Consider the following 60,948-nt stretch of genomic DNA (forward strand, 5'->3'; position numbering starts at 1 on the left):
ATATATATATATATATATATATATTTTTTTTTTTTTCTTAAATTGACAAATAACTATTATGAGTTCATTCCAAGTGTATTTCTAGCTAAAATCCTTCATCAAAACCCAATTTAGATACTTATTGTGTATTTTTCTTAATCAATTAAAAACAATGACCTTATCCACTTCAATCTAGTTATAACATTTCATGGAATAAGTCAATGCATTATTCATTTCGTATCAAATATACTTTAGAAAAAAATATATATATACCTAATTAAATTCTCTTCTATTTTTAAAATTTCCCACCTGGAAAAGAATGATGCATGCGCATTTTATAGATGCACATAATTATCAAAATATTGAGAATTTTATGGATAAGTGTTTTATTCTATATTCCTTCCCTACCTTTATGGAAAAAATAAAAATAAAAATAAAAAGGAAAGAACAAAGATACCCCACATCCTTTAAAATGATAGTACACCCGGTAGCTTCATTTTCATTTTGCATTTCTTAAAAAAAAAAATAATAATAATAATAAAAGAATCATTATTTTCATATTAAATTGTTTTATTAAAAAATATAAAATGGTTGTTAACTTTATTGACAGCTTGCTTAACGGCCAAAACTACCACAGTGAGTAGTGGGGGGAGAGAGAAAGAGAGAGAGAGAGAGAGAGAGGAATCCCGTAAATCCAGAAATCACGAAGAGCTAATTGGGCCCCACTCCACTAGTTTTAATTAGTTTAATCACGCCAATTAACCCGGCCTTAAATCCCTTTATATACACCCACTCTTCTTTTCCTTCGCTTCTCACCCTCTTCATTCTCTTCTCAGAGAACACCAACAAACACCTTCTCTGCATCAATGGCTTTTCCTTCTTCACTTTCTCTCTTCCTCTTCTTCCTCTCCTCTCTCCTCAGCCCATCAACCCTCATTTCCTCTTCACCAGTTCCAGACCCTGAACGTGTCGTTGAAGAAGTTCACAGGTAAGAAACACACATATCAGAACGGCCTCATTGTACTACTTACTCTGTTTTTGTTCTGCGCTTAAAATGTGTTTGTCTTTTTTGCTTTGCAGGAGCATCAATGCCTCCATTGCTAGGAGGGAATTGGGTTATCTTTCTTGTGGGTCAGGGAACCCCATTGATGATTGCTGGAGGTGTGATCCGAATTGGGATAAGAATCGTCAGCGTTTGGCTGATTGTGCAATTGGATTTGGTAAAAATGCAATTGGAGGCAGAGATGGGAAGATTTATGTGGTCACTGATTCTGGCGACTATGATGTTGTAAACCCAAAGCCTGGTACTTTACGACACGCGGTTATCCAAGATGAGCCATTGTGGATTATCTTTGCTAGAGATATGGTGATCAAGTTGAAAGAGGAGCTGATCATGAACTCTTTCAAAACCATTGATGGAAGAGGAGCTAGTGTGCACATTGCTGGTGGGCCATGTATCACTGTACAGTTTGTGACTAACATTATCATACATGGGATTAATATTCATGACTGTAAACAAGGAGGTAATACTTATGTCAGGGACTCCCCAGGGCACTATGGGTGGAGGACCATATCAGACGGTGATGGGGTATCCATCTTTGGTGGAAGTCATGTTTGGGTGGACCATTGTTCTCTATCAAATTGTCATGACGGTTTGGTTGATGCAATTCATGGATCCACAGCTATTACCATCTCTAACAATTACATGACACATCATGATAAGGTCATGTTGTTGGGTCACAGTGATACTTACACACAAGATAAAAACATGCAGGTCACTATTGCTTTCAACCATTTTGGAGAAGGCTTAGTTCAAAGAATGCCAAGGTATAGAATTAAAAAAGAAAGAAATTTTGTTGTATTTCCCCAAGAAAGTTACATTTAAATATATAGATTTTCTGTTTTTTTTTCTTTTTTATTATGTTTGAATTTTTAATTGATGTGTTTTTTTATGTATGTTTTGCAGGTGTAGGCATGGGTATTTCCATGTGGTGAACAACGACTACACTCATTGGGAGATGTATGCCATTGGAGGAAGTGCAGACCCAACCATCAATAGCCAAGGAAATAGATTTGCTGCCCCTAATGACAGATTCAGCAAAGAGGTGAGAAACCCTTTTCGAAAAAGTTAAAAAACTTTTTCTTTTTTGCTTTTTGAATGCTATAATAATACTATATTTTCAAAATCTTAAATTTTGGAAAATGATTTTTGATGTGAACCAATGCAGGTGACCAAGCATGAAGATGCACCAGAAAGTGAATGGAAGAATTGGAATTGGAGGTCAGAAGGAGACTTGATGGTAAATGGTGCATTTTTCACAGCCTCTGGTGCTGGAGCTTCCTCAAGCTATGCCAAAGCTTCAAGCTTGGGAGCAAGACCATCTTCACTTGTCGGTACGATAACGATGGGAGCAGGTTCACTTAGTTGCAGAAAAGGATCTCGTTGCTGATTGTGACAGATTGAAAAAAAAAATAGAAAAAAAAAAAAAGCATTTCTCGCAAGTCATTTTTAGTAAAAATATATATATTTATTATAGTTGAAGGTGAAAAAAAAAAAAAAAAAAAAGAGTTAAATGAGGAAAGATAGAAAAAAGCATAAAAGAAAAGGTCATCTCAAGTGAGAATTTACCTTTTCTTGGCTTTTTCTTTCCCTCCCTTTTTTTTTCCCCTTCCACCCAATTTTAATATTTTCTACTTTTTTTTTGTTTTTTTTTGGTTTTTACTCAATGTCATGATTACGACCTCTGCCTGTTAAGTCTCTGTTAAAAACCCATTTAAGGGATTCTTTTGTAGAATCATGAAGGGTTAAGAGAAAGCAAATGCAGAAGTGTTGATTACACTAAATTATCTGTTTAAATTTGTAATGCTCTTTTTTTTTAATGATCTATCATTTCTCTCTCAATCTCAATCTCTCTGTCTCTCTTCCAAGAGCAATTTTGTACTGTATTTACAAGAAACTACACATTGTGGCTAAAGGACAAAAGGAAAGTTAAAATTCAAATGAAAACAGAAAAAGTAAAAGCTAGTTTTGATCAACTCCCACCGCTAGAATTTAATTTAAGGTATTAAAGATAGGTAAAATCCAACTACCACCGTAACTGTTAGTGTGATTGTCCAATGGACTACAAAAAGAAACAATCTGGGGTATAGAACATGCATCATCTCCAATATAAAATATTGTCATTAAAAAGTGGGTAAAGGGGAATCAAATAGCAATATTTTGCAACAGACAAGAAGTATATGGCAATCTTCCATTTTTGACTATGTAGTATTTTTTGCGCTCCTTCCAAGGTTATAGAAGGATTACACAAAAAAAAATTAAAACAAAACTACCAATGGAACTAGTAAAAGCCCTAGCAAAAGTCATGGCTAAAGCCAAGAAACCCTCTCCTTCTCAAAGTAACAAAAATAATATTAAAATACAATGTAGGACCCAAAAGTTTGAATTTTAATATGAATGAGAGGAATTGATTAGGTGTGATAACTAAAGGAGAAAGCACATGCGTGCTGTAAATGGATCTCCTTTTGATGGATGCATTTGCAGTAGTGGATTGATGGTATTGATTACAACCACAAATTTTGACAAAGTTTCATATCATCCTTCAAACATTCATATGTATAAATATATACATATATAACCGTCTTATCAAAAACTATCTACTGATTTTATAATGGATCATAACATGATATAGTGAAAAATTATTTGAATCACTATACAATCTAAATTAACGATCTAAAATTAAAAATTCAACCGAAAATATGACAATTTTACTTATTATATTATTAAATCTCTTCTATTATAAGGTGGAAGACTGTTCTATGGTATTAAATTTGTATATATATATATATATATATATATATGTATACATATTTTCCTGATTTATGTGGATATGAAAGGCAAATTCATGTTCAAAGTTTGAAAGCAAAGCACATGCACGTTGAAGTAGGGTACAATAATAAAGGAGCCCTTGAAATAGGTAAGGTTGATACTCGACAGATTTGGGTTTTTGAGTTCCCACTTTATGGTGTTGGTTACCTAGCTTTAGATTTGGGTTTTTGAGTTCCCACCTTATGGTGTTGGTTACCTAGCCTTATACTTCTTCTTCTTGGCTGTACTTATTGCTCAAGTTTTAGTGGACAATGGCTTCAATGCCATTCCTCTCGTTCCCCCGTATATATCAGATGTTACATTCTGAATCTCAAGGACTTATTGATGAACTTGGGCCCCACTTATGAAACTGGGTAAGATTTTCATTTAAAAGAACAGTATTCATACTGATTCTATAATTCACAAATTCACCTCATGATTATATGGATAATATATGAAAAACAATTATATATATAATATTAAATCAAAATGGTAAATGACACAAAATGTAAGAGTGATTCTGTTTCTTTCTTCTTCTTTTTTTGTGTTTTTTTTAAAAAAAAAAAAAAAATCATATGCCTGCCTAATCAGAGGGAATTAAATTAATTCACAGGCCGGGGCTTAAATGGTACCAAATTACAAACAAAAGGACAAAACGATTTGAATGGTTCTGGTTGTTTTATGCCCCCCTCATCTAAATTGTAAATCAAAAATGAATATTCACTTCGCAGCCTAATCCTTGTCTATATGTGCAAATCAAAGGTGCTTATGTTAGAACTTAACCTTCCCCTAAAAATGATAGGGTAACTTTTAGCTTTCGGGTCAACAAAAATCTTTATATTGATTATGGTATTGAAACTTTTTTCATCTCCTTCGAAGAGTCATATATTTGGTATAAGAGGCATAGTCCACACGCAATTGCAGAGTCTTTATGGGTAAAAACATAAAATAAAATAGAAAATAAAAGCGCACACACATAGATTATTAATTCTCTATCCAAGTACATATACAAATGGCAAAGCTATTAGTATCTACTAATTAATCATGTTGTTTAAAGAGATTAAAAGAGGGGCTTTGAGTAACACATATAGACACATTTCCTATTCTGATCAATGTCTCTTTTGCATTTGAATTAGGCCACTAAAACTAGTGGGTTTCAATTTCATCAAACATAGTATGTGACGACTAATTCCCTATAATTGAGACAAGAGGGTTTATGTAAAATGTTGACGACTAAAAATTTCAAAATTTTATATATACTTTTCGTTTTCCAAACTTTGTCTTATTTTCAATTAAAAAAAAAAAAAAAAAAGAAGAAGAAGAAAAAGTTATATCTCATTCTATCGTTTTTTTTTTAAAAAAAAAAATCATATTATGCTTGACTACAAATCTAATAGGCTTATAGAATTAATAATGATTAATGAGATAGAGAACGAGACAGAAAAATCTAAATTCTTAAAATTATTATTATAATGTGGGGTCCTCCTTAATACAGATGGACTGTCCAACTCAGAAAAATAAATTCTCGCCGCTCAAAGTTGAACAGGTATTTTCACAACTTTTTATAATCTAAGATACTAATGTTGTATCAGAGACCCAAAAAAACAAAAAAATAAAAGAGACAATTTTGTTTTCATTAACAAATGGGGGACTATTAATTTGGTGGATAATACCCACTATTTTAGGGAAGGTTGTTATGCTAAGTATTGGTTAAGAGTGATTCACCAAAAACAAAAAGTATTGGTTAAGAGTGACACCTTATATATATATATATATATGGACCCCAAAGCATGTGGCAGACAAATTGTACAAAAGTGGAAATAGACCTGATTGGATTACGACTAAACCAATTAATAAGACTATACATCAGAAAAAAGAAAAGCTTTGCTCATGTGATTCGAAACCCACTCTCCCAAATGGGAGGCTAAGTTCATTTAAACCAGAGCAGACCAAAACCAGACCACATGGTTGCAAAGGGCCGGCTCTGATATTTTGATTGGGGACTTGTCACCTTTCACGAACTCAATGAGTAATAGGTTTGAAAATTACATATATTTTTGAAAGAGGATTAGTGGACCAGCCTTCTTTTTCTTTCTTTCCTGAATCCTGACCAGTACTAGTGCATTTGCCTTAGCTTCATGGATTGGAGCCGCAGGTCCAGGCGCGATTGCTGTGGGGTCTAGACCCTTTCGTGAATCGTGGTCTTGGTCATGATCCAGTCTGAGTTTTTTGACATTCGAAATTAAGCTTTTTGGGAGGTCAATCTGATCCTTTAGATGCGGGGAAAAAAAACCTCATCTTAATTTCCACATTATTGGGGGAAAAAAATGAGAAGTTATACTCCATAAGCAGTCTTTTTGGAATTCTTATACATTATTCCATAAGAAATTAAATCCAGAATTTCATAACAATAAGGCTATTACTACCAAGATGGTTACCAATTGATCTGATATTATTTTATTAATATGTGACTTTTGGTTAAAACAAACAAAAAAAAAAAAAAAAAAAAAAAAAAAACTCAATGTCTATAGCATTACTCGTTTGCCGACACTACTGTTGGTTTTTGGATTTTTTAATACTTGAAGTAATGCTTTAATTAAGTAAAATTTAATGGTTAAATAGAACCCATGGTTTGTTGTCTTAAAACGAATAAACTGTAAGATTATTTTGGTCTTCCAACTTCATTCAAGAATCACATTTTTCATATTTATATATGTAATATTTATGACCTTTGAATGTAATATATGTTAGTAGTGTAGTGCTAATACAGTTATTAATTAAATGGAGAAAGCAATATAATTAGCATATGTAAAAGGCTACTAATATAAAAATGATGCTTACAAGTCAGACAAGCTAAAGAGGTAGAGATATATTTAGCAGCCCTACCTTAGATTTCCAACTTTATTGAAATTATAACAGAAAGAAAAGTAGTCGTTTTTTTGTTTTATTTTTATGTTTGGTCCTGATAAGAAGCGTAGTCTTTTGTCATACCTATTATAATCATAATTAGGCGAAAGACTAATTTTGTTTGCCTGAATTTCATGGATGTTATATAAATTGTCCAATCTTTCATCATTATCAACCTTAAAACCAAAACTAATCTGGAAAATTATGAAAAGACTTTGACGATGATGAACTAAGTTCGAAAACGTGCAAGTATTCCAATGTTTTTATTTTCAAATTTTTCTGTAAGTTTATTGTGTTGTTTGAGTAACTCAATTGGCAATCTTAGTAATAAAAAAGCAAAGAGAAGATGAAGCTCAGCCTGGTTTAAAGTTTGATGGTTTATGATGCTCTATCGCGAAGCATAATATTGGGCTTTAACTGTTCTGTGCCTTCTATAGAGTCCATAATTGAAGTACCATTTCTGTTAGATTTTGGGTTTTTAGTTCAAACTTCTAGTCCAGGATTGCTGTATGGTATTTAGATCTGGAATATGTTGATTGCTCATCTTTATGGTCTTTGGCCCATCATAAAAATATTTGGATTGCATTTTTGGGGACTTCTCGACTAGCCCAGCATACTTGAATTCAGTTTTTTCTCTTTTTCTTTTTTATGGTTAATATTTTATATTTTGTTAATTAAGAGAATTAGACACTAATGGTAAATGTCATTTTGACATTAATATAAGCTCTCCAAGTGCATTTGCCTTAGCTTCATGAATTGGCGCCGCAGGTGCAGGCGAGATTGCTGAGGGGTCTAAACACTTTCTTGGTGTTGGTCATGACCCAATTTGAATTTTTTGACATTCAAGATTAAGCTTTTTGGGTGGTCAATCTGACCCTTTAGAATTAGATGCAAGATTGGGATAAAGTTCTACTCTATAGCAGTCTTTATGGAATTCTTATACATATTATTTCATAATGTAGAAGTATTTGAAACTAAGTCAAGAATTTCATTAACCGCTACCAAAGTGCTTATTGATGTTATTTTATTGAAGATGAATTGATTAAAATACTAGATGTCTATAGCATTACTCATTTGCCGAAACTATTGTTGGTTTCTTTACTTTTAATGTTTGAAATAATGCTTTAAGTAAAACTTAAAAGAGTTAAATGGTAAGTAATAGTTTTCAGTTATCTTAAAACCATATAAACTATAAGATTGTTTTGGTCTTCCAACTAAATTTAAGAATGACATTTTTCGGATTATTTATTTTGATAATATTTATGACCTTCATTGAATGTAGTTTATATGAATAGTGCTAATACAGTTACTGATTAAATATTCTTACCAGTCAAACAAGCTAAAGAAGTAGAGATAGATTGTTTATACTGATAATATTTATGACCTTCATTGAATCTAATATATATTAGTAGTGCTAATACAGTTAGTAATTAAATATTCTTTCCAGCCAAACAAGCTACAGAAGTAGAGATATATTTTTGCATTCCTACGGTACTGCCTTAGATTTCCAACTTATCCAAATCATAACAAAAGAAACGTATGTAGTCGTTTTTTCGTTTTATTTTATATTTTATTTTTATATTTGGTCCCGAGAAGAAACGTAGTGGTTTGTCATATGCATTATAATCATGGTTAGGCAAAAGATTCGTTTCATTTGCTTGAATTTCTTGTATATTTAAATTTATTTAAATGGTCCAATCTTCCATCAATAATTAATCTTGAAACCAAAACTAATTAGGAAACTTATAAGAAGACTTTGATTATGATTTATACCAAACTAAATTAGACAACGTGTGTAAGTATTGCTTCGTCAACATTTTAGTTCAAATTTTCATGTAAGTTTATTATGTTCTTTAGGTGACTCAATTAGCAGCCATAGTAACAAAGAAGTCAAAGAGAAGATGAAGCTCAACCTGGTTTAAAGTCTGATGGCTTATGATGTGTTATCAAATATGTATGAATATATATGTATATTTATATATGTGGATAAATAAATATAAATAAAATATAGGAAATTAATAATATTAAATTAGAATCTGTATGTCTTTCTTTTTGGTAATTTGTTTTAATGAAACTTGACTGAAGTCTATGTGGTATCAGAGTTTTATAAGATGATTTCCATTCATTGGTACAGATGATTTTTTACGGTCGTCTTCCAGAATACAATAAACATTAAACCTATCAGATACAATACTTCGAAGTTTTTCTCTTTAAACTATCAATGTACATTTATTTTACTACAATAAATGTATTTTTTTTTTATGTAAAAACCATTTTCCAACTGACCAGAACATTGAAAAGAACATGAAAGCATCAATCTCTCAATCATAGAGTTATGTTTCCTTAAAACTCTCAAACCCCCACATTTCAATTTCAACCAAACCATAAGGTAAATAAATAAAGGGAAATTTGGCCCATTGCCCTTTTGAGCAAGGCTTAAAGATTTATACCATTTCTTTCTTGCATCTTTTTTGTTTTACATTATCATTTTTTAATATCCATAAAATACCCTTATGTCAAAATTAAACTTCTTTTTTTATTTTATTTTTTTTGTTTTTTTTTTCTTTCACTGTTGAAAACTTCTTCAAAGTCCACTCCTACAAACTGGCTCCTCTCTTCTCCTTCATCAAGACGTTTTACTTCTTGTTTATTTTATTTGTATTTTTTCTTCCATTTTTTTGTCTTTTCCTCATTTCTTTTTCTTTTTTAATTTTTTTTCCTTTCTTTTCCACCACTTCTCTGCATTTTTTTCCCTTTGTCAAAACCTAGCTCTTCTCTTCTTATCATCAAGACGGTTTACTTTTTTTTTTTTTTCTTTTATCTTTTCCTCATTTCTTTTTCTTTTTTGTTTGTATTGAATAAAAAGTAACAATTGCAACAGGATAACAAAAGTAGATTTTTGTTTGAGTTGAAAAGTTTTAAAAAATTAGTATGGTATGGTGGTGTGATGTGAAATTGGATGACGGTAAAGTGAAAATAGAAGGATATATATATGTTTTTTGAAAGTTTTTTAAAGATACAATTGATATTTAAAAGCAAAACAAAAAATATGCATAAAAAACGAGTATAAATCGTTAAAGTCTTGTACAGTAATTGGCTAAGTTCCTCATAAATAAAAGCCCAAAGCAGGTCCATTACAAATCATTCATTCAGGTCCAAAAACTATAAGTTCTGTCGTTAAACATTATGTTGGGTTTTGACTGTTCTGCGATTCTGTAGAGTCCTTCAAGTTATGGGTTGAAGTGTTGAACTACCATTTCCGTTAGATTTTGGGTTTTTAGTTCAGACTTCTAGTCCTGGAATACTTTCTGGGTTGGCCCACATTTAGACCCGTGCTTTGTTGCATGGTTGTCTTTTTAAACCCATAAAATGTTATTGGGGTTAATGTTTTATTATTTTGTTAAGTAAGAGCATCCAATGGCAAACGTCATTTTAAGCTCTCTAATGCAAAATGCAATGCCAAATTTGACGTGGGCATTGAAATGGCAGAGGCAAGAAAATAGCAATGTAAAATTAACTTTATGACTATGTAGCCTAAGAGTATGTTCAAAGCCTTTTTATCTGTTATATATGCTTTTTATTTTAAAGAATAAACTTTTAAAAATTTATTTGAATTTATTTTACATTTTGATTTTTTAAAATATAAAATGGATTTGACTATCCAAGTTTAGAAAGTCAAATAAGTTTTTTATATTTAATATTATGTTAATAAAATTTAATACTAATCAAATATCCAAGCCCATTATATTATATTGTTATATTTTAATTACTATATTTATTGTTTTTTTTCTATTTGCTTGACTGCTCAAATAATTGAACATATTTGAAAATCTTTAAGATACGTTGGCAGTTCCTTGGCTCTAGAAAAACTTAAGAATCTTCAAGCTTGCAGGATTCTATCATGCCATATGCATGAATGACCTGGAATCGAACCGTGATGTAATACAGTCTATCTTCTTTTAGTAAGCAACTCCCCTACTAAAGCTATTGTCATCTCCTCCTCCTCATCATCATCATCATCTGAGTCCCCAAGAATCGGTTTGAATAGTTTAGTAGATGGCATAATTGAAAATGATGATGATTTAAATAAAGCAAATGAGTCGAACATTTATCCAAGAAAAAAACAAATGGACCTAATGTTAAATTGAGTGAAGAAATGACATCAATTTGACTAGTTTAGTAGAAGCCATATTTGATAATGATATGATTGAAATAAAGCAAATGAACTTGAACTTTACCCAAAAAAAAAAAAATAATAATGTAAATGAACCTGGTATGCTATTCTGAAAGAAGAGTTAGCTAGATTTATGAAGAAAAATGGAGGGAAATAACAAAATAATTAAGAAGGATTTATGCCCAAAAAAAAAAAAGAAAAAAAGAAGAAGGAAATAAACATAACAATTAAATAAAAATAAAGTATATGATATAAACAGCATTGTTGAAAGAGCTTTTAAAATTCATCTCTTTATGTTTAAAAATGTTCTTTAATATATAAAATATATTTTTTTATTTTTAAAAAATCCCTAAAGAGATGCTCTAATGCTAATAAATGGCAGTGATCATATACGACACAGAATAGGTAGTCGCAGTAGCCTTTTCAAACAAATTAAAATACGGATACTATATGGATTTATATATATAACTTGAATTGGACTTCAAATCGAAATAATATTTTCCATTTAACTACACAATTCACAAAAAACTTTGTAGTTCATTACCATATCAATATTAAAGCAATTTCTAGTTTCTTGATAATCATATGCACAAAAAACTTTGTAGTTCCATTACCTGCATTAGAATTCTAGTTACTTGATAATCATAACAGATGACATATATTTTACATGCATTAGAACTTTAATCGTATGGGGATCTATAAAAGAAGGGACTTTTCCTCTTCTCCACCTCTAGTCTAAACAATACTTTAGAAAAGAATAAAAAATCCCAATTTATCAATAAATTTACACATAACCTAGCTCATTTCCCCCTTCTACAAGTATCCTAGCATATCTGAAACTAAAATTAAAAATATAAAATATTCTAAAAAATGTGCATCCCTATATATTTGAGTGTACCTGAATATGTCAAGTTTGATACACATCAGAACAATGTATCCATGCTTACATGAAGATGCCAATAGATAATATTGCTCTTATAGTGATCGAAGAACCCAATGTCATCTTTTTGTTTTTTTGGTTACAATAATATTTAATCTAAAAAGAAAGATTACAATGTTTTAAATTCATTACCTCATAAATGTGGTTCTCATAAACGTGTGGGTGCGAGATAGAAAAACCAATTATGACAAATTTTGCTGAATAATCCATAGTCCATAGTCGAGATAGAGAGACTGAAGGTGTGGGCTTATAGTTGACGGGGAGTCAAGCCCATTGCCCACCACCAGGCAGCCAAGCCTGTGCGATCAAGAATGTTCTAAAGAACTTATTATTATTATTATGTGAAACAAAGAAAAACACCAATTTGCACAATCAAGCCAATAAGCATGAGCCATAAAAAATGTTCGTAGAAAAAAGCCCACTTTGTGTTTATGACTATTTTGTTCAGCACCAAAGATGAAACTAAACGAAGTATTTGATAAATTTATAGCCAAAGTCTAAGGTGTGATTCATGGACCACCTATAGGAAGTTTCATTATGAACTTCAATTTTTATTTTTATTTAACTTCGAAAACGTATTCTTTTTTAATTTATAATCAGATAAACTCTTTTAGGTTTTTTTTTTGGAAAGAATATAAACTCTTTTAATTAGTCTCACTTCTTTGAATAGACTGAAATCATTTGAAAACCATATATTAAATTTTTTTCCCAAAAAAAAAAAAAAATCATAAGTTTCTTTCTAAAATAAAATTCAATTAGAAAAACGAACTTAATTACTTGAACTTCACTTTAATTTTTTTAAAAAAATGATTTTAATAACCTAACAACACCAGTTTCTTGAAAACTTTCCCCTAATAAATTAACAGAACTAGCACGTTGCAATCTAATTAATTGTACACCGAATCATATACATTAAAATGAAGAAACTTCATATTGCTCGTTTTGCTTGTTCTTTGTGTAATTGTGTGCGCACAACATTATATTTATTAGACAATAAAAAATCGTTTTAATTTGTTTTTTGAACAAACTTCAACGTTATACACCTAGAAACTTCTAATACCAAAAGAAAATACTTTCCAAGCATGAAAAAACTGCATTGACATTTAACATGTGCAAAATGCATGCCATTTTAGTTAATCCATATAAAAAATTGCTATCTAGGCTTTGCTCGCTCTTTCTGAGAAAGTGACTGCTTACACGGTTTCATTAATCTTAATCTTATCCAACCTACTCAGAAATCCACACAAAAAGTTTCTCACTTTTATTTTAATATATATATATATATATAAGTGCTTCCCACTTGAGACTTTGTCTTTTCGCAGAATGTTTTCCTATTGGGCTAAAAAATGTTTCCCCATCATACCAAATTACTATTTTATTATTTCCTTTCAATTTCCTCGGAAAAGGTCCAACTAAATAAAAATAAAATATTTCATCGGACAAAAAGGGCCTAATAAAAAAACAAGAGCCCAAATAAAATAATATTTTCGGTTTACAACGAAAGAAAGTTTGCGTAAGGCCGTATCTGGCCCATCGCCGCACAACCTCAAAGCTGATTTGGTCCACCAGGCCCAGTCGGCTCCGACAGTGTATTTTCACCCAATCATATCCGCGGATTAGTATTAGTTTGTTGGTACGGCACCAATGGGACATCAATTTATTCACCTGGTCAAAGGCATGTGAAACGTGGTGACAAGTCAGTGGTTAAATCCACTTTAAGATACTGGTTCTTATTCTAGGATATATTTTGGGGATTGAGGTTTGACTCATGCCACGTGGATAGTACAGAGTGTGAGCTGGCTTTGAAATGGATTAGAACGAGTTTCAAGTGGTAGTTTCTGAGGTTTTTATAAACGTTTCTTTGGGCACCGAAAAGCCGCTAATTCCATCTTGGCCTTTAATTTCGGAGACCGAGTGTGGATTATCATTACCACGTCAGATTGAAAATGCTCATCCAGAATAATCCAGATATATATTTTTTTAAATAAAAAATACGGAAAAGTTCCAAGTTGGCAGGTTAAGATACAAGCAAGCATAGTAATTGTCCAGCACAATAATGGTGTTACCCACGCGCCCTTTCTCTAATTATAAAGAACTTTCAAAGTAAATATAGTGTTGCATTTGAGTTTTGTTATCTATTATGGTTGGTGGTATAATAAATATTAATTGAAATATTTAATTTTATAATTTTTATTAAAATTTTAATAATAATTATTTAAATTATTATTTGATATATAAATTTAACTGTATCAATAATAATAAATAGTATTTTTTTATTTAATATTTATCATAATTACTACGAAGAAACTATTCATATGATTTTAGTCAATGACATAATTGATTACATATACTGGATTTGAATGCATGGAAATATTATGTATTCAATTTTTATTATAAATCCTATAATTATGATCAAATTGAGTTTCACGAGAAAAGGTAATCTAATATTATTTTTTTATACAAGTAATAGTTTTTCATGTTTGACTAAGTATGCAAGTTGATAAGAAAATTCTAATTACCTTAAGATTTAATAATTACTCGAATTTTTTCAAACAAATTTTCATCATTGAATAATTAGGAAATTAATTTAAATATTATGACTAATATGGAAAGTCATTAGAACTGAATCATAGAAGATTTTTATTGAGAATGATATACCATCTAGAAAAATATCTTACACAATCTCCTAGTTCTTTCGCCATCATCAATGATGATGTCTGTGTTGTTGATGATGTGTGTATTACTGCACCTCTCTGTAGAGCGCGTGAAACAAAGGGCAACAGTAGGCGGATGCTTTTCGTCAAAATTACGTCCAAGCCAGTTTGATTCTCTCTCTCTCTCTCTCTCTCTCTCTCTCTCTCTGTTTTCTCTTTCATTCACTGTCTATAAAGCCAGGGACAGCCTACACCTTCCTCATTCTCAAACCAAAACCGTACGTAAAATCCAACCGCGCAAATATTCGCATTCTTCATCTCTCTCTCTGTCTCTCTCTGTCTCTCGCTCTCGGTGTTTTTTTTTTCCCTCTATGGCAAAAGCCCAAATGGTCCGCCCCGTTACCTTACCCCACGACCTCTACTGCCTTTCACCTACCAATTCGGGGCCCCGAGAACTCCCGGAGCCCGATGTCCAAATCCTCACCTCAGGTGGACTACGCATCCCTGCGCACTCTAGCATCCTGGTATTATTCTATTCTAACAGTTTTTTTTTTTAATTCGATTTTTTTTTTAATTTGATTGTAAAGAAATGTAATTTTTTTTGGTTTGTGAAAAATGAAAGGCTTCGGTTTCGCCGATATTGGAGAACATCATTGATCGGCCACGTAAGCACACGAGCTCCGAGAAAGTCATTCCGGTGCTCGGAGTTCCATGCGACGCCGTCGTCGTTTTCGTTCAGTTCCTCTACTCTTCAAGGTAACATGCTAAAAGTTGAATCTTAGCCGTTCATTTCATCGTCGGTTAATCCGACGGCCCGATACAATTCGGTCCAACTTGGAATACTCAGATTCTTTTACGTGTTTTCCCAAATATTTGACAACCTTGCATTTGAATCACACGTGTCACTTTCACAGCTGTTTCGTCGGCTAAACTTAGAGCAAATTTAACGAATAAATAATGATTTTTAAAATTTCCAAACATAGAGGAAGAGTTCGATTTTGATTTTTGATTATATTGTTTAGAGGTTTTAAAATGACGGAAATACCCCCACCGTTTTCAGGTGCACGGAAGAAGATCTCGAGAAGTATGGAATCCATCTACTTGCACTGTCGCACGTCTACCTGGTCCCACATCTGAAACAGAGATGCACCAAAGACATGGTTCAACGGCTGACGATCGACAACGTGGTTGATGTGCTTCAACTTGCTAGGTTGTGCGATGCACCCGATCTTTACCTCAAGTGCATGAAAATGATCGCAAACCATTTCAAAGCCGTCGAGAATACCGAAGGTTGGAAATTCTTGCAACATCACGACCCCTGGTTGGAGCTCGAAATCCTCCAATTCATGGATGAATCCGAATCGGTAATTATTTACAACATTGCCACTTGCCACTACCCAATTTTCTCAATTTTTTTTTTTTTAAACAAAACAAAATCACTAAAATATTTTTGTTTTTTTTTTATTATTGTAGAGAAAGAAGAGGACTAGAAAGCACAGGGAAGAGCAGAGCTTGTATTTACAGCTAAGCGAGGCGATGGAGTGTTTGGAACACATCTGCACAGAAGGGTGCACGAGCGTTGGGCCGTATGATGTGGAGCCCACTAAAAATAAGGGCCCATGTAGCAAATTCTCCACGTGTCAAGGTCTCCAGCTTTTGATTGGCCACTTTGCCACGTGTAAGAAAAGGGTGAATGGAGGGTGCTTACGTTGCAAGCGGATGTGGCAGCTTCTTAGGCTTCACGCGTCAATCTGTGATCAATCAGATTCATGCAGAGTTCCTCTTTGCAGGTACTTAATCATCTCTTATAACTCTATTTTGCCTAATTTAGATTGCTAATAGTATATTATCAAATGGGTAATACTTCATTTAATCAAAAATTTAATAAAAAAATCTCGTGGCTGAAAATTTTTCCAAGTTGGTTTGAAGTTCTGTAAATGGGTATTTATTATATGGTCCATTTTGGTAGTTGTAGTTTTCGAAAAGAGAGTCCTGGAAAATAATTTTGATTAGTTTTCTGGGTTTGCTAGAATTTGAGTTATTTTAGCTATTTTCCATATGGTGCAATCTAAACCGTTGAATCCTACGTCAACGATCCAAATTTTTTAGAATCGACGTGGACCCTACTAACCCAAATTCATTACAGAGATTTGCTTATCTAAGCTGATTCTGATTTTTGCCTTAACCTTCGAAGTGTTTTTCATGTGGTTTCTAGAATTTGTTAATTAATTCATATTTCTAAATAATGTATATTTAGTGGTTATACAATTAGCATAAACTGTTTAACTTTTAATATCTCCAATCAAATCCTTGTTGTCCTTGTGAATTGTGATATTTTTATATGAGGTATATGGCTGTTGAGTAGTCACAATCGCTAAGGCTGTAAATTTCAATTTTTACATCTAATGAAAATACATCTATGAAAAGAACCCGTGTGACAAATCGTGGTCGCAAGGATGGAAAAATAAACATCAAGCACGCTAATAAAGCGACAAAGAAAGTTGTAACATTTATTCACCGGGCTTGCTTGTAAAGTAGTCCTGGTTGGTCGAAAAAAGATTAACAGTAAAGTATAATCTTACAGGCAACTTTAACAACTAGCAAAATTAAAATATCTTCGATTTGATATGACTATGGAAGGGCCTTATTTGTCACTTATCAGAAATGATTTGGATTTCTAAAATATCATGAAAGTGGGTCTTAAAGCTTGAAGCAAAACCAAAAAAGGTGGGTCTTAAAGTCCATGGAATCGTCCATTTTCTGGTTCATATTTGGGTCCCATTTTTTATTGGTTGATCGTGGCCGTTCAATGTGTAGGCATGCTTTTTGTTTTCACGTGAATTATGACATATATATAGATACCAACTTGCGCTACTTAAAATTGACATGGTTTTTATTTTTTGTGCCAAATTGATAGGCAATTCAAGTTGAGAATGATGCAAGAAAAAAGGAAAGATGATGCAAGATGGAAACTTCTAGTGAGGAAAGTGGTGTCGGCCAAAGCTATATCTTCTTTGTCATTGCCTAAGAGGAAAAGAGATGAGGAACTTGGAGGGACAATGAGGGAACATGGTTTTAGAAGCTTCAAATTATAAATTTGTGGCATAAAATGTTGTGTGTGTGTCAAATTTTTTTTGTTCTTTTTTTATGTATTTAGGTTAGCTTTTTATGGTTCAATATGTTTTGCCAAAAAAAATGCACCATAAGAAAGAAACATATATATATATATATATATATATATATATATATATATTATGAGACTTGGTAGAATGTTTATTTAGAGTAAACGAAAGGGGAGGCAGTAGAAATGGAGTGGTTTGGTTGTACTTTTGAATCGCTTCTTAATGTAAATGGATGCAAGTTTCTCATCCTTGTTTATATTAGATTTTCCATTTTCTTATTGCTCTTCAATATGTCCGAATATTTTGTTGGGGAAAAGTTATTATGATATAGATATTCAATAAACAGCATTCACCAAAAAAAAAAAAAAAAAAAAAAGGATATTCAATAAGCAACATTTAATGATACAATCTGGATAATTCATCAGACAAAAAAATAAATAAATAAAAAAATCTATCTGGATAACCGACAGCTTCGATGAGTAGTTGAAACTATTTTGTTTGTTTCAGAAGAAAATGATAAAAGCTTGCATGAAAAATATCAAATATAATCATCCTCATCAACATCGAGTCCTCAAGTTCATTAATGGAGGGAGGACGTCACAGTCACAATCCTGTAATGACAGCCTAAAATGAGTTATCACAAGGGGCTACACATCACACTCAGCAAAAATCCAAAAAAATGCATGCTAAAAATCTCCCATCAATTATATATATATATATATATATATATATATGTACAAAAAAAAAAAAAAAGACAAAGGAAAAAAAAAAAAGAATTTGTATTGAAATTCTTTTTTAAAAAAAAAAAAAAAAGCTTCACGATTGTGATTTTTCATTTTCTCCACTACCAGATTTATAAATTCCTTATATGGTGTGAGAAGTGACTGGATCATTTTCTCCAATTACACCGATCAAAAAGATCCATATGAGAAATTTGACTATTATATCCAAAGGAAAAATAGGAAATATGACCAAGTTCACTTTACCAAACCCGCAAGAATAATTCATTGCGATGAAGATGATTCAATGTGAATATAGATCATAATTTCCTATGTCATACAAATTAAGGAAAAATGTTGTGCAATATATTTTTTATTCTCGCATTTAAACTTTGAAAATTAAATCGCTATCCTATGCGTAGTCCTCAACTAGTTTATCCCCATTAAATTTTGATGAATATATTAAAAAATTAAATCTTCTTAATTATTTTAGAACAGTTTGAATATGATGGCATCCACATTGTATGCATGCGTTGAACTTCTTGATTTCCACCAAATTTAGATTCTAGAATTGTCAATTATATTTTCATTTAATTAATAAGGTGTGCTAAAATTTTAGGCAAATTTATATATTTTTATTCCAATTAAATTGTGATTTATTTAAAAGGCTAAAAATCTTCAACCTAAACATGAAACTGGTTTATGTATAAATGCATACAACCTTAGGCTAACCTGATTGTAGAATTTTCATGATAAATTAGGAAATTGGTAACCAATTGGGTGGATCTGAATGATTAATATTATTATATTTATAACTACATGACGAGGCCAATGATGTTTCAAAGAAGTTCTAGAGAAGAAAAGTTATTGGTATTTAAACCACGTGCTGCATTTGTGATAAACCTAGACTACTGTTTGATGGTCAAAAAAAAGATTCCCAATAAATTATAATTCATCAGAATTTTATCAAATTCCTTAAATTAGGGAAGGACTTAAAACTTTCAAGCCGTCCACCTCCAACGCATTCTACCAAAAGGTCATAAAGTGGACACTGCAAAATTATTTCAGTTTTGCCTCTTATAATCAAGAGAGAGAGAGAAAGAAAAGAAAAGAGACCAACATTGAGACTTGAGAGGCAGATCAAATTGTAACAAAGTTCTATTAGAATCTTAGCAACATAGTCCATGTCTATAGCAATACAATGACCATGAGGGGGATCAATGGGACCATTTTACGCACTCCTATAGCCACTTTTAATACTTAATTATTATTATTATTATTATTTTTAAGTCTATATGCTTTATTCTTCTTTGTCCTTTATTTTAATATTGTAGAAGATCATATATTTTATTGCTGAAGGTAGAAGATCATATATTTGTTCGATTTATATTTTATATAATTATTAAATGTCATACATATGATTCATATATTTGCTAAAAATGTTATGATGATATGAAATAAGAGTTACATGTAATAATATTCTCTGAATTTAGCCCAGCTCTAACGTGTAGCAACGTTGAAGTTGGTGCAAACTGAGTTATGTGGTGAAATTGGTCCATATTTATTTGGTAAATGTGAAATTGGTCCATATTCATCATTAATTCAAAGTGGAGCTGATATTTCTAAGAACCCATTAAAGCATAGGTTATCATGAAGATAGGCACTAATGCAACCAAATATTCTCTTGTCAGGGTATACTTTGGTTTCTGGCTGCGCCACCAACCTACTTTTTCTAAATGCCCTTTCAAGTTTTCTACTTCTGAGTGCTGAACAAAACACTATCAGAGGCAGAGAGCGGCTTGCCTGTGCCTAAAAAGGGCCAAAAAGTTATTGATTTTTAGGAACATACTTTCATCGTGGCTTCAAATTTCTATTAAAAACAATATGGATTCATATAATTATTATGTTTTGACTTTGTGCTCGGAATCTAAGAACTTCATGATTCATTCATGCTCACTTGGTTTGCTAAATTACTAAAACACATGAAAATGTCGATAAATTAAACAATGTAGCATGGGTCAAAGTCAATGAAATCGAACGGTTCCTGCAAAATTGATCTATGATGTTAAGTAGATCACAACTGTAGAGGAACCATAGGACCATATAGCTCCTTATCCCATTCTTTGCTCTGGCTAATTCACCAAAAAAGAAACATTCTTTACTTTGGGTATCCCATTGAATTAGCATTACTCGGCCAAGCCCATGACTAAACAAGCCCAATTCTGTTTACTGAATCTAGTCAACAAAAATTGGATCAAGGCCCCATAAAAGAAGTTGAATCAACTTGTAGCCGATTAAGGCAAGTTCAGCATACAATATTAACCTTAAAAAAAATCAATTTAATTGACTATTATAAAAGCATACACTTTCATATATTAAATTTTTTTATATTAAAAAATCAATTCATAATTAAATACAACCATTAGTAAAAGAATATTAAAATTTAGAATAAGTATTTATCCGAATGCCATTTTAATTTTAAATAATTGATATAGCAATTTCAGTATTTCACAAGCATCTCAAGGGTTGTGAATATATTAATGTTTTCATCTTTATACAATGAACATAGTATAACTAAAACCTGAAAATAAATAAATAAATAAATATATATATATATATATAACTAAAACCTTACTATATATACTATCGTGTCCCAAGAAAGGACGTGTTAATTACTTTTAACCTTTCATTGTTATTATTATGATTTATGACTAACTATATATGAATTTTCTAAATTTTAACCTTTCATTGTTATTATTATGATTTAGTAAAAATACAAAGCGTCGAAGATATTAATAATGAACGTCATTTGTCTCTCACTGTACCTGCCCATATAAAGAGCATAAGTTCAGTCCGTCATGTTCGGACAAAAATTAATGTTGTCATGAATTGTCCTTTTTATAATCTTTTGCAAAAAGAAAATTGCCCTTTTTATAATCTCTCCGTTTTTAAGCGAATTGGAGGAGAAGAGTGAGGAAAAAAAAGAATATATGGCGACCAGTGTGGAGAAGACGGGTAGCTCAACCAACAACAACCCGGCTCTGGAACCGGACACGGATAGTCCGGATAATCCTGCCCACGAGTTCGCGGAGTTCGGAGCCGGCTGTTTCTGGGGAGTGGAGTTGGCGTTTCAGCGAGTCGTCGGGGTGGTAAAGACCGAGGTTGGATACTCCCAGGGTCACGTACCCGATCCGAATTACAAGCTGGTATGCTCCGGATCCACCAACCACGTCGAGGTTGTCAGGGTCCAGTTCGACCCGCAAGTCTGTCCGTACACCAATCTCCTCTCTCTTTTCTGGAGTCGCCATGATCCTACTACCCTCAATCGCCAGGTAGTCGTAACCCCTTTTTCTCGCTCTTTTAGACCGCTAAGATTTTTGGTGGGATCCAATCAAACTTTATTTTCTTTTTTAGTTCTTATTATTAGTGACATATTGTATCATGAATATATGTAATTATGAACTAATCCCTCCATAATTTAAATGGAATTTTGATGAAGTTGTAAACTTTTTGTGTTGGTAATCATTGGGTTTGAAATTTTGTGTCAGAATTGATGATTTTCTGAATAATTGTCAAGGGACAATGATTTGTGGGATTGAAAAAGGGTAATCTTCTGTGACTGATTATGAATTTGTGTTAGGGTGGTGATGTTGGGGCCCAATACCGTTCAGGAATATACTATTTCAATGAGACTCAAGCACGTCTAGCCCAAGAATCAAAGGAAGCTAAGCAGCTGGAATTGAAGGATAAGAAGGTGGTGACTGAGATCCTTCCAGCTAAGAAATTCTACAGAGCAGAGGAATACCATCAGCAGTATCTGGAGAAAGGAGGTGGTCAAGGCAACAAACAATCTGCCGGAAAGGGTTGCACTGACCCTATTAGATGCTATGGCTGATAGAAATATGTGAAATGATATATGATATAAATAAAGTTGCTGTATTTGGTTTTTTGCTTGCTTGGAACCTCTGGTTTTTAGTAGCACAGAAACCCTGCTAAGTTATGTGTTTTTTTCCTCAGTTTATGAATCTCATATTCTGAAAAATACACTTTAAACTGCTTAATAAGCTCTCTGCTTTATGTGCTTTAGTTGTCAAATATATGTGGACCTGCTTTGGCATGAGATGACCAGTTAGTTGTTGTGTGTGATTTTTCCATATAAATGAAGAATCTAGTCTTTTGCTTATCTAATAACCAACACTTGAATGAATTTATTTCCACCTTCATATAGCCGAAGAAATAGAAGCTGATTATTACATTAGGAATCAAATCTGTGAAACAAAGTATTATTTTGGGTTCATGTAATTCTTATGACAGAAGCAACTTCTGCAGGGCTGTGAGTCAATAGTGAAGCTTGTTTAGAGTTCATCTTTAGGGGTGGAGGATGTAGTCTTTCCAGGGTTATTTGAAGAGTTCTTGATGGGATATGAAGCCTCCATAGCAATTCCACAGATTCCCTCTTTGTCGGAGATTCCTCTTTCCATCCTTATGTAACCCTTCTCACCCCATTCTGGTCCCCAGGAGTTCTTTACTATCCAGTACTTGGTTCCATCCAGTGTTGTTCCATAACCCACCACTGCAACTCCATGATCTAGCTCTGTGCCACAGCTACCTGTAAATACTCCCTGGAAACAAACTCAAAAACAGATCAATATGTTATAACCTGGATATTAGAAACTCATATCTGATGGCTATATTTGATTCTCTGAATATCATGTTAGTTAGTCTCTTTATAGATGATTCAGAATTCACCTCTGAGTAGAATTGGAAATCAGAACCTCCTGCATCGATGGCCACTGATACAGGTTGATTGGCGACTGCTTTTAGCAAGGCATCCTGATTGTTAGCAGGCACATTCTCATGCCCATCAATTGACACTGCAGGAGAGTTTTCCTACAAAATCAATCAGGTTTAGCATGATTTTAATTATTATTATTATTATTATTTTTTTTTTTTTGACAAAGGGCGTTTATTTTATATAGTTAATGATTGAAATTTACTTGAAAAGTAAGTACAGCATAATATGTATATGTACCTTTTTAACATCACAAGTTCCATCTTCTGCTTTATAAGGGTAATTAACTTCGGTTGTTATTCCTCCCTTTTGTTTGATGAATTCAAATGCATATTCCATTAAACCTCCATTGCATCCTTCATTTTCTGAAGTGTCACAATCAACCAATTCCTGCTCAGACAACGATACCAGCTTGTTCGTCTTGATATAATTAATACCTTCCACAGCTACAATGGTTGAGAATGCCCAGCAACTTCCTGTACATCATTAAGAAGAAGACCTTATTACCATTAATTATCATGATATGAAAACCATGAAAACTTTAGAATTCAGCTTGTAAAGAATGCAACAAAGTTCCTTACCACATTGGCCTTGATCCTTCACTGGAGTGACAGCTCCTTTCTTTCTCCAATCAACTGAAGCAGGGACACTTTTAACATTCTCATACATGAAGCTTCCATTACCATGCTGTGGCCCTCGGAACATCCTGTGATGCTTAACCTTTGAGCCAGCATAAGTGCTTCTGAATTCATGGTTGGTCATGTCTGCAAACTTGTTCAATTTCAGCTTATAAGGTTTATCCTTGTTGTTGGTGTGATGGACATGCATAACATTTTCCTTGAACACATTGAACCGCTTGTGCTTCTCTTCAAGACTCCTGGACACTGTGTGATGGCTTCTCCATCTCTCATACAGATCCCACAGGCTTTCGTCTGACACCAAGTCCTTCTCGTGGAAATCGAAACTCTCAATCACCCCAGTAAGCAAAGCAAGTAAAAAGGCAAGCAATAAAACTCTCTTCATTTTGTTTAGAATTCAACACAAGATGGGAATTTGAAGAGGCCTAAAGGATCTCTTATATAGAGGAACGAAAAGGAGAAGAATGATGAGGAGATAAAAATGAAAGTAGTAGAAGAAAACAAAAGTATAATAAATGGAGAAGTTACAGGTTCCTTATGGACATCAACAATATGTAATAATGGAGAAAAACATCAGATTGAGATTTTCAAAAATGAGGTTCTAATTTGCATTTACAAGCAAGGCCTTCTATTAATTAGTTGGGTTTTATACCCTATTCATTTTCCCTTAAAACTTTATGAAACAAGAAAGTTTTGAAAAAGGTAATTACAGCGGTGAGAACGAAAAGCTTGTGTCCAACAGTGCATTTAGAGGTAATCAATCTGCATTACATGCCCAACACGCTATAAGCCTATAACATATAATCTGCATAGGCATAGGGATGGTGACGAGCATAGTTGCGTATATGGAGTCCCACGATTTCTTGCAAGTGGGTTACTAAAGGTATAACGACTTCTATCTTTAACTGAAAAACCACGATAGCTCTGAAAATATTTTGGAAACAGAAGAGAAAAATAGCAATTGGAATGTGTATATGTATCTTATTATTTTATATTGTCTATATATGCATTTTATGATATATTTTGTTATATTTTTATATTTGTTTATAATTAAATTATCCTTTTTTTTGGGGGGACATATGTTAAATCAAGGAAATTGAATCCATGCTTCTAAATACCATATATTATTATCATCTAGGCTGTTTCCAAAGGGACGCAAGGCAGGGAGATTTTGGTCATTTTGCATTTGCAAAACAAGCATGGCAGTCTAGTTGTGGTTGGACTTTCGGCTGAAGCAATTGAATAGATAACGCAACAGAATAACCTCCATTAATCATGCATATCTACACCATTTGACTTCACAGTCAATGCCAAGGTTTTGCTTGTAGGACTATACTTGCGTACTTTGTTGGGCTCTTACCCTTTACTCACTTTTAGTTTTGTATATGGAAAAAAAAAGGAAAAGGTTTATGGTAAACTGCTAATTTGTCCCATTAGAAAGAAAGCAAAAAATGTTAGTTTGATCTGAGACTAATCTCTAAAATCGTGTTTCTTAACTTGGAGATAAAAAATTAGCTTTTTGGTTTCTCATTTGAAAGGAGATGTTGACCCCTGTGGGATTCTTGCTTCTTTCCATACATGCATCAATTTTTTATTTTTTATTTTTGGGGTTGAAAACCAATAATATATATAACCACAAATTTTGTGTAAAAATTGAAATTTTTTCATCAGTGCTTTCGACCATATAGATGTCATGTGCCTTGGCTGCCTTGGCAATAGGTTTTTGCTCAATCAATTAAGGATTATCATTCAATTAATGTCAAAGATAAATACGAAACAAATAAATTAGTTCTTATATTTACATATGGGTGTTCAATAATTGGAAGAAACAAGAGGGTTATGATGTAATCTGAGTTGGTGAAGTGCAATAAACTATGCTAACCCGGCACGTTCTGATCGGACAGGTTAAATTGCCATGTTCTTACTTCTTACCAAGAAATGATATTAATTTTGCTGTTTTTATTATTTAATATTGATCGTGTTCAACTGCAAAGTATAGAAGTTTGGTTTAGGAAGTTCCAATTTAAGTAAGAAGCAGAGGGGCAAAGTACTCATAAGTGAACAATCTAATAAAAAAGCTAAACTACTGAGTTGGACCGAACAATTATTGTAGTAGAAGTTTCTGTGCTACACGAAAGAATGAATGAATGGATTTGATGGTCTCTCTATCTTAACAGGAAGTTGTGGTGGGAATGAAGATATGGTTCCAACTTCCAAAGCACTATCTATCGTCAGGACAGATGGATTGTCATGCTGGACCTAATAACACCATAACAGCCATTGCTTCTCATCTTCAATCACTTAATTACAAATTTATACACAGTCAAGCAAATTCTGAAACCATTGCTCTCTAATTAACTGAATTTATTAGCATATATATATATATATATATTATTCTCAGATCCAGTTTCTTGAACTAAAATAAAAATTAAAAAAATTAAAAAAAATCCAGAAACAACATGCATGCATTTACAGACACCCTTATTAGCACTGGAAGATGCCTATAAAGACTTATACTGTTTCTAGACTTTAACTTTAGCCTAGGATTCTTTGTAAGAGCCTTATTGTATATATATTCTTGTCATGGTTTTGATAAGGGGAAATCTATGTGTTCTTTAGCCTGAGATTTGTTACATAATTTCTCCACATATGCTTCATATAACAGTGTCTCATCTAGAAGCCAAATTACCAAAAACTCAATTAAATTCTCCTCGCCTTTCTTTTCGAACTTTCTTTTATATTTCCTTATTTAATGTTATTAAACATTTGGAAAATGTTAATGTTGCTTTGGTTCAAGGAAAAAAAGAAAAAAAAAAGAAGAAAAAAAAAAAGAAAAAGAAAAAGAAGAAGTGTAGCTAGCACTTATGGGAAACAAACAGTGATAAAAAATTTCAGTTCTTATATGCATATGGGTTTCCGAATTGGGGAAAAAAAAAAAAAAATTCAAATGTAATCTGAGTTGTTGAAGAGCAATCAACTTCAATAACCTGGCAAGTTCTTATTGGGGCACTTAAATTTTCCATATTCTTTGTAAGAAATTATATTAAGAGAGTGTTGCTTCATTATTTCATATGGATTGTTCTCAACAGCCAAGCAGAGAACTTTAATTCCAAAGTTCCCATCTTAAGTAAGAGCAGATGATAAAACTAAGCAGTGAACAATCCTAATCAAGTTAAGTTTATCCTTCTTATTCTAATCAAAATACTACCTGGTGGAATATTCTATATTTACATATGTCATGCTTGCTGAAACATAGATATTATTCTGCTATTATCCATATCCAATTTCACTCCTTCAGGTTGATGAAAGCATAAAAATATATAATTACTTAACTCTATAAATGCCAGCTTTGCTTTTGGCACAAATGCAAAGATCAAATGTAATTTGAACAAGATCCAATCAACTCTGTAGCTGATCAAGTTCTCCTAAATTATTCTTCAACGTATAGTACTCAAATATTAAAAAACTAAACCAGGAATTATTTGAAAATGGAAAATTCCATAAAGAAGAGGAGAAACATTTTCAAAGATGGTCGTGAAGATGCAGAATTGAAATTTGATTTGCATAAACTTGGCCTACTAATATACCTTGACTTACACGAAGTGTTGCCAACAGTCCACTGAGTAATAGTCCACTGATATTCCATCACAAACAGGGCCCAGTTTTTGCTGAGGAACTGAAAGCAAAATAAAACTCCTTAACATACCTGAATGAGTTGTTTTACATACCTGAACATGTAGATGTTTCTGAATTAACATCGATCAGCCTCAAGTTCTGGATATGAGCAACCTTAGGCCATTCCTCTCCCTTTTCCCTTTGGCATTTTTGTCATAAAGTGGACACAAATTGAAAATCTCCAACATCTTCAAATGATGAAAGACTTATCATTTCCTCAGGCAATGATCCCAAACTGTCACAGCTTGAAAGATCAAGTTCTTGACGTGATGAGAAGCTTTTAATCCACCCCGGAAGAGATACTAAATTTTCACATAAAATAATTTCAAGCATCTGCAGGCTGGTAAGGTATTGAAGTCCACTGGGGAGATCCACTAGTTTTGGAAGCTCACACAATTTTAGAGAAAGAAGGCTTTTGAGGGGTTGCCACATAGAAATTGTATCAACATCATTGAGAATTTGGAGTTCCTTGCAGTTATCAATCTCTAAATGTTGAAGTAAGTTGAGATGTTGAATTCCTGGACATAGAGACTTCAATCGTGGGCAGATATGGATTTCCAGCTTCTTAAGAGAAGTGAAGCTTTTCAAGTCGTTGGGGAGACACTGTACATCCTCAATGTAATGAATGCGGGGAGTTGTCAATAGGGAGAGTGGAGAGCAGGAAGAAGTTGATGATTGTGATGGTTGAACATTTGGTCTTGCAGCGCTGAGGATTGTCCATTGGAATGGTATCCAACTAGTATTACTCAACTCTATACGTTGGCTAACAAATGAAAAAAGTGGCATGCATGTCAAGCTTGGGCAATCTTTGATAATTAACTCAATAGACAATTAGGAAATGTGGGCAACATGTGATCAGTCCCATTGATAGATGAATTATCATTATCCTTCCTCCACCATCCCTTTAGGTTACGCAAGTCATCCAACAACAGTTTTCTTAGGGAAGGAAAGAATATTAAAGGTGATGAGCGAGACAAGTTGTTTGAAATATACTCAAGCGCGTCCAGGTATATTAATTTAAGTACCTTAAGAGAAGGAAATTGATGCAGTGGAGGTAGATGTTGGCATATGAAACATTCCTGTAAGCACAACTGTTACCATATTTATATGCAAGTGAAACCAACTTGGAAATCTGACACCCTCATAAAACCTCAAATACATATCCTTGAGATTTGGATGAGGTTGGAGGGCCCCCAGTTGCATTTCATAATCCACTGCCTCTGTTATATCAGCAACAGAAACCGAAATCCACCATAATTCTAGGGATTGAAGCTGCTGTTTTTCTTTCAGATTTGCAACCTTGGATTGTACTATGGCATCTTTCCCATTTCTCAACTTTTCAATTCTCAACTTCCCTCTCAGGTTTTTCAGTCTCATTTATTCATCCAGCTCCCCACTCTGATGCTCAGAGTAAAACTTTGATAATATACAAAGATTAGTCAATTGACCTAGTCCACATGGCATATAAATCAGATTGCAGCACTTCTCAACTTCAAGACTCCGGAGTTTGTTTAGTTTATTGACGTCTATAGGCAATACTCGAAGATAATGGCAAAAGTTGAGCTTCAATGTTTGTAAATTATGCAATCTGGTGATACAATTAGGTAGTGCCTCAAAATTATTTCCAGAAATATCAAAAGATACCTCAAATGCTTCGACTTACCAATAGAATTATTCCCTTCCTTTATCCAGAAATATTGCAAACTCAATGTGCGTAAGAAATTCAAATTTAAAGCGATTGCATTGCATGTTGTCTCGTCAAATTCTTCACGTACCCACCATTGCACATTAGCACTAAGAATTGCCCTCATCTTTTGAGCTTGGATCAGCAAAGGTATTGTCTTAATAAACTGAACTCATAAATGACACACGGCGTGTTTTTCAGTCAATGAATTTTTTATTTCTATTTAGCATATCATAATATGTTTCTATTACTGACTTTGCAAGATCATGCACTAAGTCATGAATTTTGCATGTTGTTACATTGTCCTCATCACTTTCAAATTCTTCAAAAAAGGATCGCCAAAGTAATTGTTTAAAATACTCGTAACCCACATCTTCCAAACAATCACTTGGATATGATATCTTAATAAAACCTTGTGCTATCCAAGGATTTATTAGCATTTGTACATCAGTTTCATAATCTTTAGGAAATAATGAACAATATGCAAAACAATTTTTCAAATTTGTAGTGAGATGATCATAACTCAATCTAGGAGTTGGTAAAATACCATGCTCAGTCTCAGATATTTTTGAAAGCTCTTTTTCACTAAATGAGTACCATTATGTTGCTGGATTTTCGAAACGCAACATGCCTCCAATTGTTCTTATTGCAAGAGGAGTTCCACCATACTTGTCCACAATATGCGTTCCAATTTCTAAAATATTGGAATTGATCTTTTACTCTTGTCCTTGCTCCAAAGCCAACTTTTTAAATAGAGTCCAAGATTTCTCTTTATCCATGATTTTTAAGTCATATGGCTGCATTATGTCTGTAATCCTTGCAACAACTTTACTCCGAGTGGTTACTATCACTACTTCCTTCCACATCATTTAATGGTAAGCTTTTCAAGTTGTGCCATTTCTCAAGATCTTCATTCCAAATATTGTCGAGTACAAGAAGATACCTTTTTCCATTTATTTGATCGTGAAGAAATTTCTGCAATTGTTCCATCTCCATATATTTTTCTAGTATCACATTTGCTGATTTAATGATATTTTTGACAAGTAATTTCACATCAAAATTTTCAGGGGCACAAACCCACAATCTAAAATCAAAATGTTTTCGAACTAGTTCATCATTAAAAACCAGTTGGGCAACTGTGGTTTTTTCTAATCCTCCAATACCGACAATGGGAATGATAGATAAATTCTCCTTAGCTTTGGTATCCAACAACAAGCTCTAAGATAGCCATCCTATCATCATCCCTACCGATCACTTCTTTCTCGGATACCAATGAGTGAGTATGGTTCCTCAGTCTATTCACAATTTTAGTCTCTGAACGAAGCTCTTCTAAATTCAATTGAATCCTATCAGATGCAATTGCAGCTAGTTTCTTCCTCACTTGTTTTATATTCTCACCCATTTTGACCCAGAGAGCAAGTTGGTTGGAGGATGAGAAGAAAGTGTGTTCCTGCTTCACCATGTTGTTCCCAGGCAACAGTCTCCGTCTCAGAGCTTCAGTAGTAAGTCATCCACCAAGTCATCAACATCAAGAGCCGCTTCTTGAAGCCTCTGAATCCAATAATTGACTTGATGATTATGGTTCTGCTTGTTCTCAGCATCACGTAGTACAGCTTTGATTGCTGAAACTGTGTTCTCGAGTTGTTCAAGCTCATCCTTTACACCCCACGGCAATCCTATTTCTTGGATGCCAGGAGAACCCAACATCCTAAGAATCCCCGTTCTGCAAATGTGAAAGAGGGTAGCATCTGCCATTTCGCTAGAAAGAAAGCTCAAACAGTTGAAAGCTTTCAAAAATCAAATGATACTGCGTTGTGAACAGAACAAGCTTTCCTCGGCAATTAATGTCCCAAAAAAAATAAAAAAGAAGAAAAGGATTTTTAATAGAATAACAGAGAGTCTAAAGTGACACCTATCTTTTTCTTTTCCTGTTTGGTCGATTCCTCCAAAGACCAAGAAATTAAAGATTCTCCTCCACTGTCACTCACTACCTGTTCCCTTCTTATTGAGTCATCCTTTTAAAAGAAATTGCTTTATAAATTAGTGTTACTTTTTCTAAAGGAAAGATAGAAAAAGGGAAGATGAAAACTAATTAGTTTAGTAGAAAGAAAAAAAAAAAACAAGACATGGAAATCAAGACCATAAAAAGCAACTTCATCAAAACTATTGGGAATGGAGAAAGGAAATTATTTGCAAACCGAATAATAAAAATTGTTATGATAATCTATAAAATAAACTTTGATTCAAACGGTAAAATATATGCATAAAAATGATTTGTTTATGATTTTGTTTTTTCTCTTTTGACACGAGTCCTTTTCTTTTGGCATCGCTTTGTGCAATTCTTCCTCTTTAGAAATATATATATAAGCTTTTTCTTCTGTTTTATTTATTTTTTTTTGGGGTGTTATTCGTGATTTCTTTTCTAATATTAGTCATAATTTAATTTTAGGAATAAATGGTTGCTAGCAATTATATGGGGAAAGAAAGTGTGAACAAATTTTTATTACGTGAAAAAAAAAAAAAAAATGAAGACAGAAGAATTAGAGAGTATGTACACATAGTACAGTTTGAGATAAATCAATATCTACAAAAGGCCTAATTTTTAACATGTATACATTGTGTGTGTAAATAAACCTTGTATTAACCATCACCTGGACTTTGTTGCAAATATAAGATAATCACATTCACCCATCACGCCCAGGTACATACGATTCCATTCTTGTCAGCAGAAGCTAAAGGTTTTCCAAGGCCACTCCATGAACAACACAGCACAGAGGCAGTGTGCTCCTTGAGAGTACCCACTATATCAGCTTTAGATATTGACCAAATATATACAGTTCCATCCGCAGATCCGGCAGCAACATAGTTGTCATCTGGACTGAGACAGGACCGGCTCCAATTAGACGATGCTCTGTTTCCAGCGGCTCTTAGGGTGGCACATACTTCCAACGACCGCATATCAAATATATTATGTATGTTGTCCTTCCCACTGGTTAATACTGCATTACCATTTCGAGACAAAGAGATGGATGTAACTGCAGATGAGTGTGCAGCTACCTCACTGAGTAACTTTCCTGTTTGAATATCCCACAGACGAAGATTTCCATCAGCATGACCAGAACATATGGTTCGTCCATCCATACTGAAGCACAGGGTATTGCAATGGCTGTAAAATATGATTGTGTTGATGCAGTAACCTTTTTGCAAATCCCATACTTTTATGGAACGATCATAAGCTGCACTCACAACATGGCGACTTGAGACTCTGCTTACATCCACAGCACAGACTTTATCCTTGTGCCCTGTCAATGTATGATGAACCCTCCCTGAGTTGACATCCCAGACATATAAGTTGTTTGAACTGCTAGCTGCAATGATCCATTTATTATCATGGGTAATGCTAAGATCAAGAACAGAACCAAGGCAACCGTATAGTGTCCGACTTAAATTGCCAGTATTAGCATCCCACGTTTTGATGGTCCGGTCCTGTCCACCAGTTATCAATTTGCCAGAATTATACTCAAACAATATGGAAGCACATCCCCCCTCATGGGCATGGATCCTATGTTTACATTGAGAGGGAACATATGATTCCATAAAGTACTCTGCACCGTCTTCACTTCTACGGACCACACCATCCACTTGCTGCCTGGCAAGTTTTTCTAAACCGCTTGCCTTAAGCCGTTCAACCATTTCTTCATAAAGTGCATTTGCCTAAATTTATAAAAAGAAAAATTAGTTAATCTGTAAAAAAATATGAAAATAAATAATATTCTCAATGATAAAAACTAATGCAAAATCATGCTAAATATACACTGTACTCAACAATCCACTTTCTACTCCAAATTTAAGGCAACTCTTAAATATATGGATAAACTATAAAGTGCTACATTTTAAATGACGACATTAGCAATTCAATTTTTGGGTGAATCATGTTTTTTTATCTGATGAATCCATAAGTAAAACGTTTAATTCTTTTTTTCACACCAACAAAGACATGAAAAACATCAATTAATATCTAACTATAATAAATTCTAATTTTTCATACTAAAAATATTAATAATAAAGTACCTCATTAAGCCGTTCAGCATCCTTCATCTTTTCCAACATCCAGCGATCAACTAACATCTTATTTTCAGCTTCAGCATTCTTCGCCTTAATAGTAATCTCTTCTAGTTGTGCTCTAATTTCCTTGTTCTCGCTTAGAACCAAATCCAAAGCTTTAAACTTTTCTTCTAAGTCTGCCTTTAATTCATAGCATTCATCCCTGAAAAATATATCAGAATCAACCAAAGAAAACCTCAGACCTAGCATCTCCCTAGCTGTTTAGGAGCACTAACCAACCTTGTTTGAGTTAACTTCTCTTGCAGATCAGATATTGCTGCTTCTTTCTCTTGAAGTAAGGCCTTAGAAGATCTGGACTCAGCCACTTCCACCACAAGTTGCTCGGATAAACGAGATTGAGCTTTGTAACATTGCTGGAGCTCCAATTCTAGATTTTCCGCTTTCTCTTTCCATTCTGATCCCTTCATACCATTCAACAGTAATTCAAAAACCATATCCAAAACAATTAATATGACAAAAGAAAATTCAATTACAAGTATCGCATCGAATCACAACCAACATCCGTGATACGGTATGTCAAGATGCTCAAATTTAGAACAATTTCTAAAAATGTCACTATCGCTATGTCAAGATGCTCAAATTAAGAACAATTTCTAAAAATGTCACTAAGTGATGATGAACCCGTATACCCTCGTGCTGGTGCTATAGCCTTTTTTCCATCTAGAGCTAGGGAGATGTTGAAAAAGGCTATCAGTCTATCGCTGCCAGCAATGAGTAAGGAAGTTAAAAGTGCTAGATCTAGAGCTAGCAAGGTGATTCAAAGCTAACTCTTTCCTTTAACCCTACCAGATATCCTCCTGTTGTAGGAGAACCAGCAAGGGTATATTCTATGAATTAGAAGGTTAAGAAGTGAAAGCAGACAAAGAATCCTAGTAAGAAGGTTAGGAAGAGAGAGGTTCGACAAGTATCATCAAAACTAAATAAGAACCGACAATAAGGTCTAACCACGAAAGCCCATCAAAAAAATCTTTTACACACTTAAAGGGGCTCATTGTTTGATTCTAGCACACTCATGAACATGATCAAATTCAACTCTCTAAATAGAAGCCAATATCATGAACTACACATAAGGCAATTCAACATTATTTTACATTATATTCCAAAACATATTATAACGAATTTGCAAAGTTAACAAATTGCTTAAAACTAGAAGTCCAAGACATGGTTGAAGAGAGAGGACCTGAGAAAGGATAGGCTTGGACAGAGCAATAAAAGCCGGAGCATGAGCACCTTCTTCAAGCAAATGCCGCTTCCGCAGTGCCTTCAATGCGTGCTTTATCGCATTCCTCGCTATTTCATCCTGTGACCTGAACAGTAATTACACATCAAAAACCGCAAAACCAAAAACAAAATAAACAAAAAAATAAATAATTTGGTTGCTCAGAAATGCAGGAAATAAAAATTACAAGATTTTCAAAATCAAAATCTCACAGTCCAATTGCTGGCATAGTTTAATCGAAGCATTCGTTGTTCCAGAATCAAACTAACATAAAAAAGGCAAAACCTTTTTTTTTTTTTTTTTTTTTTATGATTCCTCCAGTATTATTTTCTCGGCAGCCAAACGGGAAAAAGAAGAAAAAAAAAATTAAAAGCAGCGAAAAAGATGAAGTTTTTATTTATAATAGGAATAAATTTATACTTACATGTTGATGGAATTGAATGGTCTGCGAGGGATCGGACGTATTAGGTTTAGCGAGGAGGACTATGAATCGTGCTCTTGCTTCAAAAACGAGCTTCAAAAACGATATTGACGTACAGGGATACTTCTGGAACGTTAAAAATTTGTCATCCATTTTTTCTTTTTCTTTTTCCTTTTTTTTTTTTTTTCATTTTTACCTTTAAGTCCATCAAAGTTATTCAAATTACATAATTAGTGATATAATACGGTTAGGAACCGCTACCCAAATCTGCGAATTCCGTAGTTTGAATCTCACTCCAATCACAATTTTTTTTTATAATTTTTATTCCAAAGTCCTGCAGTATATATATATATATATACATATATTTTTTTTTAATAAGTCACAACAGTTTTTCTTCTTTTTTTTTTTTTTTTTTTTTTTTTTTTTTTTTTTTGGGGCGAAAGTCCAGCTGTATTTGACTTACTTCAATTCACGTTACATTCTATGCATATAAAATCGAAGATAATCGAGAATCTCCAAAATTAGATTCTAAATTATTACATTTATAAAATATTTCAAAATTGTAGTATTAATTTATTTTTTATCATTTATCAATTTGCCCTTGTGTCACAAGTTCAGATAAAATCTTCTTAGATAAAAAAGGAACTCAGATAAATATCTGTTTTGATAAGGTCCAAATAAAATTAAAACGGTAGAGCTTTTGTTTTAAATAAATTCTAAGAACCCGTTTCAAATCTTTTTGCACGGAAACAGTGTCCACCAAAATAGAATTTAGTCAGTGTCTCTTCAAAATTTTCCAAGATATGCTTTTTACTTCATGTGATTAAGAACATATTTGAAATTTTGAACCTAACAAAAAGGAAAATAAATAGCAAACAAAGAAGATGAAAAAAAAAAAAAAATTAAAAAAAAAGGGGTAGTCCTTTGGAAAACAATATCTTTTTTATTAACAATGAGCTTCATTTCCTTCCAATGATGGAAAACAAAGAGGTTAGAGTTCTTTCCACTAACAAATAAAAGGACAACAAAACAAACCCCACCACCAATATCAAACTCTACAAAGCCAATGACATAGTTATTATAAAACTTAAGAACACCATAATACCCATTCTGAAACCCGCAAGTTTTTCTTTTTGTTCAACCTGAAAAATAAGTTAGACCCCCCCAACAATTTCCTGATTTTCCCTGTTGTATACCTTTGTCCCCCTCCAATGAGCACCAACTTTTCTACTCAAAAAATTACCCAGCTCGAATTCTATCCAGCCAATCAACACTCTTCCTTGCTTTCTCTAGCTGTAGGTCGATGCTTTTTCTTGATTTCTCATGATACTCCACACTTCGCCGTGACTTCTCCATCTGGTCAAAAGAAATTCTAAACTTATCTAACTTGTCCATGTTGTTAAACTTGTATTCGTTTGTTTTCAGCTTGTCAGGCCTATCAATGCTTTTCCTTGGTTTGTCTCTCCGGTCAGTACTCTTCCTTGGAGCCTCGAAACAATCAGTACTTCGTCGTGAATATTCAACGCGATCTGTGCTCTTCCTTGAATTAAACCTTCTTGAAGGTGATTTTTCAACAGTAAGTATGAACTTCTTGAGATGCCTAATATATTCTGGATAGAGTTCTAAATCACAGTGATTTCCACCTTTGAGCCATAAAGGTTCATATTTCTCTTGACACAGTTCCCAAAGTTGCTTTCCATGAGAGCAGTCAACAACTTCATCAGATGTTCCCTGATAATATTTATATCAGAGGAACTAAATCAAAGATATGACTTTAATTGTATACTGTAATGGTGTTGGCTATGACTTTAATTGTATACTGTAATGGTGTTGGCCATGTGTTGCAAGAGTAGACACTTTCGTGCCAACATCTAAAGTATTCTTTCATTTCCGCAATGCATGTTATGTGGAGTTACTCTTCATAATCACTTCATTCACATGGCATTTTACCCAAAAAAAAAAAAAAAAAAAAAGGGCTTTATTCACATGGCAAATTATTGAATATTGAATACTTACATGTATTACCAGCACAGGACATTTTACCAGAGGGATTTTATCAATGTTCTGCACATCAATGCGAAATAAAATTCAGATACCAGACCATGAAACAAATTTGTTAACCGTTGAATGAAATTCATCTAAAAGAGTTGGTAAACAGGAATTTGACCTTATATATGTCAAACCAGTATGTGCGCTTCACAGGATACATGACTCTTAGACCTGATAGTATGGGACTATGCAGAACAACAGCTCTTAGACGAGGCAACCGGGCAGAAAGATCCACAGTAGGTCCACTTCCAACAGATTGACCATAAAGGATTATATCTTCCTGCTTAGCACCATAGGTTTCTTCAAGGCACTTATATGCAGCTTCAATATCAGCATAAGTATTCTGCTCACTTGGCTACAGACAATAATCAAAATGGGCATTCAGATAAGATTTCCATTTCGATCCTAACAAAAATTTGATTAGGTTGTCCACTATAATGATTCGAAACAACTAGAAGATTGTTCTCTTATCAGTTACCTTCCCTGTTGACTGCCCATAGCCAGAGTAATCATACCTACATAAATGAAGAAAAGGTGACTGAGAATTTTTTTCTTTTTTTCCTTATCTGAAAATTATTGTTCACTTATATCGAATAGGACCACCAATTAAACACGTCAAGACAACCAAAATTAATAAATAAACATGTCAAAACTCATTTTGCTGCTCCCACAGAATCTCCAAAACACCAATAATTTTCCTACACCTCTTTCAAAAGCAATTCTAGGAAAGAAAATTTAAACCATTTCAAATTATAAGATTGCATTTGAAAATTGAAACCTAGACAAGTCTAAATGTGCATCTGAGGTGATATCAAAATTTGAACATATGTAGGACAAACAATACTATGGCTTATCTTGTTTAAGCTGACTGAATGCTATTTCAACTTTTACATTTTGCCCATTATGTTGCCATTTTAAGTCAAATAATGACAACTTCATTTAGCCACGTAGCAAAGCAAGAACAGTCCAACTTTCTCTTTTTCTTTCCAATAATGAGAAATTCCAAAACTAAAGGACAGTTAATTTAGTGACATCTATGAAGAAATAGTTTCTTAGTCACCAAGAAAACCACCACGTCATTTAACACTAGTAGTCTTTTCCTTCCTTTCATTCATTTGCTAGTCAACCTTTGACTCATCACCATAAAATTAGTACAAATCATCATAAAAGAAAACAAAATAATTATTCTAGGAATAACTAAAATGCCACAGTGCTTCGTGTGTGCATGTACACATGCACCTAGTGAGGACGTAGGTACATGTGCGAATTATGAAGGTGCATTTTTATATGACCAATGGCATACAAGATAGATTTAAACCTTACCTAACAATTGAAAATTTTATTGAGCAAACTTAAGATCCTTGCCTTGTAACCTCAAAGCCTAAAAATCTACTAGTCCCACCACACCTACATTTACTTCACCTGCTTCTCATATTCATTAATAAAATCTTCTTAACCTGTTAAATAGTAGTACCCAAAAACTGACAAGAAGACAACTGATATGGTTAAAACATATGTTAGATCTTATCTACAAATGGCAAGTATACTGTAGATATCCAATTCCACAGATAATTTCTCATATTCTTTCTGATAATGAGACATTCCAAAACTCAAGATCAGTTACTTTAGTGACATCTATGCTAAACTAGTTTCTTAGTCACCAAGAAAACCACCACGTCATTTAATACAAGTATTCTTTTCCTTTTTTCATTTATTTGCTAGTCAACCTTTGACTAGTCACCACAAAATTAGTACAAATCATCATAAATAAAACAAAATAATTATTCTAGGAATAACTAAAATGCCACTGTGCATACATAGGTATAAGTGCGAATTATGTAGGTGTATTTTTTTACGACCAATGGCATACAAGATAGATTTAAACCATACCTAACAATTGAAAAATTTTATTGAGCAAACTTAAGATCCTTGCATTGTATCCTCAAAGCCGAAAAATCTACTAGTCCCACCACACCTACATTTACTTCACCTGCTTCTCACATTCATTTATAAAATCTTCTTAACCCATTAAACAGTGGTAACCAACAACTGACCAAGAAACAACTGATATGGTTAAAACAAATGTCAAATCTTAAATGGCAAGTATACTGTAGATATCCAATTCCACAGATAATTTTCTCATTTTCCTTCTGATAATGAGACATTCCAAAACTCAAGACAGTTGCTCTAGTGACATTTATGCTATGATAGTTTCTTAGTCACCCAGAGAACCACCATGTCATTTAATACTAGTATTCTTTTCATTTTTCATTCATTTGCCAGTAAACCTTTGACTAGTCACCACAAAACTAGTACAAATCATTAAAAAAAAAAAAAAATTATTATTCTAGGAATAACTGAAATGTCACTGTGCATTGCGTGTGCATATATACACACATGTACTTTGTGAGAACATAGGCATATGTGCGAATTATGTAGGTGCATTTTTATATGACCAATGGCATACAAGATAGATTTAAACCATACCTAACAATTGAAAAATTTTACTGAGCAAACTTAAGATCCTTGCATTGCATCCTCAAAGCCTAAAAATCTACTAGCCAATCACACCTACATTTACTTCACCTGCTTCTCATATTCATTCATAAAATCTTCTCATCCCATTCAAAGAGTGGTACCCAAAAACTGACAGAAAGACAACTGGTATGGTTAAAGCATATGTTAAATCCTATCTACAATGGCAAGTATACTGTTGATATCCAATCCCAAAGATAATTAATAGTATAAAATACCATGTCCCTTATTGGGGGCTTCTACCTGAAATAGTTTCCTAATCACCAAGACAACCGCCGCGTCATTAATAATTGTATTCTTTTCCTTTTTTCATTCATTTGCTTGTCAACATTTGACTAGTCACCAAAAAATAGTACAAATCAACATAAAAATCAAAATAGTTATTCTAGGATTACTTAGATGCCTAACTCTATTAGACCGTGCTTTGTAAATTGTGTGTGCATGTACACATATGTACTCGGTGTGTATGTTGGTATGTGTGTGAATTATGTACGGAAGCATTTTCATATGACCAATGGCATACAAGATAGATTAAAACCATACCTAACAATTAATAAATTTTACTGAGCTAAGTAAAGATCCAGACACTGTATCCTCAAAACCCAGAAATCCACTAGTCCCACACCACCTTCATTTACTTCACCTACTACTCATATTTGTTTATAAAATATTTCTCGTCGCATTAAACACTGGTGCCCAACAACTGACAGAAAGGCAACTATTATGTTTAAAAGTATGTATGTTACACCTATCGCCAAATGGCAAGTATACTGTAGATATACAATTACCCATTATCATTAGTTAGGCTAAAGTACCAAGTTCCTTATCGGAATTCATAAGCTACGAAACTTTCCACAAACAAAAAATAAATAAATAAAATAAAATAACCATACGATAAATTTTCCACAATCAAAATATTCACTTCCCAAATCAGACCATTAACCCCGAGTAGTCTACTTGGGAAATCATGCTATTTGAGGTGCGAAACAAACAGATTGCAGATCTGTTTAGAAAAACTAAGACTAGCTAAATGCGATTCCTCATCCAGTAAATAATCAACAATTTTAAAACTTGCTGCATCTCATACTACGAACGCAGACTCCATCTCCTTTCATCAAGTGAAAGTCCATTAACCAAAAACAGCAATAAAACGAAACCAAAAGTTGCATTTTTTTGTTTTTTTTCTTCCTAATCTAATTCCTAGAAGGCTAGAACCTCAGTAGGCCACACCCAAAACTACATACTTTGAGATAACCAAAAAAAAAAAAAAAAAAAAAAAAAAAAGCAGCTAAGTCTCCCAAATGATTACGAATACGCTCACAAGACAACGAGAAAACCCATTACAGACAAAAGCAGAAATTAGCAAAACAAAAACAAAAATCTTCAAAAAATTGTGAAAAGGGTAGAGAGAAAAGAAGTACCCCAACAGATTGACACGCAAATGGAGGCTCAACTCGACGAAAAGCTCATACATTTGACCAATGTCGGCTGCGTTACCATGAGAATAAAGAAGAGTAGAGGTGGCCAGAGGGTAACGAACATAAACGGCCACGATCTCATTACCACGGCGAGTGGGAAGCTTCAAGACGTCGACGTTTTCACGGTGAGGAAAAGGGTCAAGAAGCAAAAGTCCAGTGGCTTCGTCAGTAATCACTTTGTATGAAGGTGGGTTTGGTGGAAAGAAAGCGAATTTCGCAGCCATGGATGAAGTAACCCCACCCATCACTCTCCTCTCTATCTCTCTCTCTTATTTCTCTCTCTAAAAACTGTGAGGGAGAGACGAAGATCTCTCTCTCTCTTTCCTCTCTTTCTCTCTCTCTCTCTCACCCTCTCTGGGTCTCTGTGAGGCTCAGAAGAAACTTGACATTCCTGTTGTCGTCTATTCCATGCTTTTTCTCTTTTGCAGATGATGTTTTTTTTTTTCTTTCTTTTTTTTTTTTTGGGTCTGTGTTTTTTGTTTTTGTTTTTTGTTTTTTCCAGAGTGAAAGAAAAAAGACCGAGAAAGAAAGAAGTGTAATGTGTGTGTGGAAAAAAAGAGAGACTATTTTATGATTAAAGGGGCAAAAATAAAATAAAATACAGATCCTCTTGGTTCTTTTTCTAATCCATAAGCTTTCTTTCTTTTCAGGGCTACGATATTCTCACCATTAAGACTGTGGTCGTTTCCACGTGGTTCACTTCTGTTCTATCATTTTTTTTTTCTTTTTGTTCTTTTTCTCAAGTTTTGTTTTAGTATTGGAAATTTAGATAAAAGATTTTTTTATATTTATTATTATTATTATTATTATTATAATTTTTTACTTTGCTAGAAATGTTATCATTCAGTTAAATCTTAAGTTCCACTTCTGCTTTGACCAAAATCATAATAATAATTAGTGGTCCAGAAGAAAAGGAAAGAAAATAATCTTATAAAAACAAAAATTATTTTACATATAGAAGAAAAATGCTATATACATGGCAGATGTTTAAATGGTAAAAGTTTATTGCAAAAGAAAATGGCAAAGAGTTAAACTAATATTATCTTAATTTTGCTATTATACGACTATTCAATATCTATTTGATATAACTAATAAAAGTAAAATATTATTGATAGAATTTTGTATAATAAATTTTTTAAAATAAAATTTTTATTAAAAATTAATAAATATTTAATTGTAAATAAAAAATATATTAAATATTCATTGAATTTTTTATATAGATTAAAAATAGAATTTTTTTTTAAAAAGTTCAAAATTTAAAACTTTCAAAAACAGTTTAAAAATTTATTTTTTGAATAATAAATATTTATTAAGTCTTATCAAATATTTTTATTTTTATCAAAAAAAAAATTTTTTTTGATAGTCAAATAAAGCCTTTGAGCCAAAAAAAAAAATTATGCCAAGCAAATTTTTAGAATTTATATGTATAAATTTATTTTTAATAATTATTATCAATGGACCTATATAACATTTTATATTTTAAATGTTGTTTAATAGAATTCATTTTTCAAATTAAAAAAATTAATATATTCACTTAAAAATTGTTATATGATCAATGATTATATTAATAATTATCAACATTCTTTGTCGAATAGTAAAATTCATTTTTTTATGAGATTTTTTTTTTCTTTTCCCATTTAAAAGTCATTACTTACTTTGTAACCAACTCCAGTGATTTTACAAATTATGAAGGTAAGGATTTAAAATTAAGTTTACAGTCGAATTTAATGTATTAAATGACTTTCTTGCTCCTTATTGAATGGGGTTTGCTCTCTGTACTTTTTTAATTGACGGTTGTGACCTAACCTAACGTCAGTGTATGAATATGCCGCTTGGTTTACAATTAAACAAATTCTTAAAGTCAGTTTTATTACCCACAAAAAAAAAAAAAAAAAAAATCTTAAAGTCAGTTTTTAAAATTAATTTACACTATATAATTGTAATATGTGCCTTCGGCGGATAATTCAACAACTGTTTTATCATACAATATCTTGAAAATTTCCATTTACTGATTAAATATATTTATAAAATTATAACGAGGAGAAAATAGATATAAAAAATAAAAAAAAAATAATGGCATTTTAGTTTTTCAAATTTTATAATACTCGCTCACTTGGTTTACAGGTTGTCCCATTTGGCTGCTCGTGTCCCCATGATTTCGAGCGCCACCACTTTCGGCATTTTCAATGACAATTATCTCCCCCATTTTTCTACTAATTAAAAATTAATTAAATAAAATAAACAGATAAATTTATATTAACGAAGCAAATAATTTTATTGATTAAATATTTTTATTTATATTCATAAAAATATAAATTTAAATTATATTAAATTAATAAAATGGATAGATTAAATAATTTTATTTATATTTATGAAAATATAAATTCGAACCATATTAAGATGTAAATTTTTTTAAATAATTTATAAATTAAGTAAACTGATAAAAACAAAAAATACAAAGATGAATTGAATTTTGTCCAAATAATATGTGAATAGAATTGTAATTTACTTAGGCACCGCACAAAGTTACATGATGAAGTAGTTTTAACGGCTCTGATTGCTTGTAATTCTTTCCGTACAGTTGGGACCCACGTCAATAAACATGACTGATAGCAAGAATCAATCCCTTCTTCGAGACTTTGATTGAACGTGCGAAGTGAAATTGAGAAATGCAGTTGAGCTGCCTCTGCAGCTATTTAATCATTTAACTTGTTTCTCATATCAACTATCAAGGATTTTGTATAATTTTTTTTTTCTTTTTGTAAAATCGCTTTTTTATGACTAAATCATAAATATTTTACTCGAACTCAATGGATTATAACCCACGTATGATTAAAAAGTTATTCTAAATATCCACAATACTGCTTCTTTTTCTTCTTCTTCTTTTTTTTTTTTAAATAATTTTTTTAATTTTTTTTCCTGTTATTAAATTATATGCTGAAAGTATTCTCATAACTAAGTTTAATATATTGGTGGAATCTTGTAGTCTGTAAGAAATGAAGAAAAGAGAGATCGATTCAATTCTTTATTTTTACAAATAAAATATATTTTTATCTGAAATTATATTCATCAATGGAAATCAGAGACTGAAGTCTCAGGACTTATCTGCAACTCTACTAATTAAGCTCTCTATTTAATACACCACTCAGCTGGGTTTGAAACCTGCTGTTGCGCTGGAAAATTAATTACAATATGCTAACAAAATAATCATAAGAGTACTAAAGTTGTTAAGTTATTTATCAAATTTATTTTTTAAAATAATATAATAATATTTAATTAATTTATTTTTTTAATTTACAAAATCATTAAAAAAATTAGTTTTTATGTTTAAAACTTATTTAAATATATCAATAAATAGTATTTTAACATATATTATTTAATACATATTTTGATATTTCGATCATTATTGAAATAATATAAAAAAAAAATTATATCCAACTTCATTATTGTTATTTTTTTTATAGTCATAAATCACCAGAGAACCAAAAAAAAAAAAAAAAAAAGCTTTTAAATTGTCAAAAAGAAAATGAAGAGCAAACTGACAGACTTTTAAATTATTTTGTAGTTTTTGTTTATAAATAATAGAAGGTTGGAGCTACTTACAAATATACCTGTACACATAAAAAATAGAATTTCTTGTAGAAAGAGCAGCGATTTGAAATGGTGGGATTTGCGTGGGAATGTGAAGGCCTAGAGCACACCACCAGCACAAGTCATTGAAGGTGACTGTACCTAAATCACATAAGAATGTGAGGAGTATGTTGGTGATGATGAAGACATTTCTCTTGAGACTATAAGAACCCCCACATGTCCCCAGTATATAATATCAAACTCATGTCTCACACAGAAAACATAAAAACCTTTTTTTCTTTCCTTTTTCTTTTTTTTTTTTTTTGGGAACATGGGCTTCTTTCTTTTGGGTCCTGAAATTGGTTGGGATATGGGCTTTTGCACTACTGATCCAAAAGTAAAGATGGCTCTCATATTCTCAACAAAGGAAGTGGATTGTTTTGGATTAGTTTTCTAAACCATGGCATATATAATTTTAGAATAGATTCCTATGTCCTACCTTCTTGCATTGCATTGTATAAAAAATTTATTCTTAACCAAAATTTGTCCATATTTTCATCCTTTTACTGCTGCAATCAAACTATTAGTAAGGGCCCCACTCCTGATCATCACCACCAAATTGGGCAGATCTTCCTGATGATGTGGTAGCTTCAATTGGAAACAGGTTTGATAATGTTTTCCTCATTATTATTATATTTTTTTGGTCTATATATAATTTCTTTTTTTGGGTGGGAAAGTCAAAGTTCTAAGTGGAGCCAATACGCAATAATAATGACCAAATGCAGAGGTTCTCAAGGACCAGAAACACATATATTTAGCTGAGAGGCCCAGAGCAAGCTATTCATAGTTTTAAAAAATTATTTTATTACTTCTGTGCAATGTACTACGGCGTATTACATTTTGCCATGTGGAATTGTTTCCTTAGTCAGAAGGGATAGAAAAACGTTAACGTTTTGACAACAAACCAAATGATCCAGATCTTCTATTTGATTGTTTCAATGACAAATATTTAAGAACACATTAAAAAAGAAAATGAAATAAACCAAATGAAAAAAATATATATAACAACTATTTTTAAGATAGATGTAAGATTCCATTTATTAATACATGAATGAATGATTGGTGGTTTTTGTATACAAGCATCAAATCTTTTAAGCAAAAGCATGCAACTATTCACTCTTCTATAATGTCATTGGTGTTTTGGGGAATCATAGCCTTTTATTCTAGTTGTTTTATTCAACACACTTTTTTTTCACGTTAGAATCGTTAGACCAACGTAGAAAGGGTAAATATGGGTATGATTTTTGCTTTTTAATCATTTGAATTCAATAATTCACTTTTCTACGTTAAAGTAAAGCCAATGCAAATACTTGCCTGATCAGGGAATCTTCCTTTTCTACACATCACTATCTTCTCTGATCTTAGAACCCTCCAACTCAAATTCTCTGTTTGAAAGCTTTCAACACTTCGAGCTTCCTTTTCAGGCAAAAATGGCAGAAATTATCCTCTCCAGCGTTGCTGAAGGGATTCTTGGAATGTTGGGTTCTTTTGCTGCTGAAGAGATCATATTACTGTGGGGTGTAAAGGATGAGCTTGAACAACTTGAGGACACTGTTTCAACAATCAAAGGTGTACTCCTCGATGCCGAGAAGAAGCAGAACCATAACAATCAAGTCAAGGTTTGGCTTCAGAGGCTTCAAGAAGTTGTTCTTGATGCTGATGACTTGGTGGATGACTTATCTTATGAAGCTCTGAGAAAGAGTCTGTTGCCTGGAAACAACAACATGGTCAAGCAGGTACGCACTTTCTTTTCCTCCTCCAACCAACTTGGTTTCAGGCATAAAATGGGTCACAAAATAAAGGATCTGAGGAAGAAACTGGCTCCAATTGGAAATGATAGAATTCACTTGAAGTTGGAGGACCCATCATGGAGAGACTAAAGTTGTGAATAGACTGAGGGACAATACTCACTCTTTTGTATCCAAGAAAGAAGTAATCTGTAGGGATGATGATAAGATTGCCATCTTACAACTTCTGTTCGATACCAAAACTGAGGAGAATGTATCTATCATCCCCATTGTTGGTATTGGAGGTTTAGGAAAAACCACACCTGCCAAATTTGTTTTCAATGATGAACAAGTCCAAAAACATTTTGATCTTAGATTGTGGGTTTGCGTCTCTGATAATTTTGATGTGAAATTACTTATTGAAAGGATCATTAAATCTGCAAATGTGGAACTTAATGCAAATAAATAGATGGAACAATTGCAGCAAATTCTTCGTGAAAAAATAAATGGAAAACGGTATCTTCTTATACTCGACGATATTTGGAACGAGGAGCAAGAGAAATGGGACTACTTGAAAAGCTTATTGTTAAGTGGTGCTGAAGGTAGTAAAGTAATAGTAACCACACGAAAGGAAATTGTTGCAAGGATTACAGGCACAATGAAGGCCTATGGCTTAAAAGCCATGGATAAAGAGAAATCTTGGGCACTATTTACGAAAATAGCTTTGAAGCAAGGACTAGAGTCGAATATCAGTTCCAATATTTTAGAAATTGGAAAGCATATCGTGGACAAGTGTTGCGGAATTCCTCTTGCAATAAGAACAATTGGAGGCGTATTACGTTTAAAAAATCCAGAAACGGAGTGGTCTTCATTTATGGAAAAAGAGCTTTCAAAGATACCTCAAAAGGAAGATGATATAATTTCAACGCTTAAATTGAGTTATGATCATCTTCCATCAAGCTTGAAACAGTGTTTTGTATATTATTCTTTATTTCCTAAAGATTATGAAGTTGATGTATAAATTCTAGTACAGCTTTGGATGGCGCAAGGTTTTATTAAGATATCAAATCCAACTGATTGTTTGGAAGACGTGGGTTATGAGTATTTTAAGGAATTACTTTGGAGATCCTTCTTTGAAGAAGTTGAAACAGATGACAATGGCAATGTAACAAAATGAAAAATGCATGATTTAATGCATGACCTTGCGGAGTCAATAATACGACCCGAGTTTGATAGGCTAATTGGAAATACAGAACCTATTAACAGTAAAACACGTCATATGTTGTATGGATATGGTTTTTCTTCACTACAAGAACTTCTACCTTCATTGGTTCAATCTAAAAAGATGATGACGATTCTTAGGCCTAAAGTGCTTTTATTGATGTCATCTTTTATGGCTACTGATGAGTCAACATGTGATGCAATTGCTTTAAGTTTGAAGTTGTTACGCACGTTGGATTTGCAACGTGGAGGTATTAGGAAAGTACCTAAATCTATTGGTAAGCTGAAGCATTTGAGATATCTTGATCTCTCTTTTAATGTTTTTGAGGCGCTACCAGATTGTATCACCAGATTGCATAATTTACAAACACTGAAGCTCAACTCTTGCAATAATCTTCAAGTGTTGCCTAAGGACATCAAGAAACTAATCAACCTCCGGAGTCTAGAGATTTATTGGTGCTGGAGTCTGAAATACATGCCACGTGGAATAGGTGAATTAACAAGCCTTCGCAAATTATCAAGGTTTATATTGAGTGAGGACATGAGTTTTTCCTCTAAGCATCAGGATGGCGGCGGGGATGATGAATTAGGGAGACTGAACAACTTGAGAGGGATGTTGGAAATTGAAAACTTTAGAATAGATGCAATCGTACAACCAAAGGGGGCAAATTTGAAAGAGAAGCAACATCTTCGATCCTTAAGGTTAAGTTGGATTAAAGATGTTAAATTGGAAGAAATAACAGAGGAAGTGGCAGAGGGATAGAAATGCAACTGGAAGGCCTCCAACCGCATCCAAATCTTAAAGATTTGTATACTGGGAGACATCAGGGTGTCAGGTTTCCAAGTTGGTTTGACTCGCTTACAAATCTGGTAACATTGGAATTATGGAACTGTTACAATTGCCAACGTCTACCGCCACTGCATCAACTTCCTTGTCTTGAGGAATTGTGGCTAAGTGATTTGGATGCTCTTGAGTATGTTTCAAAGGATGAGTACTCGGCTTGCTCATCATCGTCATTTTCGACTTTAATATTGTTTCCTTCCCTAAAAATGACTTGCGTAATTTAAAGGGATGGTGGCGAAGGGGTGATAGTTCATCTGTCACAGCGAGTAGTACTCATGATGATTGTATGTTGCCCATATTCCCCAATTGTCTTTCTAAGTTAACTATCAACGGTTGCCCAAGCTTGACATGCATGCCACTTTTTCCATATGTAAGCCAACATGTAGAGTTGGTATATACCAGTTGGAAACCATTCCAACAGACAATCCTCAGTGACAGTAATGGCAGTGCAAGACCCATTAATGATCAACCATCATCATCATCATCATCATCATCATCATCATCATCGTCATCGTCATCGTCATCATCGTCATCAACATCTTCCTACTACTCTCCACTCTGCAAATTGACGTCTTTGGTTATTCATAGCATTCATGATCTACAATTTCTCCCAGATGAGATGAAAAGCCTCACTTCTCTCAAGGATCTGAAAATCAGTGGGTGCCAAGAATTGAAGTCTCTGTATCCGGGTATTCAGCATCTTAACTCACTTCAGAATTTAAGAATTGGATACTGCAAGAAGCTCAACATGGATGATGACGAAGCCCATACAATTACCATGTGGAAGAAACCTCTCAAAGGGCTCCACACACTGTCGTTTTATCGGCTTCTGCAACTACTGGATCTCCCAAATGGCCTTCAACACCTTACCAGCCTGCAGAAACTGGAGACTAGTGATTGTGAAAATTTAGTTTCACGTCCGGAGTGGATTAAAAGCCTCACATCTCTTCGAAACCTTGAGCTTTCAAACTGCCCCAAATTGGAATCATTGCCTGAAGAAATAACAAGACTCACCTCTTTACACACCTTGAAGATTAGGAAATGTGACAAAGTGAAAAAGAGGCCTAAGATTTCTCATATCCCAGACTTGCGGATCCATTGATGACAAAAACCTTTCTGCAAGTTCAGGTACCTAAAAGGCTCCTTTATCGATCGTTGACCAATAGTGGTTTTCTCACTTCCTAATTAATTTTAATTTTCAAAAGTTTTCTGGTTTTTCTATTTGCAGGATGCTGCGGTCGATGCATATTCATGAATTGAATGTAATATTGATAATTTCTTTAATTGTTCTAATTAGTATATTTGGTCTATGCATTTGTGTAAGAAGATATAATTAACTAACTAAATATTAATTTTATTCTTTTCTTATTTATTTTCGTACGCAGCACATTTTATATGTATGATTGCTTCACGTGTATGTCAGGACCCGTCCAGAATTCCTTCCCCGGAACCCTAGACAAGCCCTGATCCCAGGGAAATATCACCGGACCCTCCAAGGAAAATCCGGCAGAGCCTCCCCTAAGGGATTTACTTACCACAAACTACCTGCACTGAAAACACACTTCTAAAAACATCCCCTTATTCCTCCCACGTTACTACAGATTGGTTCCACAAATTTCAGCACTTCAAATAACAACAGCAGCAACCCAGTGCATAAATAACAACTACACGTCCAATACAGTATACAGAGCATTATACAACAAATGTGGAATTTATAAAATGACAGATCAGAAGTAATACATGACAGTGAGGAAAAAAGGGAAGAAAAACTTCTTGAACCTTCGGCAACGAACTGAGACGTTGAGCTCGCCCCGGACAATCAACGTCTCCAACCTGGACCTAGGGGAACGGAATTTAAGAGTGTGAGATGCTAATCATTTCAGTGAGTGACCCTATCTACTGTACACCTTTAATAATAATAATATAAAAATAAAGGAATTTAATTAACCAGTACCGAACAATTAAATAATAAATAAATAAACAATTGAAGTAATACTTTCTCTCAAAACCCTCACTATTCACTCCGTTGGAAATGTTCCCCTTTTAAAACATTTTCACAAAACCCGATATTCGTACCTCCCGAAAACCAAGGGACCAAATAATTTAATAAACAACAATTAAATAAATAAATACCCCAAATATAAATAAACTGCAATAAATTATAATAAATAATTTTAGAACACCTTTGGAGTTTAAAACATTATTTGCAATTTACACCGACGCACCACACCATATACCAGTGATGCCCTCCGATACCCAGCGTCCCGAGCATCGACTGGCGGGGGGTTAAAGAGAGAAACCTGCAACGGTCACTTCGGCGTCCCGACAGTACCGCTGCTGAAACCATCACCCGGCCAAGGAGGGGGGCGGCTGTGCACAACAATAACCTTGCCTGCCCACGGTCCAATGGCAACTCACGGGTGAAGTAATAACCACGCGCTAAACCACATAATAACCGCGCGCTACCACGTGTCCATACACCATACACCAGAAGACCAATACTGTATGAGTGCGTCTAAAAATAAACATTATTAACTAACCGTACTGTTTTTCCAAAATTACCGTGGGAAATACATTAAATTCTCACACTTACCATCCCACATATTTTTATTCAATAACCCGGTACGAAACATTGATAACCAACAAACCACAATTTCCTCGAAGTACGAGATGCAACCATAAAAATACCGCGGGCATAATTTATAAAATTTAAACCAATATTTTCGTAAAATATTTAACCCAATTATGCCCGAAAAATCATATTTGAAACCACGTACAATTAATACCGAAACATACTTTGCTCATGCATAATAAATAAATTATACCACAATAAAACCATAATTAAACCACACCACATGAGCATAATTTAAATACTAATTAAACATAATTAATTGCCCAAAAATGATATAAAATCCAGACACAATCAATTACTGAAAATACTTGCTCATGTGTAATAAATACCATTTAATCACAATAAAATAATAATCGGGAATTTCTTAATGACCCCAAAATTTCATTTAGCACCATTGGGTAAATATATATATAAAATAATATTTTTCCCGATTGTATTTAAAACACGCCACATGAGCACCAATTACAGATATCAAATTAATACCACATAAATACAATTAATTACCCCAAAAATATTTTTAAAGGTGGGTCACTCACCTGGAGCACGCAATTAAACCATGATCCACTACGGGATCAATTCCACGACTCACCGGTGCTCCTAGAACAAAATTCACAGACAGTCAAATAAATTAATATTTTAATCGGGTAAATAATACCCGGTACCCGGGGGGGTCAAACACAAACGTTAATCAAAATAGGCGAATGATATACTGAATCGAAGCTCGTGGGACGAGGATCACAAATCCTGTCTCCATCGACCCCAATTCCGCCGGAGGTGGCCGGAATTTGGCCGGAAAGCTTCGGTCGGTTTTAAACTTGAGGGATCTTTCAAACGATGGGGATTTTGGGCAATCTAACCCCGGAAATGGACTCAGAGGGGTCGAAAATAGTGGGATAGAGGTATGGGACGGGTTGGGTTGGTCGGAAACGGCGAGAATCGCCGGAAAAATTTCACCTCGCCGTCGCGACTTCGCCGGCCCGATCTGGGCACGTCCGGCGGCGGCTGGCTGGGAGATTTGGTGGCTGAGGTCGCGAGGTGGTGGGCTTGGACGGTGGCCGGCGCGTGTACTGTATGGGTGGCCGGAAAAGTTAAACACGGGAGAGAGAGAGACGGCCGGTGGGAGAAAAAAAAACTGTGCGTGTTTTGTGTTTTGATGCTCGGGGAAGAAGAAGGAAAAAAAAAGAAAAAAAAAGAAAAAAGAAGGGTGTTTTCCCACGTGGGGAAAAAGAAAAGAAAAAGAAAAAGAAAAAATAAAATGAAATAAAAATAATTAAATAATTAAAAAAAATATTATTATTTAAAATAATAATAAAAATAATTTGATTTTACACATGGTTGACATGTGGCTTCTCAACATGGTGACACACGGTCACCTTCATTAAGTCACACGTGGCACATCGTTACGCGTTTAAAAATAATATTAAAATAATACGGTGTTTGAAAAACTTTACAGGTCCATAACTTTCAAACCACATGTCCAAATTGGACGTGCCGCTAGTCTACGAACTCGTATCGACGAGCACTTCACAACCATGCATGAGTCAAAACTCAACCTTGCATGAATAAAAAGTCAACTCCGGCACCCCTTGGACAGTTTGGACCTCAACTTGTTTTGCTCATAACTTTCAAACCGTAGCTCCGGTTTCAACGTGCTACCAGTCTACGAACTCGTGCCAACGTGTACTTCGTAACGGTACCTCAGTCAACCTAGAATTCCAACCGGAACAAAAAGTCAACTTTTGACCCCTTGGTCAACGGTCAACAGTCAACCTCGGTCAACGTGTAAAAATTTCCGACATGGTTCAGGACGGGGTGTTACATGTATGTATATATTAAATTTTGGCTGTTAATTAATAATTGTTTACTCTTTTTTTTTTCTTTTCTTTTCTACTTATATATATATATATACACATCCTAATCTCAAACCAGTTGATGGGGTGGTGATTCAATAGTTTTTTTGGATAGAGAATTTCATAGAAGCAGTGAAATTGGATATGGGTGATAGCAGTAATATATGTGAAGGTGAAAAGGTCGAAGGTTGGGAGGTACACAACTCCACTATATTAATCCTTGCTATCCTTCATTCATCATAATTATGTTTCATTATATCAAAAATTTTTAATTTTTTTTAATTTTATTTATTTATTTATTTTTTGTGGAAGCTATTGAAGAAGAGAACGTAGGAAGCTCAAGCTCTGGGACAGTGGAAATTGGAAAATGGACTAACAATTGAATGTGACATTGAAAAGAGGAAGTTAATTGTAACTTGTAAGTATATATGATAATAATATTTTTGCTAATTAAGAAATTGGTTGAATTTTTAATATATATCCAGCATGGCTGTTTTGATTATTTATCACTAAGTTGCTAAATTTAAACCAGTTTTAATGCGGTGCAGGAAAGAATTATGTGGGCAAAATGGATGACCCTGCAAAAAGGAAGTGGAAGACTCAGTGCCCTTCTTTTACGGCCTAAACTCCTATTTGTCAGCCGTGGGGAACTACTGCTCGGTCGGGGGGGGGGGGGGGGGGGGTTCAAGATAATAAGGAGGTTTCACGACTCTCTTGGTTGGATATATTTTATGCAGACAAACATATTATTATAACTGAACCATTTGTTTAGTTTTTGTTTTACTACGTACTATTTTTGAACAATTGTTTCGCTAACTCTACTTTTCTTCCAGTTTCTGCAATCAAATTTCTAAAGTGAGATTATTTATCTCTGACTCTTGATTATGTATGTATTTTTTTTTTTTCTTACCAAGACCCTTGAGCTTTTATTCTTATATTCAGACAAAGTGACCCTTGAAAATTTGAGCATTGGGCAAGTCAAATGTGTTGTTTTTACGTATAATATTGATCGTTATGAAAGTATGCTATATGTAAATATAGAATACATGCAGCTATGAAGCCACTAGACTGGTTCATCTAATTTGAGAAAAAAAAAAAAAAGGGTGCTATATATATATATACATATATAGTTTTTTTTCTTTTTTCTTTTTTTGGGTTAAATTATGCACCAAAGAACTATAATAATTGTTAAATAGAGAACAAATTAATTCCCCATTGCATCAATAGCAACAATGTTTAACTTCCAGGCTATATATCCCTGAAAGAATAGTACTCTAATGGTAAAGATATTTGTATATCCAGGATTAATTAACAAAAGATATTTAATCATGCGTCCACAGTTACCACTTCAGCAACAAATATATAGAAGCATCACCATCAACTTCTTCATCGTCCTTCTCTCCTATATCTCAATTGACAACTCTCATTATCATTAACAATAAAGAATTTTTTAACCATGTGGTTATTTTTGGAGCTCTTGAAAAGTTTTTGAACATTTTATATTTTTTCAAGCTCTTATAATTTTTTTTACCATCTAATATTTTTTGGGGCATTCAAAATTTTTTTAACCATTTGATTTTTTTGGGCTTTCATAAATTTTTTAAACATCTGGTATTGTTTTTGAACTCTCTGTTTTTTTTTTTTTTTTTAACATGTAGTAATTGTTTGGGGCTTTTAGAATATTTTTTGAACCTCTAGTATTTGTTTTCGGCTCTTAGAATTTTCTTTAACCATATAATATTTTTTTGGACTCTTGAAATTTTTTTTAAACATTTGATATTTTTTATTGTACTCCTGGAATTTTTGTTTTACTGTAATGTATTTTTTTGAACTTTTAATTTTTTTGAACATCTGATATTTTTTGGGATTTTTAAAATTTTTGAAATTTTTGAAATGGAAAAATATTAAAAATAAATTAAAAAAAAAGATTTGGGGGTTATATGCTTGCCACATGACCCCAATTTGACGTTTCTGTTAATTTTAACTCTATTAGATCAATTTATAAATATTTTTAAAATAGAAGGTATTAATATAAGAAAATTTATTTTAAAAATTTCAAAATAAAATCTAATAATTTTAGAAGGCACTAAAGTATAATTATTCATTTTTTTCCCTTTTTTTGGGGTTAAATTTTGCACCAAATATGAAAGAACTATAATAAACTTTTACTAGAGCACAAGTCGCCATTGCATCGCTGGCAAAATATTTTAAACTTCCTAACTATCTCAAAATAATAGCTTAATGGCAAAATTCACAAAACAAAGTCCGAATTTGAATTATCAACTCCATGAAAAAAAAAAAAAATACAATTTTTTTTCGAACAAAAAAAGAAAAGTTCAAATATGAAACACCAATAAACCAAAATAGTTCCATCTTTTTATATTAATTTATTTATTTGAGACATAAACTTAAATCTATATTAAATTTTATTCTAAACAGCTAACAATAATTGTTTTCATCTTTTTCTCTAATTATTTCCAAGTACCATTCATACCAAACTGTTTGTCTGTGACCAGTCATGTTTAGAATCAGATTTGGACTGTGTTTCAGTCACTATATAACTTTATTAGCAGAATTGTTTTTTTTTTTTTATTATTTAAGATCAAAAACAGAAAATCAAATTAAGATCAACAATGATCATGTCGGTATCAATTTTTAATTAATTTTTTCAATCACAAAGTGATTGGGCCACGCACATATTATTGGTGGTAATTAATTTCAAAGCAAACCTGAAACCAATAATCTTCCAACAACACATGGCATTAATCGAAATACAAAATTGTAGGTTAATTACGAAGTCCTTATCACTTCACTTTCTTGGTGCTTTGTGGAAATCAATTAAAATAAGAAAAAAATTGCGAATGACTTTGGCTTTTAGTTACCTTGATTCCACCATCAGAGCAGGCGAGCCGGCCATACGTATAATAAACATATATGGAAGGCTAAATTCTCTTTCTCTCTTCAAAATCACAATCTTCTTTGGAAACTTTTTTCAACTGTTTGAGCTTTTCTTTCTAGTGAAAATGGCAGAAGCTATCCTATTCAACATTGCAGAAAGAATTCTTGGGAGGCTTGGCTCTGCTGGCATCGAAGAGATTGGATTGCTGTGGCGTGTAAATGATGAGCTTCAAGAACTTGAGAAGACTGTTTCAGCAATCAAAGCTGTACTCCTTGATGCCGAGAAGCAGAGGTTCCATAACCATCAAGTCAGAAATTGGCTGGAGAGGCTTGAAGAAGTGGTTTATGAAGCTGATGATTTGGTGGATGACTTCTCCACTGAAGCTCTAAGAAGAAGACTGATGCATGGAAACAAGATATCCAAGCAGGTACGCACTTTCTTCTCGTCCTCGAACCAACTTGGTTTTAGGAGCAAAGTGGGTCACAAAATAAAGCAAGTTAGGAAGAAACTAGCTGACATTGCAGCTGACAGAATTCATTTGAATTTGGAGGAGCGCTATGAGGTTTCGAGCCATGTTGTGGCCAGAATGAGAGATCATACTCATTCATTTGTACACGACGAAGAAGTTATTGGAAGAGGTGATGATAGAATGGCAATCCTACGACTTTTGGATGCCAAAACTGAAGAGAATGTGTCTGTCATTCCCATAGTTGGTGCTGGAGGGTTAGGAAAAACCACGGTTGCTCAGCTTGTTTTTAATGATAAGAATGTGCAACAACATTTTGAAGTGAGACTGTGGGTTTGTGTTTCTGACGTCTTTGACTTGAGATTACTTGTTGAGAAAATTACCAAGTTCGTAGTAGCAGATAAGGTAAACCTTGAGATGGAACAATTGCAAAAACATCTTCGAGAAAAATTAAATGGGAAGCGTTATCTTCTTGTACTCGATGATGTTTGGAATGAAAGCCGCGAGAAATGGCTTGGCTTGAAGAACTTGTTGCCAAATGATGTTAAAGGGAGTAAAATCATTGTAACCACTCGAAGTGAAATAGTTGCAAGGATGGTCGGGACAATGCAACCATATCACTTAAAAGTTCTAGATGAAGAAAATTCTTGGAATCTGTTTAAGCAAATGGCTTTTGAGAAAGAACAAGCGTCAAAGATTGATTCTAATACTATGGAAATTGGGAGGCAAATTGTAAAGAAGTGTGGAGGAATTGGCAATAAGAACAATAGGAAGCATGTTGTATGGTAAAAATCCAGAGACAGAATGGTTGTTATTTAATGAGAAGGAGCTTTTGGAAACATAAAAAATGGAAGATATTTTGCCAACACTTAAGTTGAGTTATGATCATCTTCCGTCGCATTTGAAACATTGTTTTGCATATTGTAGATTATTTCCTAAAGATTATGTGATGGACGTGCAAACATTAACAAATTTATGGGTGGCACAAGATTTTATCAAGGCCTCAGAGCCAAATCAATGTCTAGAAGAGGCGGGTTATGACTGTTTTAAGGAATTACTTTGGAGATATTTCTTTCAAGTTGTTAAAAAAGATGAATGGGGCAACATAGCAACATGCAAAATGCATGATCTCATGCATGACCTAGCAATATTTGTGGCTGGAACAAAGTGTGCCACATTAAATGGAAATGATAGAAACATTAACAAAAAGACTCGTCATGTTTCATTCGACTGCAACTCGAATTCACATATGTTTGGAGAAATGCTACCTTCACTAATTGAAGCTAAAAAGATTCGGTCGGCGATTATAGTCTGCAATGACAATTTCACTCACCGGGGAGTTATAATAGGAACATTTCGAACGGCTCAATATTCACTTTGTGATGCAATTGGCTCAAATTTGAAGCTGCTTCGCACTTTAAATTTGCAAAATTTGAATATGAGAGAAGTGCCTAAATCCATTGGAAAGTTGAAGCATTTGAGATATCTTGATCTTTCTGAAAACTGGTTTGAGGCACTACCGAATAGTATCACCAAATTGCATAATTTGCAAACACTGAAGCTCAACTCTTGCAAACAGCTTGGAATGTTGCCTAAAAACATTAATAAACTAGTCAACCTCCGGAATCTTGATATTAACAGTTGCACTGGATTGAAATGTATGCCACATGGGTTAGGTCAATTGACGAGTCTGCGGATATTATCAAAGTTTGTATTGTGTTTGGATATTGACTATGGCCATAAAGGTGGTGAGCTTGATGAATTAGAGACTCTAAACAATTTGAGAGGGCATTTGACAATTGAAAATTTGAAACATGGGGAAGATGCTATCCAACAATCCAAGGCTGCAAAGCTGAAAGAAAAACAATATCTTCAATCCTTAGAACTGTCATGGTGTGGTATTGTGGATGTTCATTCAATTGAGGCAGGGCATCATGAACTGCAAGTGGAAGGTCTCCAACCACATCCAAATCTTAAATCATTGTCTTTGAGTAGCTACAACGGCATCAAGTTCCCAAGTTGGGTTATGTCACTAACAAATCTGGTCAGATTTGTGTTAGTTTCATGCTCTAAGTGCCAACATCTACCTCCCCTGCATCAACTTCCTTCTCTTAAGCAATTGAGACTAGAAAGGTTGCACAGTCTTGAGTTTATTTCAAACAACAGTGCAGGTGGTGACATGTCATGCTCCTCATCAACACCAGCACCGCTATTCTTTCCATCCCTAGAGGTTCTGATGTTGAATGACTTGCCTAATTTAAAGGGATGGTGGAAGGATGGTGATCCTTTTGACATATTGCCCACATTTCCTTATAGTCTTTCCATGATAGCTATATGGAAATGTCCAAAGTTGACATGCATGCCACTTTTCCCATATGTAAGCAAATCCATAAACTTGCAGAATAGCAGTTGGAAACCATTCCAACAGACAATCCTCAGTGGTGCAGGACCATTACCGACTTCAGCAACAAATATTATTGAACCCTCATCATCAGCAGCAGCAATTTCGTTGTCGTCCTTCTCTTCTCTGTCCCAATTGACGACTTTGATTAGTAGTTGGATACCATTCCAACTGACAATCTTCAGTGGTGCAACAACATTACCAACTTCAGCAACACATACAGAAGCGTCATGGCCATCAACTTCTTCGTTGTCATTCACTCCTCTCTCCCAATTGACAAGTCTTATTATCATTAACATTGAGGATCTAAAATTCTTACCAGATTACCTGAAAAGCCTCACATCCCTCAAGACTTTGCATATTTCTCACTGTGAAGAATTGAAGTCTCTATCTCCAGGTATTCAAAATCTCACCTCACTTCAGGATCTAGAGATTGAATCATGCGAGAAGCTCAACATGTCCGATGGTGCCGAGGCAAACACTATGTGGGAACCTCTTCAAAGCCTCCTGTTTCTGAAATTGAAGGGGCTTCCAAAACTGGTGGATCTCCCGGAGGGCCTTCAACACCTTACCAGCCTGCAGTTATTGGAGATTGATCGGTGTAGCAATTTAGTATCTCTTCGTGGGTGGATCAAGAGGTTAAAATCACTTAGAGGCCTCCAAATATCCCAGTGTCCGAAAATGGCCTCACTGCCTGAAGAAATAAAAAGTCTGAGCTCTCTACAGACACTATGGATTCTAGGATGTAGTACCTTAGGACCAAGGTGTCTAAGGGATACAGGTGAGGATTGGCCTAAGATTGCACAGATCCCACAGTTGAAAGTTGCAGATTGTATCTACTAGTACTGAGAGTTTACTTGTTTAGGTAGACAGGTAAATTATCCATTCAGTTCATAATAATCTTCTTCTTTTATTTTCAAGACTTAATGTGTGTGTGTGTGTGTGTGTGTACACATTTTTCATTCATGGAGAATTGTAGTTAATGGACTAATTAAGTGGTAGTTTATAGAGGATTAAGAGTCTCTTGGTGATGATGGATTAATGCCTAATTACAAGCAACAATTCATCTAATTCTGTTTTAATTTGTTGCTAGGCACACTGGGTGGACTCTGGAGAAATTGGTCGTTGTGGGGTGACCAAAGGTGGGTTTAATTACTATGAGACAAAAAAAACCTTTGCTTGTGTACCATGCTAAATTGATATATGTACTTTTCCATTCCAAGATGAACTTGCAGTTTCAACTCCTATGTTGCTGTAAGATCTTTTAAAAAGTTCAAAATAGGGACATAAATGGAGATCATTGGAATTCGCATTCAAATTTACCATCATACAGTAATATATATATATATATACATATTCATATGTATGCCCTCGACTATTGAAAAAATGTTAAAAAGTTGAACGCCAAGTCACAGCAGGTTTGCCTCGAAACTCAACCTTAGCAAGGTCTGTGCATTTATTGTCCAGGAGATTCAAGATTTTACTAGAACAAGCCTGTCATTTATGACCAAAGGTTATACTTGGTGCAGCTTAATGTCAGTGACTTAGGATGAAAATATGTAACTCAGCAAATTGTCAATAAAATAAACAAGATATGATCAGTAGGCTGCAGTTACGACAACGACTAAAATCTATTCCATTATCTACAAAATTGTCATATAAATAACAAAAGCCTAAAATAATTCATGTCATTGCAAATCATTTTACAAGTAACCATCTAGTGGTTCATGAACTAAATTCAGAACAAAAGTGTAAGATATGACCATCGGCCACTTGCCAGATAAACTATAAGTGACTAATATTGAAGATGGAATCTATGTTGTCTCATGATTTTTAAGAAAGGTGGGAGACGAGAGAGACAAATTCCATGGTTATTCTGCCCTTGTTTTTAGGAGAGAATTTTCTCAGCAACATAAGTAAACCATACCATGGTTTCCCCTTTGACTCAGGACCAGGCCAGTCCTCCGATGTGAGATATTTCCTAACTCGACTGTGATGCCAAATGCTGCCAAACTGCTCCACCAACTGACTACAAAAAACTGATTGAGGAATCTGAAGTCTGAACATCGCAGCTAAAATAAAGACAACCAGAAGTAGCTATACAGACATGTATGCATACCAATTAAAAATCATCTTACTTTGATACTCTAATCTTAAAATGGCTGATACTTTGCAAATACAAATCCTAAAGGTACGGTCAAAGTAGGTGGATTTGGTAGCTAATTATATAAATCAGATCATACTAAATGACATGCACCTATAAGTCTAATAAAATCTGAATCTAACACAAATGGTGAAG

The 60,948-nt window shown here is 33.6% G+C and overlaps 9 protein-coding genes and 1 long non-coding RNA gene across 11 annotated transcripts; 7 read left to right on the forward strand and 3 right to left on the reverse strand.

Annotated features, from left to right (window-relative positions):
* Positions 1-781: 781 nt before the first annotated feature.
* Positions 782-2,881, forward strand: LOC107418263 (probable pectate lyase 5). Its single transcript, XM_016026951.4, has 4 exons — positions 782-967; positions 1,060-1,806; positions 1,946-2,084; positions 2,208-2,881. The coding sequence occupies exons 1-4, from the start codon at positions 846-848 to the stop codon at positions 2,427-2,429; spliced, it is 1,230 nt and encodes a 409-aa protein (XP_015882437.1). The 5' UTR covers positions 782-845; the 3' UTR covers positions 2,430-2,881.
* Positions 2,882-14,771: 11,890 nt separating this feature from the next.
* Positions 14,772-17,900, forward strand: LOC107418254 (BTB/POZ and TAZ domain-containing protein 1). The gene is made up of 5 exons (XM_016026942.4): positions 14,772-15,046; positions 15,145-15,278; positions 15,583-15,886; positions 15,996-16,312; positions 17,440-17,900. The coding sequence occupies exons 1-5, from the start codon at positions 14,894-14,896 to the stop codon at positions 17,615-17,617; spliced, it is 1,086 nt and encodes a 361-aa protein (XP_015882428.2). The 5' UTR covers positions 14,772-14,893; the 3' UTR covers positions 17,618-17,900.
* Positions 17,901-21,290: 3,390 nt separating this feature from the next.
* On the forward strand, positions 21,291-22,546 carry LOC107418256 (peptide methionine sulfoxide reductase). The gene is made up of 2 exons (XM_016026944.4): positions 21,291-21,695; positions 22,004-22,546. The coding sequence occupies exons 1-2, from the start codon at positions 21,354-21,356 to the stop codon at positions 22,256-22,258; spliced, it is 597 nt and encodes a 198-aa protein (XP_015882430.2). The 5' UTR covers positions 21,291-21,353; the 3' UTR covers positions 22,259-22,546.
* A 15-nt stretch (positions 22,547-22,561) lies between these two features.
* Positions 22,562-24,316, reverse strand: LOC107418255 (vignain). The gene is made up of 4 exons (XM_016026943.4): positions 23,737-24,316; positions 23,396-23,631; positions 23,113-23,253; positions 22,562-22,985 (listed from the first exon to the last, which is right to left on the reverse strand). Exons 1-4 carry the CDS (start codon positions 24,176-24,178, stop codon positions 22,719-22,721), a joined length of 1,086 nt encoding a protein of 361 aa, XP_015882429.2. The 5' UTR covers positions 24,179-24,316; the 3' UTR covers positions 22,562-22,718.
* A 220-nt stretch (positions 24,317-24,536) lies between these two features.
* LOC112491545 (uncharacterized) lies at positions 24,537-25,333 on the forward strand. The gene is made up of 2 exons (XR_007240958.2): positions 24,537-24,676; positions 24,932-25,333. It is a non-coding gene; the product is annotated as an uncharacterized LOC112491545 (long non-coding RNA).
* Positions 25,334-31,624: 6,291 nt separating this feature from the next.
* LOC107418248 (autophagy-related protein 16) lies at positions 31,625-35,077 on the reverse strand. 2 transcript variants are annotated; one of them, XM_016026934.4, is made up of 5 exons: positions 34,921-35,077; positions 34,458-34,584; positions 33,497-33,678; positions 33,224-33,419; positions 31,625-32,866 (listed from the first exon to the last, which is right to left on the reverse strand). In XM_016026934.4, coding segments are annotated over exons 1-5 (1,530 nt in total). In that variant the 5' UTR covers positions 34,923-35,077; the 3' UTR covers positions 31,625-31,843. The 2 variants fall into 2 exon arrangements, with proteins under 2 accessions (XP_015882420.1, XP_015882419.1); XM_016026933.4 differs by lacking the exon at positions 34,921-35,077 and adding an exon at positions 34,709-34,862.
* Positions 35,078-35,840: 763 nt separating this feature from the next.
* LOC107418261 (uncharacterized) lies at positions 35,841-41,576 on the reverse strand. Its single transcript, XM_016026949.4, has 5 exons — positions 40,923-41,576; positions 37,445-37,481; positions 37,085-37,321; positions 36,934-36,981; positions 35,841-36,648 (listed from the first exon to the last, which is right to left on the reverse strand). Exons 1-5 carry the CDS (start codon positions 41,222-41,224, stop codon positions 36,157-36,159), a joined length of 1,116 nt encoding a protein of 371 aa, XP_015882435.1. The 5' UTR covers positions 41,225-41,576; the 3' UTR covers positions 35,841-36,156.
* A 4,463-nt stretch (positions 41,577-46,039) lies between these two features.
* Positions 46,040-47,357, forward strand: LOC132800709 (disease resistance protein RGA2-like). The gene is made up of 2 exons (XM_060814946.1): positions 46,040-46,345; positions 46,806-47,357. Exons 1-2 carry the CDS (start codon positions 46,040-46,042, stop codon positions 47,355-47,357), a joined length of 858 nt encoding a protein of 285 aa, XP_060670929.1.
* Positions 47,358-55,906: 8,549 nt separating this feature from the next.
* Positions 55,907-57,037, forward strand: LOC132800710 (disease resistance protein RGA2-like). Its single transcript, XM_060814947.1, has one exon. The coding sequence runs from the start codon at positions 55,907-55,909 to the stop codon at positions 57,035-57,037; it is 1,131 nt and encodes a 376-aa protein (XP_060670930.1).
* Positions 57,038-57,095: 58 nt separating this feature from the next.
* Positions 57,096-59,492, forward strand: LOC125422589 (putative disease resistance protein RGA4). The gene has a single exon (XM_048474656.2). The coding sequence runs from the start codon at positions 57,096-57,098 to the stop codon at positions 59,490-59,492; it is 2,397 nt and encodes a 798-aa protein (XP_048330613.2).
* Positions 59,493-60,948: the final 1,456 nt, after the last annotated feature.

The sequence above is a fragment of the Ziziphus jujuba genome, chromosome 2, assembly GCF_031755915.1.
Source record: "Ziziphus jujuba cultivar Dongzao chromosome 2, ASM3175591v1".
Lineage (NCBI taxonomy): Eukaryota > Viridiplantae > Streptophyta > Magnoliopsida > Rosales > Rhamnaceae > Ziziphus > Ziziphus jujuba.

Coding starts and splice junctions, on each gene's coding strand:
- LOC132800709 (XM_060814946.1), top strand. CDS start 46,040: ATGGCAGAAATTATCCTCTCCAGCGTTGCTGAAGGGATTCTTGGAATG. Junction 46,346..46,805: donor ACAACAACATGGTCAAGCAG/GTACGCACTTTC, acceptor GCAAATAAATAG/ATGGAACAATTGCAGCAAAT.
- LOC107418248 (XM_016026933.4), bottom strand. Junction 33,420..33,496: donor GAGAAGTTAACTCAAACAAG/GTTGGTTAGTGC, acceptor TATATTTTTCAG/GGATGAATGCTATGAATTAA. Junction 32,867..33,223: donor ATGCTGAACGGCTTAATGAG/GTACTTTATTAT, acceptor TTATAAATTTAG/GCAAATGCACTTTATGAAGA.
- LOC107418263 (XM_016026951.4), top strand. CDS start 846: ATGGCTTTTCCTTCTTCACTTTCTCTCTTCCTCTTCTTCCTCTCCTCT. Junction 1,807..1,945: donor TTAGTTCAAAGAATGCCAAG/GTATAGAATTAA, acceptor TATGTTTTGCAG/GTGTAGGCATGGGTATTTCC. Junction 2,085..2,207: donor ATGACAGATTCAGCAAAGAG/GTGAGAAACCCT, acceptor GAACCAATGCAG/GTGACCAAGCATGAAGATGC.
- LOC107418256 (XM_016026944.4), top strand. CDS start 21,354: ATGGCGACCAGTGTGGAGAAGACGGGTAGCTCAACCAACAACAACCCG. Junction 21,696..22,003: donor CTACTACCCTCAATCGCCAG/GTAGTCGTAACC, acceptor AATTTGTGTTAG/GGTGGTGATGTTGGGGCCCA.
- LOC107418255 (XM_016026943.4), bottom strand. CDS start 24,178: ATGAAGAGAGTTTTATTGCTTGCCTTTTTACTTGCTTTGCTTACTGGG. Junction 23,254..23,395: donor GAACTTGTGATGTTAAAAAG/GTACATATACAT, acceptor TTGATTTTGTAG/GAAAACTCTCCTGCAGTGTC. Junction 22,986..23,112: donor ATTTCCAATTCTACTCAGAG/GTGAATTCTGAA, acceptor GTTTGTTTCCAG/GGAGTATTTACAGGTAGCTG.
- LOC107418254 (XM_016026942.4), top strand. CDS start 14,894: ATGGCAAAAGCCCAAATGGTCCGCCCCGTTACCTTACCCCACGACCTC. Junction 15,279..15,582: donor CAGTTCCTCTACTCTTCAAG/GTAACATGCTAA, acceptor CACCGTTTTCAG/GTGCACGGAAGAAGATCTCG. Junction 15,887..15,995: donor TCATGGATGAATCCGAATCG/GTAATTATTTAC, acceptor TTATTATTGTAG/AGAAAGAAGAGGACTAGAAA.
- LOC132800710 (XM_060814947.1), top strand. CDS start 55,907: ATGGCAGAAGCTATCCTATTCAACATTGCAGAAAGAATTCTTGGGAGG.
- LOC107418261 (XM_016026949.4), bottom strand. CDS start 41,224: ATGGGTGGGGTTACTTCATCCATGGCTGCGAAATTCGCTTTCTTTCCA. Junction 37,322..37,444: donor ATGGGCAGTCAACAGGGAAG/GTAACTGATAAG, acceptor TATTGTCTGTAG/CCAAGTGAGCAGAATACTTA. Junction 36,649..36,933: donor GTCCTGTGCTGGTAATACAT/GTAAGTATTCAA, acceptor AAATATTATCAG/GGAACATCTGATGAAGTTGT.
- LOC125422589 (XM_048474656.2), top strand. CDS start 57,096: ATGGAAGATATTTTGCCAACACTTAAGTTGAGTTATGATCATCTTCCG.